This window comes from Ptychodera flava, assembly GCF_041260155.1.
Source record: "Ptychodera flava strain L36383 chromosome 23 unlocalized genomic scaffold, AS_Pfla_20210202 Scaffold_23__1_contigs__length_28996876_pilon, whole genome shotgun sequence".
Lineage (NCBI taxonomy): Eukaryota > Metazoa > Hemichordata > Enteropneusta > Ptychoderidae > Ptychodera > Ptychodera flava.
Window position 1 is genome coordinate 3981818 of NW_027248277.1, and position 72089 is coordinate 4053906.

The window sequence follows — 72089 nt, forward strand, 5'->3', positions numbered from 1 at the left end:
GTCATTTTTGGTCAAAAAATGTATTTCTCAAAAACTGCTCATTTGATATCTTCGATGTTTGGTATACAGGTTTGTAGGGTTTATCTTAATATGATATATTGAAATCAGGATGAAATCTGCAATTTTGTATTTTTGGGGCAATTTTTGCTATTTTGGTCAAAAAATTTGTTTCGCAAAATCTTTTTTAATAGCTTTGATATTAAGTAGAAATTTTCCTATGTATGATCTTAATTTAATATGTTCAATTATATCTTCTTCAATTACATATTTTTGCAGCTATATTTGCTATTTTGGTCTGGCTGACCTGAAGTGTGCTGTCAAAGATTTCCTCCTTCATCAACACATGTCGCAAAAAGTTATTTCTACATAACATAACATAAGGTGCTCTAGCTGCCAGGTTGCTTGTTTTAATTTTTTTTAATTTGTTTTTTGTGTTTATATGAACAAAATTATTATTAAAATATTTGTGAAAAGATTTTCTGATTTTTGGTGATTTTATACCTCCAGGAACAAAGAATTATGTGGTGATTTTGTGAGCATTTCATATGGTAAACTGTATTTGGTGTTAAAATGTGATGAAGGGCACAGTGGATAGATGGAATGTGATCAGGGTTATAATAGCTCTTACACTTCCTGTCATTTTATCTCTTTAAATAAACATTGTTGATATAAAAGGGTGGACCATTCGATATCCTGATGGGGGATCTGGAAGATTTTCAGAAAAAAAAGATTTCAAGCAACTGTCAGTGAAAAAACGAATCTGCCAGAAAAGGCTTGACTAAAAGAAAAAGGTGGAACAGTTAAGTGGAAAAAATACTGTACTGTGGATCAGGTTGAAAATAATGTTACCTCATTTTAATCTTCCAGACCCCCCCCATATCAATTGGTCCACCCTTAATGTCTTTGTGCACACAATTAACAGTGCTACGCATCTCAGGATTTGAAAGGAATAGTCAAGTTTGCCACATTTAAAATTCTAAAGTTGATTTCGATGTCATCATCCTTGTGACATATTGGTTTTATAGGTCATTCCAAAAGTGGATGCACAGTTGCACTGGAAGAAAACAATGTTTACTTTTCCCTGTAAGGTTTTGAGTTAATGGTTGCATGTTGAAATCTCTCTGTGTATCTGGTGTCATGGTGTATGAGCAAACTGTAACATTGGTTGCATGTTGTTAAGCATTTCAGTCAAGGTTATCTGTTGTTCATGAAAATCAAGAAAAGGTAGCTATTTGCCTGTATTTGCCAACACATCAAACTGATATTCTTGGAGTCCCTGTGTAATTGCAAAAGATTGAGAATTGCTGCACATTTTACCTGTGTATTTGTGGTAGATACATGTACATGCTCAACTGTAAAATAGTATTTGTTCAAACAAAGTCAGGATACTAAACTGCAACTGGGCGACAAACGTGAAAACTTGGTGAATAAATATTGGTCAGATTATCTTGGCAAGGCAGCTAACATACCATACTGTACAAAAAGTGTTGCATGGAAGTTGCTATGGGCGAATCTAAAAGAAGTTATGGTGTACAGGTCTTGTATACAACCAGTCTTTCATTTTCAAGATGCAGGACAATGTAAGTACCGTATTTCATGATAAGTAAGTGTCATCTGTATAGTCAGTAAACTTTGCTGCTTAATCCACCAAGGTCAGGTTACTAGTTACAAACTCGTAGAGCTGTGGATGAAATATGACAATTTGTGTGAAAAAATGTTCAAACTTTGATTTGAAAGGATTTTGTTTTTTTCCATTGTCATATTGTATATTTATGGAAATTGCTTGTCTGTGTAAGTCAAGTAATGGCTTCTACACAAATCCCTGGTTTGATGCTTTTAAAGTCGATTAGAATAGCTCTAAGGTGGTGGTAAAGGCTAGAGCGTCAGTTATAATCTTCAATAAAAGTATTAAAACATAAAAGTAGTCAACATTCTCTGTGGAATAAAAAAACTAGACATTTGGGGTCATAGGCATTGCAAGTTATAGCCTGTTAAACTTCTGAAAAACTGACCAAATAAGAGGAAGTTGGGGAGTCCTTAGTGTATTAACTATGGGTAGAGGTCCCCTAGCTTTTAATAAAATGTTTGAAAAGGGAAAGTCATTATTTGCTGTTTTTCAGGAAAGTTTGACAAGGCGGTGCTGGCATTCAGAGTGAGTGACTGCTATTGTAAATGCGTTTTTACATTCTTTGAGTTTCAAAGAGGTGTCAAAAGTTAGATTAACCAAAAAGACTGCTCTGTGACTTCAAAAGAGGGGTGTAAATATGGCTTGTTTTTAACATTTTTGACAGAATAACAGTTTTCCTACATAAATTTATACCAATTTAATCCAACCTTTGAAATGAGATATGGACATGGAATTTTTACAGCCTATTAACAAGGTTACAGATAAGATTTCTACGGCATAATTTTCCTGTATTTAAAGTACTTTTTGAAAAAGCACATTTTGAAATTTGAAAGAATTTTTAATAATTTTTTGATATGTAAACCCATGTAAAAGCATAAAAACAAATTGTATTTACAATCCTGCCGTACAAATCTTACTATTATAGTGTCAACATATTTATAACTAATTTGGTAATATTAATACTATCCAATTATAATTAAATTCAAATATGTAAAAAATATGGAAAATTAAATTTTAATATTGATTGGTGTCATATTTCAAATCATGGCTACAATACTAATTTTATATTCTTTGGAAAAAATATTAACTAAGGGAGTTATCCTGAAAATTTGAACTAAATATCTTGATTCTAACACTTGAAACTTGACATTAACTCTTAGAAAAGTATTTGTGCAAAAATAGCCTTTACCGCTACAGATGTACATATCTGATGCTTCAGGTTTTTTGCTATATGCTTGTGTTTGGAAATTTCCTCATTTGTCTATGTCACTGCAATGCTTGTTTAACTAGGTGGCAGTTAGGGAAATACCATTATCATTTAGGTGTGGCAGCTTCATTAACAGTGGAAGGTGAGAAATGCCCGTTGTTACCTTAGTCTTCGATTGTGCAACTACAGACTGTAGAGAGACCAAATATTGTCTACATATGATTAATTTTATGCATTCCAAATTTTAAAAGGGACACGTTTAGTTTGGTATGGCTGATTTTATCACTAGTTATGATGCACAAGGTTGCATGGTATCGTGTAAGTGAGTGTGATCAACAGTTGCAAATTGTTCAAATGCACTTGACTATAAATATCACAAGCTAAGGTAAATAGAAGTGTGTTGAATATCATGTGTATACACTCATTCTGGCTTGTCACATGTAACCAAATGTGAGCAAAGTGTCATTGACGCTATTTTTGTTCATTTGTTGACCAACAGATTCAAAACCATGGAATTAATACCAAGCAGTCATGGAACATGTGACATCATCGATATGCAGATTGGCACAACTTGTGTTTTGAAAAGATTGAGCCACTCCATTGCTCAAAATCCAAAGAAATTAACACAGTGATACTTGACATACTCCTTCACAGTCCCATGCATGGATTTGGTCAGCTGTGAAACAAACACTATGTTTTGAAATGGCAAAAATCTATTTTGTAATTCTTTACAATTTTAATCCTATTCCTGCCATATCTCAAAAATAATTGATAATTTTCTAAAACTAAGCTAAAATAATGTACCTAAATACACGATTATGTCAATTAATAAGTAACCACAAGTGCTATGTCCTTTATATTTAGTAGGATGGGAGACCTTATGACAACACATGCTTTACCTCATTAATTATGCACATATCTAATTCTGGGCAAGCCAATAGAGCTGGAGGTCTGAATTTTGGCATACAGGGATTAATTAGCAATACATTTTTTTTAAATGTCACGTTACCTGGATGACCTTTGGCCTTGATTATACATATATATGCATAACTCAGTAACCACAAGTTCTATACGCTTCAATTTTGATAGGATATTATACCTTAAGATGTCACATCTTGTACCTCATTTATTATGCACATATGTATTTCTTGGCTGGCCAATACAGCTAGAGGTCTGATTTTTTTCCCGATTTAGAACCATAACTTAGACGTGCCTCTTGTTTCAAATTGGGAGCAATGACATAGACCTATGTGCCCATAGATCTGAACATATACACTCCAGTGATACTTCTTAATGACCACATTTCCTTGCCCCATCAAGACTAATACTCCTATTACAAGTGGGGACTATGTCATTGCAATGACTTGTTTATCTTGGTGGTGTCAACAATTTTGCCAAATTTCATTTCAACAGACGTAAAATTAGCTGACATGAAAGCTTTTAAACATTTGCACAACCGCAGAAGGCGAGAGGGCCTAGAACACTGTAAATGGTAACGATTTTCACATGCAAAAGTGTGCATTTGGAGCACTACCAGCGTAAGCGAATGCGCGCACGTTGAATCCTTCGGTATTACATTAAAGATAATGTTGTAGTAATAAACACAAAGTATCTGAGAATGTAAATGTCATGTAGCATTGCATTCAATAATTAAAAAACAAACAAATAATTACAGAATGCATTCCACTTTTTAGATACAGGCATCAATGCCAATTACATCACAAACTTGGGTCATACCACAAGCCTTACCTGTTTCTAGTGTGTGCCTATTACTTTACCCTAGCTATCCCTATATAGTATTTCAAAGAAAACAGTCTATATCTGTTAATTGCCCTCCTTAATCCCCTTCATTAATTTGTTCTGCCGATCACTGACGCGAGGGCTTATCGCCCTGACCAAATAACTCGTTAGCAGCTCATAAGGTAGTAGACGGAAAGGGCTGAAACTCTCAGGGTTCGATTTCAAAAAATCTTCATTTTCGAAGGGTTAGGTGACGTAAATTTTCGAAAAAAGTCGGCATCAGCTTTTTACTTAAGCAAGCAAGAACACTGACTAGTTATTTTCAGGATTCCAATGCCGAAGACGGAGTACAACGATCGACTGGTTCTACCAGTCGATGGCATGAGGATGGGAGTATATAACGCCGGAAGACGGAAGTTGCGACCTTATATGCTGGCTCATATCTTGTTTACGGGAGTTAGCAAATGGACAAATTGTAAACAAAATTTGCATACTTCCACAACAGCTTCGCTTAGTGTCAAGGTCGATTGATATACTATCAGTTAGTCTCCCAACTGTGTTTTAGTGCATTAAAATACTCCGGCATCAAAGTTGGGATGTTAAGTTCGTTCAAATTTCCCAGGCTTTTATTCGGTAGACGCAATTAAAACACTAATAAGCCACAAACACTAAAAACATCGTGTGAAGTAATTGCAGTGTTTGCCCCGTGTGTGCAAAGTCGGGTTGATAAAATCATGATTAAATCTAGTAAACATTTCTAAAAAACACGCATGTTTCTCGGATCGAAATGAATTCGTCTCTTTATGATTTGACCAAAGACAGACATAGTGGACGACCAGTTCCACTGCCAATGGTTTGACAGTGATGTCGGGCCTACTCGTGTCTGATCCGCAAAACAGAAAGGTCGCGTTGAGTTTTCTAGCAGCAGGCTCAAGTTGGCAACAAGTAAATTGCTTTGTAGAATTATCGTGAAGGAAAGCCAACGGGCGTGAGAATGAACACGAATAGAAAACCAATACTATCACTAGGAAATTCTCATGTCAATGAAAGCAACTCGGATCTACAAGTTACGCATTTGACATGCCTTCTTTTCGTTGTCGATGTTATGAAACACACAACTTTTTCTTTGATCTTTGCAAGTCCCCCACCTTTCTAAAATGTCAACTGTCTGATGTGACCCAAGTAAAATTATTGTAGCTGGAGAAATATTTTGGTGAAAATACATTGATTTGTTTGAGATTTTGCTGTGACTTCATCGTGAATAAATGATTGGCAGCGTTCTTTGTGGCGATGGAATAACCACAATTTCGTGGTTAGTTGACACATTCAAAAACTTTCCTATTTTTAAAGTATGTCCGACAGGTGCACGTGATACACCACGAGAGAGAGAGAGGGGGAGAGAGAGGGGGGGAGATTGTATCCAAGAAGCAAACTATGCTTGTCTTTGTAGTGACTCTCTAGGTTTGTTATTTTTTGCCTGTTGTTTTTTCTTTTCTTTGCAATTTCGCTGGTTTAATTGCTTGTGTTACAGATTCGGTGACATTATTAGATCTTTGTGTTGCTCATTATGTTCCCTCCTTCGGATAAATGTAACGGAGATCTTTTTCGAATCAAGTATTACCACAGGCGACCCAATAAGTACTACTGAGTTTTTCAGTGTTTTCTCTATCATTTTCTCTTCTTTCATCATGCTCTGAATGATCGGAATAAATAAAATAAATGGTTTATAACATAACCTAGCCTCTGTAACTCTTTATTTATTTTACACTCCATTACAAGGACGTATATCTCTCATACACACATGCTGTAATTAATTAGTCAACACAACTAATTATGCTAATCCGTGGACTTATCAGGGATTATACGGGTTGGTCAACATCGCGAAAGATAGGAATGGTTACTAAAACGGGAAGGTAAGAAGCTCTCCTGAAATGTGTCCAGAAATTACCAAATTGCGGCCAGTCATGACCATTTATCCAAAATCTACTGCAGCCAATGTATTTCGATGGCCGAGGGAGCCAGCTACTCTTATTTCAAACGTTTAAATGGTCGCGAACAGTGCAAACCCTGCCAGTGCCTTGCCTGCAGTTCATGGCATGAGGACGTCCGTAAAGCAGGAAGTCGGAAGTTGAAACCTTTGACCTTTACGTTGTTTATATGTGGGCAAACTTGTAAACATATTTCCCAGGGACAAGCCTGATTTTGACTAGGGTCAAAGTTCGTGTGGTTAAGCGTGGTTCTCTCAATCGGGTGGTGTTGCTAAGGTTTTGTCTACCCACCGTCCGTGGGTGGGGGGACGGTGGTCTGCCTAATGTCTGCTGTGCGTTCTCGATAATTTTGCTGTATTTTTCTCCACAAACATTGGAAATTCGTTTAAGTTTTAAGAAACATTTCGTTCATGTAAGGAAATCATATAGCAAGTACTTCTTGCGCTGGTGCAAACTCTACGAAATATTATGCTATCAACGATGTTTTCCATGATAGTTTACAAGGTTTCTTGTCTAAATTCGCGAAAATCATCAAGAATATCTAAAAAATACTACACGTAATTATGACTACATTTTGTATGTGTAGAGGTGTTGTTTGCCGTTCCGAACGTATGTTCTACACGTACGCGACGTATGGTTATCACTGATCAGCTGACGATGGAACGTAATTACGTGTAACTAAACTTCTCCATAACGATATGTTACCGGCAGACATGGAGATAATAGCGAGTGAATAGAAATGACTGTGACTGGTTTAAAAAATTCACAGTGCTGGTAAAAATTCTCACAGGCTTCTTAACGTAGTGGCCGACATCATCGGTGATGTCAGTTTGTGTTTTCGATGTTGCGAGGTCACCATGTCGGGAACGAACTCTGAGCGCAGTAAAAGTATCAAACTATCTGTCAATCATTACGTTAGTATTCACCTCCGGTCACGTGACTAAGAGTTATTAGGCTTTAGAACTTTCTAGTGTTCATGGCGTGCAGACGTGCGTTGTCTTGCAGCGCCTCGTTGTACTTGCACTGAAACCAGTCAATAAAGCTCACGTTCAAGTTCAACCAGGTTTACGTCTTCCCTCTCTATCCATCTCACGAACCTAATCACCCACATAAACTTTGGTGCCGAGACCAGGATAGAATTTGATTAGAAAAGGATAGACATGGCGACTGGACGGGAAGAAGCACCCAAGTTACAGAACGAGGGCAAAACTGCAGCCGCATCAGGAGACCCAGGGCCCACCTCACGAGCATCGTCACAAACGTTCAGGGACGCTCACAGAAGACAAACTGTGAAACTATACTTGGGATGGCAGACTCTGCGATTCGTGACGTCGAATCTAGCATCTCTGAGGAAACGAAAAAGGACAAACTGTTGGATTTACAAGGAATTATCAACAGTCTACACATGAAGGTTGACTACTTGCAACGATTGGATGAAAACATACTTACATCGCGCAAGACAAGACGAACTCACAAACCTCATCATAGAGGCAGACGACTACCTGCACGATACTCGCGTACAAATTTTGAAAAGGGAAAATACTCTGAAACGGTTATCTACTTCTGAGTCTTCGTCCGCTACCCTAGTGACCCAGCGAGGAAAAACAACTCAGCTACCAAAGCTACAACTACCTACTTTCGAAGGTGACGTACTAAAATGGATAACATTTCACGATTCGTTCAAGTCAGCAGTCGGCAACGATCCAAACTTGACTGGAGTACAAAAGTTCCAGTATCTCAAAGCACAGCTACGCGAAGAAGCGTTGAAGTCGATCGAAGGACTCTCAATGACAGACGCAAACTACGAAACGCACTTGATATTCTGATTAAATGGTATGGGCAAAATCATAAGATTATCTACGCACACATGTCAGCTCTTTGGGACTTACAGGCACCGAGTAGAGAAATTTCCAGTATGCGAAATTTCTACGATACATTGGAGACGCACGTGCGCGGTCTCAAGGCTCTTGGTAAGAGCGAAGATTCATACGGGGACTTGCTTGTTCCGATCATCATGCGGAAACTACCGGCGAAACACGTACACAAATTTCGCGCGACCACGAGGATGAGTGGAATTTGTCGGACTTACGAAACGCTATACTCAAGGAAGTCGAAGCATTGGAAGACGGCTCACAGTCTGATTTATTCATGGGTTCGGAAACCTACAAATCTCGTGACATTGCATCGACTGCAGCTTTTCATGCTCAAGGGAAAAAACCCCGCGAAAAACCGAAATGTGCGCTCTGCAATGGAAGTCATTATCCCAACAACTGTGACGTCATAACAGACATTGATAAGCGCAAGCAAATTGTTACACAGAAGAGATTGTGCTTTAATTGCCTCGGCAACCATGTAGTCAAAGTTTGCAAATCCAAGTCGCGCTGTAGAAAGTGTGGTAAGAAGCATCATACGTCGATATGCCACACACCCGTTGAAACGAAATCGACTGATCGTGTACAATTTGCAGGAACTGGCACTGACTATCAGTTTGGTTCAGTGATGTTGAAAACAGCTGTCACTGACGTACGGCATCCATCAAAACCACACGAAGAGACTAAAGCGACAATTTTGTTTGATGAAGGGGCAACACGCTCATTTGTCACCCAAGATCTTGCGGACAAAATCGGCGCAGTTACAACTTCTAAAGAGACAATAAATTTAGCTGTATTCGGCGACAAATCACCTCGGTCGAGAACTTTCAAAGTTACTGAAATAAGCGTCATCGCGGAAAACGGGGAAACCATTCCAATGAAAGCTTTGGTCGTACCAAAGATGGCTGCACCGCTACAGAATCAGCTGTCAAGGAAACTCGGCGAGTTAACTCATTTACGCGGACTGAAACTCGCTCACCCGCTTTCTGACTGCCCATCATTCATCGTAGACATACTCATCGGGGCAGATTTCTACTGGGATTTTGTTGGCGACAAGATAATACGAGGTCCACCCACAGCGGTATCATCAAAGTTAGGCTATCTGCTCTCAGGTCCAGTACCCGGACGCGTGCATGGTCGCAGATCAGATTCTACATTTCTACTTTTGGATTCATCGGATGAACAACAATCGTTGCAACGTTTCTGGACATTAGAAACACTCGGTATTACGGACGATCCACAAAGCGTCAAAAATGAACTGACATTCGAAACTTATCGGGACAGTTGTATCACCAGAGAAGGTGATCGATACTCTGCGAAGTTGCCATGGAAACAGGACCATGCTCCTCTCCCAACCAATTACGAGATTGCCGCCAAACGCACTCGTAATATGATTCGCCGCTTAGAACCGGACATTCGGGACACTTACAATCGGATCATCAACGAACAAGAGAAGCGAGGCTTCATAGAACGGGTACCGATCGACGACGTCACTGTCGGACATTACATTCCGCATCACGCTGTAAAGAAGGATTCCCTGACAACACCCATACGCGTAGTCTACGATTGTAGTTGTCAGGCTGACCGCCAATCACCGAGCTTGAATCAGTGTATGGAGGCGGGACCACATATGCTAAATGATCTCGTCAGCATCTTGCTTCGTTTTCGATTGAACAGAACGGCCATAAGTAGCGACATAGAAAAGGCATTTCTGCACGTGGGACTTGATGCCGCTGACAGACAGTATACAAAGTTTTTATGGCTGTCTGATCCCGCAGACCCAGAAAGCGATCTCATTACGTATCAGTTCAAGTCAGTCTTATTTGGTGCTACCTGTTCACCGTTCATTCTGAATGCTGTCATCAGAACTCATTTGGACACATTCGATTCGGACACTGCAAACGCCATCAAGGAAGATATTTACGTCGATAATGTTTTGAGCAGTATCAACGGTGATGCGACTAGTTATCTCATCGAAGTGAACGATATAATGGAACAAGGCGGTTTCAACTTACGTGCGATATCAACGAACGATGCGACACTACGGACAATCGCTCAACGCAAAGGAACGTTCCATCCAGAAATGACCACAAACCTTGTCGGCATGAAATGGAATACGGTTACTGACGAAATTGGCTATAAGGACAAGGATACAAAGCTTACAGATCAGAGTGACTGTGATACTTCAGAGCTACACACAAAACGCGAGGTCGTCAAACGCGTCGCTTCATTGTACGACCCACTAGGATACGTATCACCTGTCCACATCAGAGCGAAGATGCTTATCCAAGAAATCTGGAAATCAAATCTAGACTGGGATGAGTCTCTCCCTCAAGAAATCGTTACTAATTGGCGAGAAATTAGAAACGACCTTGATCGTGTGACTGACACTGTATTGGCGAGACGATATTTTCCAGATTGCAGTTCGGACAATAACGACTACGAACTCCACTGTTTCGCAGATGCCAGTATGAAAGGATATGGTTGCGCTACATATCTGGTCCATGATTCGAAATCATCACTCGTAATGGCGAAAAACAGGGTTGCTCCAATCAAAGAAATTACTCTGCCCAAACTGGAATTGATGGCAGCTGTAATCGGAGCAAGACTGACCAAGTTTGTACACACTGCACTGGCTAGCAGAATCAACATAACTAAATCTGTTCTATGGCTAGACAGTCAAATCGTGCTACACTGGCTTAGAAGTGACAAAACACTACCACGCTTCATCAGAAACCGAGTGAACGAAATTCGCACAGCAATACCGAATGCTACTTTCAAATACTGCCCGACGCGGGACAACCCAGCCGACGTCCTCACCCGGGGTATTAACTCAAAGCAACTAAAGGAATCACAGCTATGGTGGAACGGACCGTACTGGTTGAAAACCGGTGACTGGCCAGTATCAAGGCTAATCACAGACGCGAACGAACAGGAAACCGCTATGGTAGTAAAGGCAAACCCTACTACAAACCACGCGAACGCAGACAAAACGCACACGGGAATTACCAAGATTATTGATGTTAATTGTTACAGTTCTCTAACTCGACTGCGTAGGATAACAGCATTAGTTCTACGTTTTGTCGGAAATCTGCGGAATCCTAACAATCGGGTAACCGGTGAAATAACCGCTAGAGAGATCAAAGCCGCAGAGAAACTTGGATCATCGGCGTCCAATCAGAGTGCTACGCAGATGAACTCAGACTGCTCAAATCAAACGAGAGAAAACACGGACAACTCGTCAAACAGTTGAAACTCTTTCTAGACGAAGATCACATTGTCCGCTGTGGAGGTCGTCTTCACAACTCGCCGCTGACGGAAACAGCAAAATTTCCAGCATTGATACCGAAGTACCATCACTTCACGCGCCTCATCGTGTTGTATCATCATCGTGTTCCAAGCACATCGGCTTACAAGGAACAGTCACAACACTACGCCAATACTATTGGATACCAAGTATTCGCATTGTTGTGAAATCAGTCACACGTCATTGTGTCACTTGCAAATTCGTAATCGGACAATCATATCAGGCACCTATAAGGCCACCACTACCCAAGATGAGAGTTACCGATCACCCAGCATTTACCGTAACAGGTGTCGATTTTACAGGGGAACTCTACGTTAAATCGGAAATCAGCAAGGAAACCAAACGCTATGTTTGTTTATTCACCTGCGCTACGACACGTGGTGTACACTTAGAATTAGTGGAAAACATGAGTACTGGTGCATTTCTACGAGCATTTCGTCGCTTCGCTGCCCGACGCTCATTACCACATCGCATGTTGAGTGACAACGCATCAACATATCATGCAGCAGCGAAGGAAATTCACGAAATCATGAACTCTCCATCTGTAAGGGGATTTCTCGCGAACCACCTCGTCCAATGGGACTTCATACCGAAGCGAGCCCCCTGGTTCGGGGGGTTCTGGGAACGGTTGATTGGCATTACAAAATTATGCCTGAAGAAAGTACTGCGACGAGCTTTCATATACGAAGATGAGCTGAGAACACTACTCACAGAGATCGAAGCAGTAATTAACGATCGGCCACTGACTACTGTACGGCGACTGCAACGAACCCCTACCTCTAACTCCGTCGCAACTCATCGTCGGTCGAACAATTACCACTTTACCGTACGACGACATCAACGTCGACGAACTACGCGATCCAAACTACATGTCGCAAACCGTCTTGGAGAAGAGATCTCATCGTCTTTCAGACTTTTAGAGCAATTTCACGCTCGTTGGAGCAACGAATACTTGACTGCACTGAAGGAAAGAGACTTTAATTGCGTGAGGGGCTCCACTACGAATGAAATTAAAGTCGGAGACGTCGTACTCATACACGACAGTCAGAAGAAACGTGCGCAATGGAAACTAGCCATTGTACAGAAACTGAACGCTGGCAACGACGGGTTAGTTCGCTCAGCTGAAATTAAAACGGCAAATGGACCTAGCAACCGACCTATCACCAAATTACATCCCCTTGAAATAAACACTGGCGATGTCAACGGAACCAGCCCATCAACAGATGATTGCGCTACAACTAATCACATCCGACGCTCATCCTGAGACGAATCAAGGAGTGGAATAGAGTAATTGCCACGGATGAACAATGACAATTAACGTCGTATTGAGTTTCATGTGTTAACTTTATTAGAACTTTGACGGACAGTTCTCGTGCAAAGAAATAGTTATGCTTGCAACTTTTCATGTTTCAATAGTTCATTGAATTTCATATTTGTTGAGTTAAGTAAACTGATATTTCGCGGGCCGGAGTAAATGTCGGGAACGAACTCTGAGCACAGTAAAAGTATCAAACTATCTGTCAATCATTACGTTAGTATTCACCTCCGGTCACGTGACTAAGAGTTATTAGGCTTTAGAACTTTCTAGTGTTCATGGCGTGCAGACGTGCGTTGTCTTGCAGCGCCTCGTTGTACTTGCACTGAAACCAGTCAATAAAGCTCACGTTCAAGTTCAACCAGGTTTACGTCTTCCCTCTCTATCCATCTCACGAACCTAATCACCCACACACCGCTCAGGTGACTTTAGAGACGGGCAACACTGAGCCTCGTCAATCGCTTACAAGTACGCCAGAAAAGGAATGGTCTGCGAGTAGCCATGTCGGAAAAGCTGGAAAAACGGCGATAGCTTGGTGATTTTCGAGCGGATTTCTGGTAGTGGTAGGCTCCTAATAACCATGTTGTCGATGAGTGTTGGCAATTTGGGTGGAAAATATGGACCCAAGCTAGCCTAACAGTATAAACGAAGTTTTATAGCCCGTGCGCCGCTTCTTTCGGGAATTTTGTGCACTAACACTGCATAAGGCACGATTGAAAATCGATGAATTCCTTAGACTAGTAGCGACCATGGAGCTAGAAACTAGCTCTATGTAGCGACCAACTCTCTTTTACTATGCAAAAAAAGTAACCGGCGACATTAACTCTTTGACGCCGTACAGTCATTCTAGTCATGAGCTTGGTTGCTACCGTACACCAGAAAATAACCGACTTTGACGTCAAAGGCCTGTTGCTGGTACGTACTTTGAGACAGAAAATAACGATATGTTACCGGTAGACATGGAGTTAATAGCGAGTGCAGAGAAATGAAGGTGACTGGTTTAAAAAATTCACAGTGCTGGCCAAAATTCTCCAGTGTGTGCTCCTGCTAATGTGTCACCATTGTGCCTTGAATCACGACGCGGTTTGTAAATTATACTTGGTATATACACTCCCAGAAAACGACGACGTGAAACATACATCTATATAATTTTGTTGAAAAACTCATGAAACGGCAACTCCGGCGATCTTTTTCTGCTTGGTCGGTCGATACTTTCTGGGTGGCATTTGTTACATGGAGCAGGACCATGTCTGCTTAGTTATGTTAGAATTTGGCGCTTGGCAACGAAAATGCGCGTTTCCAGTGTTCCTTTCGATCTAACTTCCCGTTTATTTTTGAATAATGAGCAGTGTTTGTTTGCGCATATCATGAATATATAAGCGTCCACTAGGTTTACGGACGTCCTCGGGACATGTTTCCCAAGATCTTCATACCTTCTCCTTTTTCATTAACATCACTATCATTCCGATGTTGACCAACCTCTGATAAGTCCACGGATTAGCATAATTAGTTGTGTTGACTAATCAATTACAGCATGTGTGTATGAGAGATATACGTCCTTGTAATGGGGTGTAAAATGAATAAAGAGTCAAGAGGCTATAGGCATGGAGGTCTCTTCCTACCTCCATGCTATAGGTTAGGCTATATAGTCATTTATTTTATTTACTACGATCAGTCAGAGCATGAAGAAAAGGAGAGGGGCTGACAGTGACAGAGAAAACTGAGAAAAACTCAATAATAAGCTTATCAATATGTATGGCCGCCTATGGTATTACGCAAAGAATTGTTTGGTTTATAAAAGTGATGACCTTTGAATAAAAAAAACGAGAATATTTGATCCATTTTGACTTTCCCCATTGATCCGGCTCAAAAGTCAAGTAGTAAACCCAAAGATGACTCGTGGAATGATGGATGTTGATGTTTACTTCAGGAAGCGTTTTTGAAATGTTACGAAATTCTATCGGGGAAATTTGTAGTTTATACTGAATGCTATATTTTTACGACCATGGTTTATTGTACAAAGGCAAAGGAAGCCATTACAAAACAGGATAGCAACCTTAATTTCGTTTTAATTCAATTAAATTTCCGTTACCGTTTGCGCGACATCTCCATCATAAGATCATCATTGGTCTGTACGTGGTCTGTACACGGTCCTGCCGGCGAGACCGTTGTTTGTATACACCATGCTACCTCCATGGTATACACGGAGGTAGAAAGAAAGAGGGACCTCTATGGTCTGTACAATGACCGACGTAGAGAAAGGAGGTATAGCTACACTTGCCTAAGTCTCACGCATCTGTGGCATTTAGATATCAAACAGAGTAGTAGAATTACAGGAATTGACTTCAGCAGACTGTCGCGTTAGTTGTGAGGTGGTCGAGAGATAGGAGCAACACTTACTTACTTACATTAGATCGTGGCGTGGCGATAGGAAACGACCAGGGCCAGTCAACAGTTACGAGTGTAGTGATACATAGCGGCCGCCGCGTAGTATGCATAGAATAAATAATTCTATGCATACTACGCAGCGGCCGCTATGTATCACCACACTCGTAACTGTGGGCCAGTCCATAATCTTGGAGGTAACGTATCACACCTGTACGCTTCATAATCAGTTGATTTTCTCTCACAATGATAAGGAAAGTACTTCATTTGGCCTCAATTTTATTAGACATCAGGGGACAAAATATGTCTTCCTGACTCCAATATGTCCGTAGCTATTACTTTACACGAAAATTCAAAGCGGACACCGTCGCTGCTGAACTACATGTACTTTACTCCCATCCTCTTACCACGGACCCTGAGAGTTTCAGCCCTTTCCGTCTACTACTTATGAGCCGCTAACAAGTTATTTGGTCAGGGCGATAAGCCCTCGCGTCAGTGATCGGCAGAACAAATTAATGAAGGGGATTAGGGAGGGCAATTAACAGATGTAGACTGTTTTCTTTGAAATACTATACAGGGATAGCAAGCGTAAAGTAATAGGCACACACTAGACACAGGTAAGGCTTGTATAATGAAAAAATAGTTTAAAATAGTTTAATACAAGACATTTATTGATCATATTCATAACTTCTACACTAATAATTCTTGCCAGGCCCTGTGGTCATACTTTAAATCCAAAGTTTTCTTTCATACTTCACGTTGTAAGATCTAGATGTAATCTGAGAAATAAGCCCATTTATTCTTGTCCTAAGAAAAGAGATAATGTTATTTTTGTTCTTCAGGCCTGTAAAGTCAATTTCTTTATTTTAAAACAAATTTTTTGAGATGATATTTTTTTCATGATAAATGCAAAACTGGCAATTATCAATTACAACTGACAAAATCTTCAATAGTCTAAGAGGGTCACAAAATTTTTGACTTTTGACATTTATCTTTAAATCATGTATCATGTATCAATAAATTACTGAAATAGACATTCTACAAAACAAATTCTGGTTCAATTTGCAGGTAAAACAAAAGTTAAAGAGAAAAGGAAGATATGTCAAATGACAGAATCTGTAATGGTACATACAAAGGTTTAAACACCACAGAAACTGAAGAAGTGCTATCAGTGAACAACAACAACACGAACATAACAGAGATCATAGGCGTACAACCTCGGATATCAGTCAAACAAGATATAGCATCTAAAGAAACCACAGCAGTGCAACTTGGGTTGTCAGTCAAAGATCATGTGGGGACCATGGACACCACAGCACAAGATGTAAGGACTATGGGAACTGCAGCAGTCCAACCTATGGCGTCACTCACAAAAGATGTGGGGATCATAGAAACCACAGCAGTACACCCTAGGATGTCAGTCAAAGGCTTAGAGACTAAAGAAACCACAACAGTGCAACCTGGAATGTCAGTCAAAGGCCTAGAGACTATAGAAAACCACAGCAGTGCAACCTGGTATATCAATCAAAGGCTTAGAGACTATAGAAACCACAGCAGTGCAACCTGGGATGTCAGTCAAAGGCCTGGAGACTGTAGAAACCACAACAGTGCAACCTGGGATGTCAGTCAAAGGCCTAGAGACAATAGAAACCTCAGCAGTACACCCTAGGATGTCAGTCAAAGGCTAGAGACTAAAGAAACCACAACAGTGCAACCTGGAATGTCAGTCAAAGGCCTAGAGACTATAGAAACCACAGCAGTGCAACCTGGGATAACAATCAAAGGCTTAGAGACTATAGAAACCACAGCAGTGCAACCTGGGATGTCAGTCAAAGGCCTGGAGACTGTAGAAACCACAACAGTGCAGCCTGGGATGTCAGTCAAAGCCTAGAGACTATAGAAACCTCAGCAGTGCAACCTGAGATGTCAGTCAAAGGCCTAGAGACTATAGAAACCACAGCAGTGCAACCTGCAATGTCAGTCAAAGGCCTGGAGACTGTAGAAACCACAGCAGTCATGCAACCTGGGATGTCAGTCAAAGGCCTGGAGACCATAGAAACCACAGCAGTGCAACCTGGGATGTCAGTCAAAAAGACGTAGAGACTATAGAAACCAAGGCAGTGCAACCTGAGATATCAGTCAAAGACCTAGAGACTATAGAAACCACAGCAATGCAACCTAGGATGTTCAATCAAAGGCCTAGATACGATAGAACTACAGCAGTGCAACCTAGGATGTCAGTCAAAGGCTCAGAGCCTATAGAAACCACAGTAGTGCAACCTGGGATGTCAGTCAAAGATCTAGAGACAATAGAAACCACAGCAGTGCAACCTGGGATGTCAGTCAAAGGCCTAGAGACTATAGAAATCATAGCTGAGCAACCTGGGATGTCAGTCACAAAGATGTTGGGACTATGAAAACCACAGCCGTGCAACCTGGGATGTCAGAGAAAGGTGCCCTGGAGACTGCAGCAGCCACAGCAGTGCAACCCGGGATGTTACTTGAGGAAGGCCTAGAGACTTCAGAAACCAAACAATTGCTAAATGAAATGATGCAAGAAGGACAAACACATAACTCTGACAATATCACAATATTCCAGGTGACAAAGGATGAAAACAATGGCAGAAACGTTCACAGATTGGGAATGGCTGTTGGAAAGTCTGGAAAAAAGAGGGTGAAGCATTGAAACCTGAGAGAGGGCAATATGACAGTACTCATCCAGGAACACCATCATCATCACAATCAATAGAGAACATATTGACCAATAGTATGTTTTTTTTCTTATGATTTTGCCAGTTTTATTTAACCATTTGACTGCTGTAATTTTTCCCACCAAAATTTTAATCTAATATTTTACCAATTTTGTGAACTTTTCTATAAGTCTTTTAATAGTTTTGGACCAAATGGATATCACATTTTACTGGCTACAGTTTTTAGCTCCACTGTCAGCGACACAGAGCTTATCAAATAGGCTGATTTTCCGTGGTGGTCCATTGTCGTAAACCACGCAACTCTTTACGGCAACAGCTTAGTACTACCAATTAAGAGGTGTGGTTGATTACACAGAGTTTCAGAGATCTATCGCTGGTTTTCAGTGCTGGCTGAATGAAGCCAATCAGAAAGTGCGTCCATAAAACCGTATAATTATTAGTGTATAATTAGCTTTACACAACGACGTGGCTGCTCTTGGTGCTCACCATTGCACCACACTCACTGTCGACGAAGAGCATGTAAGGTGTAAATGTATAATATATATGGGCTCAACCACTATATCCACACCAACAAGACATCATTGATATATTTTACAAGAAAAAGGCTGATTTCTTTGCAGGAGAACCATGCAGCGGTAGCAAGTCTGTATGCTTCCAGGCAGGCCATCCAATGGTGTTTCAAGAGTAGCGTAAACCCGTTGGTTAAAACTATCAATCTTAAATTTCCTTTACTACAAGTTATGTGTAAACATTTATGTATCGATCACTTCATTTAGGTTCACTCTGACAGCTTTCTTATCATGCTGTAGGTATGATCATGGAGCTAGAAACGTATGAATGCTAAAAATTGACCCAGGGACACTTTCTCTAGAGCTAGTGCATCTGCTCCACCATACGCTAGGCTAGGCTGATTGTCTCTACAGCCAAAATGACAGTCCTTGGCAAATTGCACAGTTTTTCAAGTCCGGTTCTGTTTCATTAATTCATCATAAAAGTTACGCTGACAATAGAGTCAAACCAAGAGGTTTAGTTAGCTGCATGGGTTTGCAGTTCATGAATCATCCGAGTGTGTACACGTACAGGCATACGAGAACGATGTTGAAGTGCATAGTATTCAGACGGTGTCGCCGCTCCTCTCGATCACGACAAAAAAGTGTCAAAATGTTGAAAGCAGTCGGATTTAATGCTACAATTATCAGAAGAGATGAAATGGAATCAGAGGATCTCAGAGCTGGAGAAGTTCAATCGTCTACACACAAAGCACCTCGTCTGTGGTGTAGGACCCGACATGACTTTGCAAAACAGATTCGTGATTGGCTAACCCTGTTCTCATGAATAATTAATTAACCCCCATTCATACTTCCACGGTTTCCCAGTGTAATCTGCTAGAAAGAGCTTGATTTTTGCGTAGATCAGCGGAGCAGAAATTATGCTCTGGCTCACAAGAGTGGTCACCATCTGTCGTCGTCCGTCCGTCATCCGTCAACAATTGCCTTAAGTCCGATTGCTTTGAAATTTGACAATCAAATCACTCAGGGTGACCGCAACTAAATTTATTCAAATTGTGGTTAAATTTACATATTTGTACTTTGGGGGCATTTTTTGCTGTTTTGGTAAAAAAAATTCTTCTCTGAAACTGCACGTCTGATTGCTTTGAAATTTGATATGCAGTTTAATATGGGAGACTTAAGTCAGATTTGTTCAGATCATGGTGAAGTTAGAATATTTGTATTTTAAAGGCACTTATTGACATTTTTGGGCAAAAAATCTTTAAAAATCTTTTTCAAAACAACAGGTCAGATAGCTTTGATATTTGAGACATAGGTTCCCTAGGGATGATCTATTTCAGATTTGTTCAAATCGTGCAGAATCTTTACAAATTTGTATTTAAGGCAATTTTTGTCATTTTTGGTCAAAAATTTGTTTCATCAAAACTGCTTGTCTGACTGCTTTGATATTTGGTATCGAAGTTTATAGGTATGAGCAAAACATGATATATTCAAATTATAATGAAATTTACAATATCTAGCTCCGCTGTCAGCAACGCTGAGCTTATCAATTAGTTTGATTTTTCGTCATCGTCCGTCGTCCGTCATCGTCCGTCAACAATTGCCTTCTCTTCTGAAACAGCAAGTCCAATTGCTTTGAAATTTTATATGCAGTTCACTTGGGGTGACCTCACTTAAGTTTGCAAATCGTTGTGAAATTTGCATATTTGTATTTTTGGGGCATTTGTTGGTGTTTTGGTAAAAAAATCTACTCCACTGAAACCGCTCGTCCGATTGCTTTGAAATTTGATGTGCAGTTTACTAAGGGTGACTTCAGTCAGATTTGTTCAAATTGTGATAAAATTTGCATATTTGTATTTTTAAGGCAATTTTTGTCATTTTTAGTTAAAAAAAAATAATTTTAAAAATCTTCTTCTTCAAACTAATAGTCAGATAGCTTTGATATTTGGTACATATGTCCCTGGGATGATCTATTTCAGATTTGTTCAAATTGTGCAGAAATATGCAAATTTGCATTTTTAAGGCAGTTTTTGCCATTTTTGGTCAAAAAATGTATTTCTCCAAAGGTACTCATCTTGTAGTTTTGAAATTTAGTATACAGGTTTGTATTGATGAACTAAGTAATATATATTGAATTTCTGATGAAATCTGTAATTTTGTATTTTGGTCAGAAAAATATATATTTCCAAAACCACTCATCTGATAGCTTTGCAATTTGGTATACAGGTTCCTACAGATGATTTAAATGATATATATTGAAATTATGATGAAATGTGTATTTCCAAAACTACTTATCTGATATCTTTGAAATTTGGTATACAGGTTCCTACAGATGATTGAATGATATTTATTAAAATTATGATGAAATCTGCAATTTTGAATTTTAGGGCAATTTTTTCCATTTTAGGTCAAAAAATGTGTATTTCCAAAACTACTCATCTGATAGCTTTGCAATTTGGTATACAGGTTCCTAGAGATAAACAAATGATGTTAATTGAAATGATGATGAACATTGCAATTTTGTAATTTTGGGGCGATTTTTGCAATTTTTGGTCAAAAAATGTGTTTCTCAAAAAGTACTGGTCTGATAGCTTTATAATTTGGTATACAGGTTTCTACAGATGAGCTTAGTATTTATATATTGATTTTCTGATGAAATCTGTAATTTTGTATTTATGGGGCAATTTTTGCCATTTTGGTAAAAAAAATGTTAATTTCCAAAACTGCTCGTCTGATATCTTTGCAATTTGGTATACAGGTACCTACAGATGATTTAAATGATATATATTGAAATTATGATGAAATCTGCAATTTTGTATTTTTGGGGCAATTTTTTTTCCATTTTTGGTCAAAAAATTTGTATTACCAAAACTAATCATCTGATAGCTTTGCAATTTGGTATACAGGTTCCTACAGATTAACTTAATGATATTTATTGAAATGATGATGAAAATTGCAATTTTGTAATTTTGGGGCGATTTTTGCAATTTTGGTCAAAAATGTGTTTCTCAAAAAGTACTGGTCTGATAGCTTTGAAATTTGGTATACAGGTTTCTACAGATGAGCTAAGTAATTTATGTTGAATTTCTGATGAAATCTGTAATTTTGTATTTTTGGGGCAATTTTTGCCATTTTAGGTCAAAAAAATGTGTATTTCCAAAACTACTCATCTGATATATTTGCAATTTGGTAGACAGGTTCCTACAGATGATTTCAATGATATATATTGAAATTATGATGAAATCTGCAATTTTGTATTTTTGGGGCAATTTTTTCCATTTTTGGTCAAAAAATGTGTTTCTCAAAAAGTACTGGTCTAACAGCTTTGAAGTTTGGTATACAGGTTTCTATAGATGAACTAAATTTGATCTTTTGAAATTATGATGAAATCTGCGATTTTTTTTTTTTTGGCAATTGTTACCATTTTTGGTCAGAAAATTTTATTCTCAAAAAACTATTCATCAGATAGCTTTGGTTGACATGTTCTTAGGGATGATTCGATGTGATATATTCAAAGTATGATGAAATCTTCAATTGTGTATTTTTGCCAGTTTTGGTCAAAAATGTATTTCTCAAAAATTACGGGTTTGATAGCTTTAAAATTAGGTATAATGGTCCTACAGATGAACTAATAATAAATATTGAAATTATGATGAAATCTGCAATTTTGTATTTTGGGGCAATTTTTGCCATTTTTGGTCAAAAAATGTGTTTTCCAAAACTACTCTCTGATAGCTTGAAGTTGGTATACAGGTTTCTACAGATTAACTTAATATGATATATTGAAATTATGATGAAATCTGCAATTTTGTATTTTTTGGACTATTTGTGCCATTTTGGTCAAAAAATTATTTCAACAAAACCGCCTGTCTGACAGCTTTGATATTTGGAATCCAGGTTTAAAGGTATGAGCAAAATGTGATATATTCAAATGATGATAAATTTACAATTTCTAATTTTGGGGCAATTTTTGCCATTTTGATCAAAAATGTGTTTCTCAAAAATCACTCGTCTGATAGCTTTGAAATTTGGTATACAGGCTCCTACAGTTGGACTAAATATGATTGATTGAAATTATGATGAAATCTGTAATTTTATTTTATTTGCAGCAACTTTTGCCATTTTTGGTCAGAATATTGGATTTCGCAAAAACACTTCTTGTCAGATAGCTTTGGTTGACATGTTCTTAGAGATGATCTTAATGTGATATGTTTAAATTATGATGACATCTTCAATTGTGTATTTTTGCAGCTATTTGGGCCATTTTTTCTGGCCAATGAGATGAGCTATCAACGATTTCCACCTTCTTTATTTACATGTGTCAAAAATAGTTGTTCTTTGCATAACACAGCAAGCTATATCGGCCGCTAGGTTGCTTGTTTATCAAAATTATGGCAAAAGTCAGAAAAAATAGACTGTGGTATATTTTATACAGGTGACAAAATAGACTTTGATGCTCTAAGGGTTTCTGATCAGCAAAGGCTACTTAAGATTGTAAATGTACAGTACTTATTGCCAATCTACGGAAATTTGTCTCAAAGGTAGTCTGTTTTATAAAACCTGAAATAGAAATGGTCCATGACACATCAAAATCTACGTAACACTAATTTCTTTATATTTCTTGTAGATTCCACTGATTTTGCAGTCAAAGTTGAATTAAATAAAGAACTCTTCCAACAAAAACTTAGAGACCTTGATGAACATGAACCACCAAGTAGTGTCAGGAAGGAAAAAGAGAAAGTCAACACTGCATGGGAGGAGTGCAATGGAGAATTTGAGAAAAATGCAAATAAGATGAAGAAGAATGAAGAAAGCCAGCAGATAGTACACTACAATTGTACGGAACATTTAGGTAATGTCAAAGTAAACGGTACCGAGAAGAGTTCATTAGCAATCCACCTTGACCTACCCACTGTGTATAACCTGTACAGATTAGAACACACATGTCTATCTGGTAGTTTTCCTGACTCATTTGAACCACTATTGATAACTGATAAGATGAGAGAGGAGGCTGACAAAGTTGGATTACAACTCAAGTTGAAAGCAACATATGACCAAGCCAGATTTGATGAACTGGAACTGTTCTTCATAAATAGTAAGTTTACATTGTCTAATGAGGTTCCTTATATGAGTATTGTAACTACTGGACTTGATCATACACCTGATGTTTCTGAATGTTTTATCAAATCTTTGAGGATTTGTCTAACATTTATCTCACCTTGCAAACGATAACTGAAGTACTTCCTACATTCACTTCAAATTCAGATTTGGGTTGAAATTATTTAAGTGAAACACAATCAACCACCTTTAAACTGCAGATTGTCTGAACAACTTGTAAATTGTTTTCTTTCAGGAGATGGTGGTGGACTTGAACCAGTCAAAGTCTACGATGATGTCATTGAAGGAAAGGCTGAAGAGATACACATTGATGTAGGTTTCTTAACATTCATACACCTACCAAAAAAGTGAACACCCAATTCAATAAAGATACCATCACTGCAGCTTCAGAGAATTTGCAATATCACACATCAGCCTTTAATTGTCAAAGACAGGCATAATAATGATATCATTAAACCAATGAAATAATTGACAAACACATAAACCCTTTTGCACTTTGACATTAACAATTTCAGGATGAAGACACTGATCAGAAATCTGGCACTGTAGCCACAGAAAGAGTTACGGTAGTTCTAAGATTGAACAAGGACAGAGTAAGTAACTGAAAATTAAGTTGTTTTTATTTCTTTTGCAGCCTCAGCACCTGATATTCAGATGCAAATCACATAAAATTTACATTATTATCAGTATGAATAATTGTTTACTGAGGAGTGTATGTATCACCACATATTCCACAATGCAATAGTGATCCTTTCCCACCTCTCACCCTGGACATCCACAGTACTGTTTAAGATAAAGTAGAATAGGCCTCAGGGACAGACATTATATTAATTATTTCTGATCTACCACTTGTTGTGGGCTCATTTTAACTTCTTGGAGAAGAATTTTCACAATCTTTTATTTTCTCCATAGAGTTATCACAGGGTGGTGGCTATTTAAATTTTAAATATAGGTATATGTTGGTTAATTTGTTTGTCTAGTTCCAAACTTTGCTCAGTGACCCCCTGGTTTTAATTCTTGATTTGGTAAGAGCATGGTTTAAAGTTTAATTGAGGAAAGTTTTAGCAAACCTTTAAGTTTTTCACTTTCAAGGCATGTACAATGAATGCATTCAATGATATTGATCACAGAAAAAACTAAATTTAGTGAATATATTTGTCACTTAATAACATAATTACACTGAATTTCATATTAATTACATATAATTAGCATCTATCCAATCATATACTGAAATGTTTAACATTGGCATGAATCTGTACATTTTTGTTGCTCTCAGCCCTGCAAGATAACCAGCCTGAATCCGCGATCGAAAGGGCGACTCTAGAAACTCAACTGAAGGAGGCAAAGGAAGAGAATGCTACTTTGCAAGAGAGATGTAAGGAACTTACAAAGAAGTTAGACAGTACTCAACAGGCATTGGTGAGGCAACGCATTGGTAACAGTGTCGAGAGAGAGAAATTAGGGTCTGAACTCAAAGAGAACCAGAAGCTGGTCAAGGAACTTCAGAATAAAGTGGATGTATTAGAATATAAATTGGTACTATCCTACCTGAAGAAAGCAGGAGACAAAGGTATGGTATCTTTGACTGTGTGTATTAGTCATTATTTGGATATCTTTGAATCCATTATTTGCTGAGTAACTGATTGACTCTATTGGTGTCAATGAGTGCCTTCTGCTTTGTTGGTGTTGGTCAACACTTGGTTAAATTTGCAATGGCAAAACTTTTGAAATGACAATCAGCCACCTATCATTGCAGGTATAAATTAAGTTTCCAATGACTTTACTTTCATTTTTCATCAAATAATCAAAGAATAGCCTATAGTAAATAGTTTTGGAAATCTGAAAATGTTGGCATTTGTTGAATATCATCTCAATCTTTAACAATTGTAAGGATGTATACTCAAATGATAACATTAAACATTTGCTGTAAAGCAATAATTATTTGCTCATGTGTAGACCCAACAGGTAAGTGATGTCCGATCGTCATTGAATGTTACCGAAGGCATAGTTAATCCCGGTTAAACAACGCAATTGATTTCTACCGTGGGTTCTAGCCAGGCCGTTTTTGTGCCAAGCGAGACCACACAGCCTGTTTCTGGGCAAGTTGCTTCCGGTGCTGGGGGTCCTGGACTTATGCATACTAACCAGATTGTCCAAGGACCAATCCCACAACAGAGCGAGATAGCACCAGCTGGAGCACAATTAGGTCATCCTAATTTCAACCAGGCTGCAGTAGGTGGGGTCCCTGGTTATATGTACGCTACTCAAGTGAACCAAGGACTCTTACCACAACAGGGTGGGGCAGGCCAATCATACTCTGTCCCAACCTAGGGATCAGATGGGCCATCCTAACATCAACCAATATTCTACACAGTACCAAGGTTCAATGTTTGCCCCTAATGGTCAAAATCAAGGCCCTTACCAAGGGAATTTCTAACAAACCGGCACTTTTTTAGCCATATGGAAATTATCCTCCCTTTTTCCAACCTGGCACATATTACCAGCCTCCAGGTTGGAATTACTTTAACCCAGTTGTCCCTGGACAACAGCTACCGTATCATCACCCAGTCGGGATGAATGTTACGCAGCCCGGGTTTCAACAACCGGTCCCTAACGTGGGTACAGGGCTTCCTGTTGAACACACTTGCCCAACGGGGCCTACACCAGTGCAGAACCGCTCACCTTCAAGGACTGCCTCTCGCTCGACGCATAAGTCGGTTTCCGCTGGCAGGGAACGTCCTGGTGTTAAACGCGTACATACGTCTCCTGCGAATGTGAGTTGTCCTGGTGTCCCTTGTGACGGGACCACCGGGTCGATGCGTACCAGGCGGCCTAGCACAGTGGGGCACCCTCCAGCGGTTAGAACTGGCTCTCAGGCGGTGCCCACTGTTGCAACAAAGAGCAAGTCTCAATCTCATGACGCTCATAGGCGTCACTCAACCCAAGCGTCAGCGATGAGGATAGTGAGGATGGCTTACCGCCCACGTCGCACTCTCGCGATATTGGCATCGACCTTGACAGTGTGTCCGTCAGCGCTCCCTCTGAGGATGGCAAATTGGACGGTCACGAGTCTGACGCAGCCGCACCCCAATCAGTTGCCAGCGATGCTAGGTCAACTCGAGGGAAGGGGACGCAGAGGAATCACAGTCTTATGTCGGGAATACCGTTGAAAAGACATCAGACAGTTATTTCCGTCGTTGTTATGGATATATCTATAAGACATTTGGGGAGGAGTGTCCTCCACCTCCCCCGCCACCTCGGCCTGAATCTCACGTGTTATCGTATGTCAACCCAACAGAGAAACAGACAGAACCTCGTACTTTGCCTAACTCTCTCGCGCTTAAAACCGCAATAACGAAAGTTCAGAACGAGATTGCAGGGAACAATGCTAACACCCTGCCATTACCTATTGGTAAATTACCGGCAGCGTCCAACCTCATGCGCAATAAAAGATATAAGACGCATGACTCATTATTCACAGCCGGCCTCCCTAAATTGGATGCAGACCCGTAAGGTGGATAATCAAGCTGGCTCGTTTAAATCTGTCACGATTGACCGTGCTTTGTTACAAATAGTAGGTCAGTCTGTCAACGCGACAGTAAGGACACTCTCTCGCTTGGACTGGCTCGTTGCTCAATTGGTACGTATTGCCGAGTCCACTGATCGCCCAGACCAATTTTCGGATTTGACTCAAGCCGTGGGAAACACCCTCGTGCATGGACTCGAGTTTTCCGTCATGTTATGCTACATGCTACATGCTACATGCTATGCTACAGTTATTGGAGTGTGATGCGTTTCTAACTCGCTCTTCGGTCCAATTAACTGACGAGCTTAAAGCCAGGGCCCGTGTTGTGCTCTTGGATCCTAAGGCTCTATTCGCTGGCAAGCTCGCTGAATTCGCCAAAGAGGCCACAAAAGCTGTTCAGAGTAATGCTTGGCTATTTGGTCGGGACGGACGGAAGTTGGATGGCACTGGGGCTACACACCCGAAAAAGTCCTCCAAGAAGTCTAAGCCCAAGTTTTAGGCACAGTCTAAGTCATTTCGTACTCTTGACAAAGACAATAGAAATAAGACTAAGAAGCAATTTTCAACGTCAACTTTGTCGAATGCGAGCCCCAAAGGTCAGCGCTCCTGACGCCCTAATAACGCTACCGCCCATTCTGTTGCGAGACATTTTGGTGGGAGGGCGTCTTCGTCACTTTGCCACCGAGTGACAGAAAGTGACAAACGATCATTGGGTATTGTCAGTGGTCCAGATGGGTACAAACCATTTTTTTTGACCGACCCCCTTCTGGCGTGGGACCCACCGTGTTTCGCCCGTCAGACAAGCCCATACTCGGCGACTATGGCCAAAGCAGTGCAAGGGCTGATGTCAAAAAACGCGAATTGTAAACCCCTCTGTAGACGGCCCGGGGTTTTACAACCATTTCTTCCTCGTCCCCAAAAAGACGGGGGGAAGCAATTCTCAACCTAAGATCACTAAACCGGTTTCTGCAAGTAGAATCGTTCTCCATGGAAACCAGTCAGTCCATTCTAGCCATGGTGCAGCCCAGCGATTGGATGGTCTCCATAGACCTCACGGACGTGCACTTTCATATCGCCATTCACAAGGACTTTTCGAAAGTACCTGCGGTTCTCAATAAACGGGATTATTTACGAGTACATAGTTCTCCATTTGGCCCAGCATCAGCACCTCGCGTGTTTAACAGAGTAGTGCTGGAGCTAATAGGGTTCATCCACCGCCAATCCATCAGAACACATCCGTATCTCGACGATTGATGTCAAAAAAGAGACGTACTCAAATCACATCTCACCCTGGTCTGGTCAATTCTCCTCCACCTCGGGTCATCCCGAGTGTAGAGAAGTCAACTCTCACCCCTTCACGCGACATGGCGTTCATTTGGATGAGGCTCATTACTCACTCAGGGATTGTTTGCCCAACACAGGAACGAGTGGACAGACTGTTAGCTGTTATCAACTCTATCCTGCCCCGTACATCTATCCCAGTCAAGCTCCTGCTGGAAGCTATCGGCATGATGGTCTCTATGCTGGCAATCATTCCCTGGGTGCGCTTCGCCTCCGACTGATTCAGCTGTATTTGTTGGCACTTTGGTGCCCCACTCGACAGCCAATTACATAAGTTATTCGTGTGAGACCAGCTCTCCGTGCCCACCTAGGGTGGTGGTTGGACACGGAGAACTTGCTGAAGGGTGTCCCCCTGCAGGTACCACCGCCCACTCAGTTTTTGTTCACGGACACCTCCACCACTGGTTTGGGAGCGCACCTGGACGAACTGACAGCATCGGGCAGTTGGTTGGACAACCAACAGGAGCGCCACATCAATTGGCTAGAACTCCAAGCGGTGTTCCTGCCGCTCAAGCGCTTTCAGCAGTCAGTAACCAACCAGCATGTCCTGGTCAATACAGACAATGCTACAATGGTTGCCTAAATAAACAAGATGGGAGGGACCAGATCCCCAACACTGTGTTACCTGGCATGGGACTCATTCATGTGGTGCAAGGAACACAACATTGCCGACCCCCTGTGTGGAGATCGACATTATTTCTGAGGCCTTGCTTCAATGTAAAGCCAGATGACAAAGTATGGTACTGTAATTCACCCCTGGGCGAAAATAAATTAGGCTCCATGATGAAAGATATCTCCAAAGCGGCAAATTTGTCGACAACCTACACAAATCACTGTGTCAGGGCAACTGCGTGCACTTTGCTAGATTCTGCTGGTTGAGACGAGGCACATCATGTACTTCACGGCCCATAAAAACGAAGCCAGTGTCAGATCATATACAAACAAACTCACCTCTGATCAGAGCCATGGAATGTCTGGTATCCTATCTAAAAGCCTGGGTTACCAAACTGAACACAACGGGGTGGTAAGTGTTGAAATATATCGTAATTCTGCTGTCACTACAGTGGGCAGTGACGTGCACCGCCTCAAGCTCAAAACACCATCGTGCCCGTGGCATCTCGACAAACTCCTGCAGACTCTAGCATCGCCGCCATTTCAAATACCCACAACCAGAGTGCTGCATCGTTATATTCACAGTTGCACTTTTAGTGGTCCCGTAAATGTCAGTATTATACACAAAAATTGAAGAAAAACACAATCTGTGCACTGCCGATCCATCTCTCGCGTTGAAGCTTATTCAAATATGGCGGCACCAAGTACGCAGGGTTACATAGATGATGTAATTTCATTCACATGATTCAGGTTGTATTCATATGTAAATATTTTATTGAATTGACCTTTCAGAGTGTTGTACACGCGTGTTGTATTGTTGACAGTTACGTTTGTTCTACCGTATCATTTCAAAATAAATATTCGTTTGACGATGTGATACGAAACTCACAGTTGTGCAAGTCTACGTATATTTCGAGTGTTGGATGTTTCTGGAGAAGGTTAAAATGCTTGTTCTGGGGCCCATTTCATTTAACCACTGTTTTGAAGCAAACAACGTTCTCCATAAATATTTGAATACGGCCCTCTTTTTATCTATATTAATGTCTACAAAAGTAATAACGTGAAGTTGATATAATATAATAGCAATAACCCCCGCTGAGGACGGGTATACCACTCGATATAGCACAATTCACTCCATATATGCACTTGTTTACGGCTCATGCATATATGTCGTGAATTGTGCTATATCTCGTGGTATACCCGTCCTCAGCGGGGGGTTATTGCTTAATTAATCCCTATATGCCAAAAATCAGACCTTTAGCTCTATTCGCTTGCCCAGAATTAGATATGTCCATAATTAATGAGGTAAAGCGTGTGTTGTCATAAGGTCTCCCATCCTACTAAATATAAAGGACATAGCACTTGTGGTTACTTATTTATTGACATAAACGTATATTTTAGGTAAAAGGTCATCGAGGTCACATGACATTTGGTCAAAAAATTTCTATCCTATAGTCATCCCTATATACCAAAAATCAGACATCCAGCTCTATTGGCCTGCTCAGAATTAGATATGTGCATAATTAGTGAGGTACAGTATGTAACATAATAAGGTCTTCCATCATACCAAATATGAAGGGTGTACCACTTGTGGTTACTGAGTTATGGACAAATATGTTATTGGAAATCAAAGGTCACCGAGGTCAAGTGACGTTTTGTCAAAAAAATTGTATTGCTAACTTATCCCTATATACCAAAAATCAGACCTCTCTCTATTGGCTTGTTCAAAATTAGATATGCACATAATTAATGAGTTACAATACTGTATAGCGTTTTTAATTTGCGGGGATAAAGTTTGGCGCATTTCCGTTTGGCAAACAATTGGCGACATTTTAATTTGGCTGTCGGCAAACTTGTAAGAAAAGTACTAGTTGCCCGTTTTACTGTATGCTGTAAACTCTTTTGTAGCAACAAAAAGTTTGATTGCCAGTTCAACAATGGAGCAATTTGCGGATCCACTTGCGCGCTACTTTTGCCTCTTTCACACCTTATACGTGTGAAAGAGGACGACATGCCGTCAAAGGAAAAACGTTTTGCAGCCAGAAGATGAAAGGACAGAAAGCATAAAAACGAGAATTTTCAAGCAAACAAAATCACTTGCTCTATGCTGCTGTTCGTGACACTAGTAATTGAGTCATTCCACAGTAAAGTGCAACCACTTTGTGGCAATAAGGTCAAAAATTAAATTCATTAATCTGAATCTAAAAATTGAGTGGGTGGACAGTACTACAGGGTGTCATTTAAAAATATTTTTTTAAGATAAATAATTTCTTTGTTTAAGAAGGAGGGCAAATTGTCGAGGCAACAGTAACGTGTGTAACATGGACAGACATGACATTGTGTTGTATTTGATCACATGTATGTCATTATGATCCCTGTGCCAAGTTTTAAAGAAACCCATTAGTCTACAAGAACTAGAAACACACTTCAGAAGATATTTAATCTGAAATATTATCAGAAGAGGAGGATATCTGATGCAATGTTATGGCAACTAGCAACGTATGTAACATGGACAGACACTGGATTGGCTTTATACACAAATTTTGTGTGTTCCAATCTGAATAAATGTACTTGATTGATTTATATATGTATATGTCATGACGAAGTTAAATACCTCAGAATTATGAAGTGAATTGTTATAAATTGGCTCTGTGGGTAATCATATAGTAGAGGAGGGAAGACCCCTGTATTGTCTATGGGATAACGTAATATGTAACATTGGACAGACATCATCAGTTCCGTCCAATTTGTTCATAAAGGATATGGGCATCTGAGGTGCATCAATAGTTGTAAAGAAAGCTTTCAGTAACTTTCTGATACAGATAGAATTGTCACACTAAAAACCAAATTAACCCCTTGACTACCTATGGCGCCGGATATATCCGGCGCCATATTGAATTACCATATACCTTGAGTGCCGAAATATCCGGCACAGTTAAATAGGCGTATTTGCTTCGTTTTTGTCGCTAAAATCCCGTAATTTCGGCGTCGGTACGCAGTGCGACTAAGATTGATGTATTCCGACCTGGCCTGAATGTGATTGCGCCCCCGTACGTCCGACTATGGCCAAAATCCGAAAGCAAATGTCGTGACCCATGACCTCGACCCTGAAAGGTCAGGCTGATCACAGAAGCCTTGCGCTGATTGTTTACAGTTTTCAGAAGTACGGACGATCGCGAAGATGTTTATGGTTTTTTTTTTAATAAAATGAAATGTTTATTTATTGAAAACAAATGATTTATATGTAAAGTGTTCTATTAACAGCAATATTCGTGAATGAAATAGAGGAAATACAATTTTTTACTATAAGCCAGTGAAATTTTATAGCAGCCATATTATCAATATGAATGGTCACATGACTGGTCATGTGTTTGGTCATGTGATATGTTGTTCTCTAAAATGTATTTTTAAATATTGTGATTTATTTTTTGATAAATCATAATCATTTTAGAAGCATGTTTCTGCAAGGAAGACATAAAGCAGGTGTTTACAAATATAAAATGTGTTGATTTTCAAATACAGAATCATGTCAGATGCTGATGTTTGTGGTTCATTTACTCTGCCTTTTGTGAGAAAAATCTTAAATAGGTACATCTATAAATAAAGTAAAGGGTAGTTATTATTACATATATGTAAAGACAATGCCATGAAAATTGCAACTGTATTCAAATTTGCGTCATTTTATGGATTCAAAACACGTCCTGATGCTTCAAATATTCATATTCTTTGCCAACTCTGGTCACATGTGTCATGTGATCAGTCACGTGACCTGGAAATACAAAACTTATGTATGAAAAAGTGGGAAATTTCATGCTGATTCAGAAAATATATGGTTTATTGGTACTTACTTAATTTTTACTCTAAGCAGTGTTCATGCAATGACCACACCCAAGATTTTATCAATATTTACATAAGGGGCCTGGTATATAGGAATACATTGGCCTTGGTAGTCAAGGGGTTAACATTATTCTATCCAGTATTTAATTAAACTACAATTATTCTCTCTAGTATTTAATTAAACTACAATTACTTCCACGCGTGTAACACGGTAACGCATGTAACAAGGAGGACAGACATCCTGCCATTCAGGTGCTCTCAGTAATGGTGGCCATTGGATTAATTGGATTATATTCAGTTGCTCCATAAAACATGAAATTGGGGCACCCTCAAATGACAACATTTCAGCAATGTATATCAAAAGAATTTTTTTTTAAATCTTGATTTTGGAAATGAGGTAATGCGTGTAACATGTGGACAGACGCCTCCAAAAATATTTTTAATTGCAAGAGAACCAAAGCTTCAATAAAGACAGAATAAAGAATGATACATAGTGGATGATTTCATTGTTAGTCAAATGTATGAGTGGTCTGTTGCAGCTTACAGCCTTCACTATATTTATTGTTCTCATATTATCAATTCGCATAGAGTTGCACAGACATAGTTACACGCGTTGCCAATATTTTTTTGCATAATATTTGGCCCTTGCCTAGTGTGTTTTATTTTCCAAGAATAAATTTAGATCGTAACCAGACAAGGGCACCATAAAAATAAACTTCGCACATACAGAGAGTTGAAAAAAGATTTTTCTCTCGAAAGCTACCTTCATGTTATAAAAAGCCAGATCACAGATCAGCCCTGTGCAAGTTACGCATTAGTGCACACATACTACACATAGAAACAGGTAGATATAGAAACCTTGATGTCATAGACAGAGCATGCCCAATTTGCCAAAACCAACAAGTAGAAGATGAGATACATTTCTTTTTCATTGCAAAGGATACACAGACATTAGACATGATTTTTTCAGTAAACTAAACATTTGTTAAAACGCATTCAGAGGCACACAAGACCTTGTAAGCATCTTTTCAAGGACAGATAAAGCATCACTATGTGAATTGGAAAATACATACATACATGTTTTAAACTCAGACAAGACAAAATGAAAAAGACAAAGTAAACTATTTATGAACCTTTAATATGTTGACCTCATGTATAGATATTTATATTTATATATATATATATATATATATATATATATACTCTTTCATTGTTGTTTTTGCAAAACCTTTATTGTACTTTATGATCAAGATCCCAACTGGGATACGATTTCAATAAAGGCTTACTTTACTTTACTTTACTTTACTTTACTTTACATTACTACTTTGCATTTGAAATTAATTCAAATAGTATCAATATTGTAAATATTCCTTCCTAATGTAACAGGGGTACAAAATGTCACAAAATGGTGAGCAAATAGAGGCCATATTTACAAAGATAAAAATCTACAATTTTGTTGAGCTGGACATACAACTTTAATATTATTTTTTATATATGCTCATATGTAGTACTTACTAAAAATAATATCATTCTGTGTGAATGTTGTTATCATTGAAAAAGCTAGCGCTCCAAAATTGGGAATGTCAAATGTTGCGCTTTACTGTGGAAAGACTCATTTCCTAACGTCCTAACAGTCAATAGCACGATCAAATCTGAAGCAGTGGTTACAGAAGGGTTCGCTCCCAAAGCCAACTCAGCCAGGTCTACCAGATCCGAATGACGCCACAAACATCGAGAAGTGTAACATGACACCCGAGGCGATCGCTGCAGCGAACGCAGAAGTCGCTACTGCCAGTAAGAAGCAAAAGTGGGGCAAATACCAGCACTATTCAGATGAAACCAGGGCAAAGATTGCGAAGTACGAGATCCACAATGGTGTCATGAACACTTTTTGAAAATTCAGTAAAGAACTTGACAACCCAATCAACAGTTCGTGTTCTCTCTTAATTTAGAGATGTATTATTCGCAATCGCAGTATTGTTTGACCGTTGACCCTTTATTGCGCTTGCGTAGTAAGAGCCGGAAGTTGATCGTACCTGAATATCAGAGGTCAGAGCTAGCTACATACAATCCCGCGAAGTTTTCTGGCGGACTGTGTACATATACTCCCTTTCTGCTGATGCCGTTACAGAAAGCTTGCCGAATAGGTCCACAGTCATAATGGATCAGCCATCAACGGTAAATATACCTTTTTACAGTGATCCCGTGATAAATGAATGGAACCAACGTTTTATTTTAACTTTCCTGGGCTAGGAGCATCGAGCACAGTGCCAGTCAGTCCATTGTTCCTGTCTCTCATGTTTGCAAGCGCATTCATCAGTGCACGGCACTTGTATTTCTTTGGGTGTAAAACTCTGTCATATTTTTGTAACACGGACTGTGTGCCCCTCCCTGTCGAATATGTATGGCTTATGAATATGCTGATCGTCCACGGAGGTCCTTCAATGTTCCGCCATCGCCATGGTAAACGTTGATGATCCCATGGACGTACCGCATTCGTACGTCCATGATGTTCCTAACTTGCCGTCTTTGTCGTAAGCTAAGCTTTCGCATTGACCATCGAGGGCCAATGTCTTCCGTAACTGACGTCAATTTAGGTTTCTAAAACTGTATATCATTTCCCTTCCCGTCAGTCTTTTGCTACACCACGGTCCCTCCACATTACACCAACGGCTCCAAAGAAAACTTGTCACAAAGAGGTTGGTAGCAACAAGACCTACGGAAGGAAGCCTATTGAAGAGCAATATTTGTCAGACGACACTAGGAGGATAAAATTTGCTCACAAGCAAAGGCAAGGGCTGCAACAAAAAGTAAGTTTAGTCAACACCGCATGTGGCCTCCATATTGCATGCTACTTTATTGTGTGGTACATGAAGACAGTGTTTTATTTAAAGGTCCCATTGTGATATATTATTATTATGATAATTTATGTAGAAAAAAACAATGTGCTGACCAAGTAATACGCACACGCTCCAGTGTGATTAAATGAATTTAGATTGATTGCTTTCCGTTCACAGAAACAAAATTTTCTTAAAATATTTGAATTAAAAACATAGCCATGGTTTTTTCATAGCCTTTTGAAATATGTGTACTCTGAGGCTGTGTCATGTCACCTAACAGGTGAACCATATTGTATTTGGTAATAATTCGTACTCTTCCAACTTTCAGGTACGGAAATATCACATATGTACACGACAGGATATCCTGTTGTATGTTAAAGGTAACAAAACATCCTTTGTGTATGGAATGACCCTTACGAAAATTAAAGCCTTGCGGCGAACAGTTCTGGTAAAGTCTTCATAATTGCCCGGTAAGTTTACCACAACATGTTGTGGTAAGCTTACGCATAGCTTGAGATTTTCGCATGTTGATGGATTTTGCGGCGCACATATTGTGGTATGCTTACCACGACACTCAAGCATGTCCTGGTATGTTTGCCACAAAAGTTTAGGCTTTGCAGAATTTTTTTGCGGTATACTTGCCACAAACAGGATTTACGGTATACATACCGCTATTGAAGCTGACCCTATGGGTAGCCCCACCCCCAGTAGCATACCCCTACCCTTCACACTTTGCCACGACCACTCACACTGTAGCTACTCATTCTTGTGCTAATGTATTAAAGTTTTCAGAATGTAGCCACAGGTACAAACACTCACACACATTCACAAACAAAAGAAATCTTACCAGGTTTTTCATTGAATTCCTACCTTACATTTATTGCAGATGGAAATGCTAACAAATGACTCAAAACAAAGAAATCACAAGTTCATCAACAGTTCTTTCACAGGATATCTCCCTTAATCAATGGCATCTTCATAACAAAGTGTTGGCATATCCAACGATATAGTGGGAACAGTTACTTTTGATCCAGTTGATTGTTCAGTGTCTTGGTTTACTTTCCGTAGACTACAGAAAGGGCTAAAACAAAAAAAAAGAAAAACAAGAAAAGAAACATTAATGCAATCACATATACTAGCACAGTACAGTAGACAAAATGCCAAGAGAACAATCTGCCAGTCAGTATGTAATTGCAACTGCCTTGACATACCTTTCACAATGAGTCTTGCACATATCATGAAATGGAATCCAGGTCACTAAATTGTAAAGATATTTCAAACGGTACTTACACTTATATATTTGCCTTGGCAAGCTTGGTTACTCTTTTGGGACCAATGTGGGTTTATGAGATTGGTGATGTAAAGTTGTCATCAGCATTGCTTTTTCTCAGCATCCGTTGCCACAAAGACATGTCGTCACTTCCAGCTACAAATAAGAAAATGCAATGGAATAAAAGGAATGTAAAGGAAAAAGTCCCAGCGATTATGTTTGGTGATTTTGACTACATGTGACATGAAAACTAGTTTACTACTATATCTGTGAATCTAAATTACTTTTAGATGGGGGGGGGACAACGCTACCAGTGATCCACAGCTACAGAAAGATAACTGAAAATATTGTATGCATGTTTTGTGTTGTAAGATTTCATGTGGAACTTCAATGAAATATTGTAAATCAATCATTGATTTGGATTTCGCCTTACAATATGCTAGCAAAATATTTCGGGTAACGTTGAACAAATGTCAAACTACATTAATGAAGATTTCAAAAGAAACTTAAGTGTCAAAGACAGAGACGTCCAGCATCGTCCAGCATGATCTTATAAATAGACGTATACCAAATTTCATGACATGAAACACGTGTACAAACGATACTAGGTCAGAGTTTAAGAACTTAATTCTTACCTAACCATTCCTAAATGTATTGTTTTTTCATTGTTTTATATCGTACATCGAGGAAAATTTGTATACATATAAGCAAAAGTTTCACCCTGGGTACAGTCCCCGAGGGACTGTGCCTTCGCCAAAGTGTCGAAGTATGTATTCCCCAGACATAGACACTATCAATACATCGGTATGAACAGATAAAGGCCACTCCTTTCACACTGTTCTGTTCACTCAACGTTCAACCTCGGGAGTTATTCAGACAATTGGACAGTGTTACTCGAGAATTGCACAGAACAAAAACAGATAAAATTCGTCGTTACGTTGCAGAGAAGGATACTCGAAAATTTACTTACCGAAATTCAAACGATAGCCTTGATCCTCAGCTCGGCCAGCTCAGGGTGTTATCATGGTTATAAGAATGGTGACCATTGTTCACAAGCCGATCTCCACACGCCGATCGTGACGACGATGACATGAAAATTAACGCGTCTTGAACATTGCCTATAGGTTGTACATTCATAGCTAGGGTATACGAAGCTGTCAAGGTGATGTCCAACGGCAAATTTCAGTGAAATTATGTCAAAAGTCGAGTGAAAAAACAGCGACAATGCATTCAGCAATTCAAAAGGGTCGTAACTGCCTCTTCTGATATCAGATTTGCCGCTGAGATTTGACCTGTGACACGCCAATCTGACCAATCACAACGAAGTCTTCACATGATCTATGATGTCATCAGGCGTGATACTATGACTTCCGATACGAAGTCCTTGCAATCGCGATCGCTGTACACGTGCGTAACATAGCATGAATCGTAGTGGAAGTTTTGTTAGAAGTAATTCATTCAAAAGTAATTCACTGAAAACCTACAGCTTTCGACGGACTATATCCAAGCAAAAGTGTATTGACAGTACCAGTGGCTATGACCCAACACTAAGCCCCACACTATGTAGGCCCTATTACATAGCAGTTAGCACAGCAGTGCCAGTGGCGCCTCGGCTAACCGTGCAAACCCTTCATAGGCACTATACCAGCACTATTTTATAGTGTGCCTTCCCTGAGATACGGAATTCAATTTCGATAAAACTGTGTTCTATACGACAGGCGTGAGATACAAAAAATCCAACATACCAGTTCAACAATTTCTTAGATTTTAGTTCGGGCGCGTTTCTCTGGAGACACGTACGTACGTGTCCACGGCAGGTTGAGTGAGATGTCAATCATTTGTACAGTGGATGGCAATACGACTAATAATTCCCTTGTCTTTCTAAGTCGGCGATATAGTAACTTATACCATACCTACCTCCATGCTTATACTGATCATATGATGGCTTCGGAAAATAATTGTCGAAAGACACAAATAGAATGAGTGTTTTCTCCGACCGCGGTGACTGACATGCTCTGTCCGCTTATTATTAGGCCTACCAAACTGTGGCAAAGTTCCTTTCCTTCAAGGATTACGGCCGATTTTCGAGAGATTTTCGTTGCTGCCATGAAATTGATGAATTTAACGTTGAATTATCGTGCAGATCATGGGCTCAAAACGTTTCCCGATGGACAGGGAAACATGGTTTCATTGGATATTTGTGGCTGCCTACAGTGTAGGCCTATGCATGAAACAACATTGTCACACAGAATACCCGTCTTTATTAGATCAACTTCGTCACTTTTCTCGCCTCGATCACACCATAGGGCCTATAGCTGCTAAATCGCTCAAATTAAGCTATTTTGGCAATCCAGCGATCCCGCACCTTTACATATGTGCTATTGTTGATGTAATCTGGATTTGTAAAATCTTGTCACTGTGTATAGAAGTATCATTTGGAGAGTCAGGTACTTTTGTATGTGAATTTCCTAATTTCTTGGAAACTGATGTATTCACGTTTTAACATCCCCATTTGAAAAATCAATAAATATACTATTCTGTTATTAAATTTAGAGTGCAAACATGTATATTCTTTATTCATGCATATGATATACGGTACATCTACAGAAGCCAGCTGGGCACACACGTTCACTTGGCTGCCCTGTAACCGTGCAGCCTTGAATTCTTACACATGATTCTGCAAGTCTGTGCTGTGTGACCATTGTATTTACGTAAAGCCTTCAATGGCAAACATACCACAAAGCAATCTGCAACTTTGTTTACTTCAGTCTTGTGGTAGACATACCAAGAGAAAGATTGCTAATCACCACAAGTGCACCACTAGTGGTGACTATCGGCGCAGGATGGATAGAGAGTTGTGGCACACAAAAGTATGCGTGGTATGTTTACCCAGAGCTTGCAGCATATTTACCACAAAAAATCTGTTTCGTACGGGCAAGAAGGCCATTGATGACTACAAAAATGGGAATATTTTGAAATCTGCAGGCACAATCAAGAGCATTGATGACAACTCCACTATTGTACAACCTTTAGAACCAACTCCTAACAAGGATACTACCGACGAGGCACCCCATGCGGACATGTTTAAGCAAAGGTTTTGTCAAAAGACTTTGAAGGCAAATCTGATAAAGAGTAACTGGCCTGAAAATGACATGTTGGTTATCATGTTTATGGACATACAGACTTCGTTTCATGTGCATCACAAGGTCAACGTGATAGGCTGATTTTCATGTTTTGTTTTTTTGTTTTATTGCAAATTGTTCCTAAAAATCTAGTTTGTAGGAAGTTTTTTTACAGACAACATTATAAGAGAGAGAAATATTTTTATTAAAATATATTTACTTCGAGAGTATTTATTTGAAGTTTCGAGAAAATGTTTCTAAAAATCTAGTTTGTAGGAAGTTTTTTGGTTCTTTTTTTGTTGTTTAAGCATTATGATATTTTGTGCACTGTGCAATAAAAGCATTTGTTCTCAGGTTCATATCAAAGACACAGCATGTCAGTATAGCAGTAGCATATCACTGATAGCTACTCGTCAGGACTGTCCATGCAGCTCCAGAAAGTACTACAAAACAAAATGGCATCAACATCATAAGACAGAGAAATATTTATTTAAATTTATATTTACAGCGAGAGTATTTATTTGAAAAGTTTCTAACTATATTGTGATACATGTGTTGTGTTGTGAAATACAATAAAGATATTTCAACATAGTAACTAGTTTGGTTTTTTTATTCAGATCGTCAGTCATGAAAAGCAATACATAAGTACTGGAATAACACCACTGACTAAATTCAAGGTATCTCATCTCTTGTAGAAATATCCAAACTGCAGACCTTCAAGGCACATCACCAAATTGACATGTGTGACCCTACATCGTGGCATTTTGTTATCAGTGTATCACTTCAGCAATTCTGCTGTAGGCCATTAGACTTATTGTATTGATTTATTCCTAAAAAATCGTTACTTTTGGGACAGACTATTTAGGGCTTTACGGAGAGAGGTATTGGTAGCCAGTGAGTGGAGTTGCCTTAGAATAGTATTGATGTGGTCTGATTTCTTACAATGGCCATACTGCATGAAGGCAAATATGTCAGGGTATCAAAAATGTTTTCTACATCAGAGGAAAAAGCTTAAAGTATCTCATCGCCTGCCTCTTTCTACATAGGTGAAGGCCCCAGTAGATGCAGCTGTATAATTGGTTGAGATCAAAATAATTTTTGTTTTCCTTGGATACTTGAAAACTGGCCATATACATGTAAAAGAAAATAGAAATAACAAAATGTACAACATCAAGACTGATGTATTCTAGTTCATGAAATCACATTCGATTCTTGGAAGATTGCAATATGCAGATGCATCGTGTCAAGCAGTGGCCATTTAACCAGTGCATCACCTGTTAATTATTTACCAGGTTCAAACGTAAACACACAATCCAAATCGTAATAATGCTTTTATACATGCTTTTATACACATCCTTCGATCAAGTACAAAGACATGTTCTAATTTAAATGAATAAACTCCTTCAAATAATGCAAAAAGTCTCTTCTTTGGCTTTATCACACATTAACACAGAACATACATGTAGGCATGTGCCTTTTTCACATAAGATTTGTGTCTATGTATCGCAACACAGCACGGGTGAAAGGCCAAAGGGAAACAATGGCTGCATTAATTTTTAGCCATTGTCCACAAACCTTTTGGAGTGTGCAAAACCCCATAATGTTATTACCATTGCTTGATATGGAAAATAGCCAAAAAGCCAAATAACCTAGGCATTACTAACTGCTGCTTCTAGTTTAGCAACTTGTTCAGCTGCCTCTACAACTAAATAGTCTTCAATTTCTCTGTAAAACTCTATTATTTGTTCCTTTCTACATTTTCTCACCTTTTTCATTGTGTCAATAAAACCACCTTTGGAATCATCATCCATAACTTTCATAATCGATTCATCAATCATTTTAATGAGTTGACCTTTAGTTTTGTTTTCTATTGATTCACCCTTTTTCCTATCTTCAGGTGTAACATACACCTGTTCAAGTTCATGTCGAATGTCTGCTTTCTTCATTTTACCAAGGATTATTTTATCCAGGACAGTTTCCATGTTTTTTTCACATGTTTGTGTCATGCATTTCAGTTTTTGATCTAGCTGCTTTCCATTAACACTCATATGGGCTCTTGTTGCATCACCTGGTGTTGCAAGATACCTGGAAAATAAAGCATGTTCTTAAGTATTAGAACTGCAAAATTTCATGCAAAATTGAATGCTTTTTGTGTGACAAACCACTGGTCAATACTTGCTATGGAAATACATGTACTAGACACAAAAAAGTCTACATTTAAATCTTCATGCCTACACTCACCAATCACACTCAGGTTGTTTTGACTAATACACTGCAGCTGATACACATACAAGTGAAATAAACGTGTAAAAAATCTAAAAAATACAGCCATCTTATTTCTTTGCCTGTGCATGACATTGTCCTTGCAGCAGTGTGTTTGACATATGATAGCCATATTACAATTACACTTGCATACAATTAGAGAGTCACCCTATAACAGAAGTTTTTTTGTTGGTCCTATCAGCTATGAAAAATCAGGACCTTTCCAGGAACATATAATGAAATATGCATAATATTATATTTAACTTGTATAACATATAACATACAAAGGAAGTCATAAAGAAACATTTTAATAAAATTGATTCACTCAACTCCTGTTTACGTAGTTGTATCCGCCATTCAGTCACCTCTTCATCCTTCCGCAAGCGTGATGGGTTGGTTATTGACTCATAATTTGGTATATCCAGCATGTTTTCCATCTTCTTTCTCAACTGGTGGGATGAAAAATAAGCTTCTTGTCAGAATGTGTGAATAATATCCCTGGTACCGTCAATCACACAGAACATTTGTCTGCATACTAGACTTTATCATGCCAGTATTTCAAAAATAAGTTAAAAGTCCAATACTGGGTAGCTCTTTTTTAAGCTATTTTTTCCACAGTTTTTGTTCTGTGTATTGATCTGCAATTTCTGGTTTGAATTCGCAAAGCATAATGAAATATCCAGTGTGTAGCTCATCTACACACCCTATATGTCTACAGTCAGCAGTGTTAATAGCAGTCATTAAAAACATACAGGTTGTATTGACAAGCAAGATACTTGGTGTTTGAGCACATAACAGGGACTTGGAAAAGATATTGATAAAGACAGCCAAAATTTACAACACATATTTCTTGTAAACTCTGTACACACACCTCAGTTAGCATATTCAAATTCCGGAATGTTCGCAACCATTCATCTGCATACATTGCACCTGCTGACCACCATTTTGAGGCTTTGTTAACTTCTTCCAGCCTGACGTTCAGATTTTCTCCACTGTACTGATCACCCGATGTGGATATACTTGCTGTAGCATCCATGAATGACCGCAATTCTTCAGGCATCATAGCTTGATCAGTCCTATGAAATTAAATTCAATGGAGTATTCCCATTAGTAGCAAACAACAAGAATAGTGCTGGAGAAAAATGTGTGTCCAGTGGCTTTTAGCTTTTGACTCATTTGTTATTCAGTAAATATCCATTGGTCAGGGATGTTCTTAAAATGGATCATTTCTCTATTTTATAAAACAGCTTTCCACAACCAGACCTGCACAATGTCAATGTGCTGTGGATGTTAATTATTATTAATGCGTTTGTCATTTGTGTGTGTGTGAGGCCTTAATTCATTTCATGTGTGCCAAAACAAAACTAGGGACATAGTTTTACTTGTTCTGTTACCACTTTTGCAGTTAGGTTTCATGTCGAGGGGATTAACGCAACAGTGAATAAATTACACTGCTCCATACATCAGCGTTACCGGTTGTATAGTACCCAAGTCTAGCTATATATTTTGCTATGTGATATTTGGATGATTCACAGTTCATGTACAAAATGCAGAGCAGTGGGTATACATATTACAAGTTCACTGACTCTTACCTGTCATACAAGTCTAGAAGCTGGTATTTGGAATCTTTGGACTTGCTCCAAAATGGAGAAAATACCAGAGCAGCTGCTTTGATAATGTCTGAACGATTGAGTCTAACTCCAATTCGATAAGCAAGGATAGCACCACCATATCTGAATGTTTGTTCAAACATGTATGTGTAATTTGGGTCCTTTGCTTTGGTTGCAAAATCTATGAAATCATTCACAGACAGTTCTTCTTTGGATGCCATTTTTACACGAACATATGGTATCAGTAATTCCCGCATGTTACCAGCAATGGCAACATTTAATAGCTGCCATGCTATGTGATGGTCTGATCCATTTTTTGCATACAACTGGGCCTTTTCTGATTGAAATCCCATTGCGTAGGCAAGGTCTGATAAGAACACTTCCCAATTCAGAGAAAAATAGTTTCTCAACATGTTCATTTCAATGTGCAGTTTTCCAGGGGAGAGTACAACCCAACCAAATTCTAGCAGTGGTTTTGGTAGTGGACACCATGGATGCTCTCTTTGAACATGTATCTCATACTCCCGGCGGTGGCAGTCCCCGGGTTGGTGGGTACCCATGCTTGTTACCCAAGTTTGAAAAGTACCCCCTTTCCCAGAATATTTCTGAGAAAAACACCCTCTATTTGTGGCAAATCTGGGAGAAATTAGCTGTAAAAAACATACCCTTATTTTCGAAATCTAGGAGGTTAGTATGTTGACTTCCAGGGTTGACCCTGGAGGTTGACTTTGTATACATGTACATACATCACAAATGTTTGTCCTCACCTGATTTTAGGTGATTTTAGATTTTAGATGGACCCTAAGTGATGGGCATGTATACGTCATATGTACATACAAACGTACGGTACTGTTTTTCATTTTCTTTGTGAGTGAGACTAGACCAGATTTAGTGTCCTAGGGAGACTATGAAAGGACTACCCCTAATCTCGGAGGTTACTCTGAAAAAGTACCCCTTTTTCTCGATTTCACGGACCTAGAATCTCCGAGATGACTGAAGAAAAACACCCCCTTTTCAGTGAATTTGGTAACGCGCATGGGTACCCACCAACCCGGGGACTGCCACCACCGGGCTCATACTCCTTTTCACTGTCTAAGGTCTCTGAGCATAATACACAGTGGTATGTATCAGTAATGATGCTACGAGCAATCATATATGGCAGTCCATCCATGGTAACCTTCATCCACTTCCGTCTTTCAGTGAAATTTGGATCTGTTGAATCATGTGCTATGTTCCCAGCTTCACCAATGGTCTTCAAAACTTGTCTTACTGTCTTTTGAGAATTTGGGTTCACAAATATTGGTTCTGCACATGACACTTTTACCGGACCTTCTATATGCCCTGATTGGAGATGACTGTATATACCACCAGTTTCATTAGCTCTTTCAGTAACGTCAGCTTCAGCACCAGTTTCAGAAACCATTACCACAAATGATTTCATTTTACCATGATCTTCCCTTGTTGGACGAATAAGCATTGTACCCAAGTTCTGCTTACCTGAAAAATGACAAATGTCTCTCCAGTAACTGATTTCATTTTTCAGCTTAATGTGTTTGAAAAATACACCTTTTCTGTGTTGATGAGTCTGTTTTCAGCTGTCTCTGTGTGAGATAGATTTAAATCTAAAATGTTTACATCTGAGGCATACAGATTTTCCATATTTTCATTGCCATACAGCAGACAGTAGTGGATATAATACAAAACAAAAAAGACAAAGGCACAGACAGAAAAATTAACTAAATCATTACATACCACTCAGTTTTTCTGTGATATCTTTGAAATTTTCCCCGCATTGAGTGTTTGGGCATTTCCTAGCTGTTTTCTTCATCTCAGTGCTACATGCAGGGCATATCTTCACATCTTTCCTGTGTCTCATCTCTTCTATCCTTTTATCAATGTCATCCACTATGACTCCACTTTCTTCATTACACTGTTGTCTCACCACCTCTTCTAATGCAATTTGTGTCTGTTTCTTCATCTGATGACAAGAGGACGGAATGTATGTGCAATTGATTTGGTGTTAATGATAGTAATCTTGCTAATAATCATTGTTGACAGTAAAAGTTTAAATTGTATGCATTTATACCATCCTGATAAACATTTGTTACATGTGGGCAAAAAGTTGTTCAACACGCTGAATTCATTTGGTATGCTACATAACCTTTAAATAACATAGCTTGAGGACAATAGAGTACTGCCTATTCAGGAACAATTAATAATACTAGTAATAATACTACTTTTGAGACAAAATGAAATGTTTCAATCCTTTATATAATCAACCAGCTGACCCAGTACCATGGGAGAATTTCCTTCCCATTATTTACAGTCCTTATGTTTACCTTACCTCTTTCCTTACTACAGCAAATGCAGCTCTTAATCTTTCCTTGGCAAGTAGGGTTTTCATCAGATCTTCTTTGATCTCCTTGTTAATCAGGGCATTACTATGTTGCATCCAATTACTGCAAAATTTAAAAATTACAATGAAGTACAGAAAAAATGTTCTCCACAAAAGTTAAGTCTTACTTTACAAAATATGTATATAGTTGTTGTCAGGGGTAGGCATAAATAAGTGTGGGGAATGGAAACCACACTGTTGACTCCTGAAAACCAGCAATGGATTGGAATATAATTGACAACTAGATCCTTCTCCCAACCCTGAAAAACAACAGTTGATAACTAAAATAGTGTCGTATGGCCATACAAAGGCGTTTTCAAAATGCTAACACCAAAAAACTAATGTGGGATCAAATTGTCAATGTACAGGATTTTTCCTTCCACCATTGCTCTCAATGGTCCACGGCATGCTTTCCATTCCCCATGTGCCTACCCCTGATTGTCCCTGTCAGTATCACATATTTTTCAGTGTACTAATGTCCAGGCAATATCACCATTACAAAGTGCCAAAACCTACCTTGGTGCTAAATCCTGTTGTAGCTGCAGGCCTCTCAATCCAAATACTACATAGCAAACGCTGGTCAAGATGGAAACTCTGGGTTTTCCCCCTGCCTTCACTTCATATTGTTTTTGAACAATTTGGTCATTGTCAAAAGCGATTGCAAGGTCTCCAGCGCAGGGTAGTTTTATTGGCTGACTTGCCATTGAAGCAAGCCATCTTCGGAATGTTGTCCAGCTTCCACTTGGGCAGACCTTGCTTAAGACTGACACTAACATTGCACTTCCTGTAATTCCATATAGCAGTAGGGTAGAGTTGACTTTTCAGATCCTCAGATTCAGATCCTCAGACCCTCAGATATCGATCTCAGACTTCAGATCCTATAACTTCAGATGCAGATTCGAATTTACAAGCCTTTTATACCCGTATTAACAGTATGATTGCAATATCTAAAATAATATTTTGAATATGACATGTACGAGGCAGTTATGAAAACAAAAAAGTCTACATAAACGTTTTCGCTCAACAAGTTTCAACGAAGACGGGTCTGCTTCTTCCGACCCCTGAATTCTGATTTAGCCCGGGGTCACTGCCTCCAACATGGATTAATTATATTCCCTCGCCATAAATATTACGAACGATGGTAAAATACGGACTGTCGATAGCCAGCATTTACATGATCGTCGCGGTCTTGATCGTTCGATCGCGCACGGTGTGTTTCTCTGTGAGGGAACGTTCACGTGATGACATAACAAGTGGAACCATTGCACACCCTGTCTTCGACAGATGACGTTCTGATTCTGAGATCGAAGTTTTTAAGTTCAAGATTCAAGATAGAAATAAAATAATTTCTAAAGCCTTTTCAAATCTAAATTATATTTTATTTATCAGTATATTACATCAAACTTTGAAAATTGTGAAATTTTAATTATGAATCTGCGTCTGAAGTTACAGGATCTGAGGTCTGAGATCTGAGGATCTGAATCTGAGGATCTGAGGATCTGAATCTGAGGATCTGAAAAGTCAACTCTACCATAGCAGTAGTGATAACATAAAAGAGAATGGCGCTATTGATGCTTTCACCACAAGCCCATACAGATGTTCTATAGCCATTACCTTAGCTGATGTGATTTTTTTTGACTGACTAAGACCATCAATTGCACTTTGAATTATGGGATTCCTTTTTCTGTAGTAAGTATCTGCATCAAATGCTGCACAATTAGACAAGTCCTTATATGTCTGATCGAAAGTCAAAAAGTCTTGGGCAATCGCCGAGGCCTCTGACTTGAACACATCAAAGACAATTTTTTGTTTAATGTCAATGTCAAGACCACTTGTGTCACAGGTTTGTACATCAAGTACTGCAGTCATCGTTGTTTGTGTCTCTGCATCTTTCACGCTCACGTTACACTTCCTACACTGACAGAGATCACTGTCACTGTCAGCCAGTCTCTCAGATTTACAGTAAGAGTGATCAGGTGTTGGATGAAAGCAGAGATTACAGCTGCTACTATGGGAAAAGAAGATGGAAATAACATGATCTGTCCTACTCTGCTTAGACCGGTACTTGCTCGTTTCTTTTCGTGGTATGTTATGGTTCTCGTACATTTACCACACACGAGATATGGATGGACTTCTTCTTTGTCAGTATCAATATTTGTACACCAAATGTCATTGACCTCCTGTTTATATTCTATAACATCTTTGGCTCTGCTAAATCTTTGATCTGAACACTGCACACTCTACACATTCCTGACAGGACTCTAATGTGGTATGAAATTTCGTCATCTAATTCTGTAAATTTTAAAAAAGGAGCAACAAAAATTTGAATGAGAATTTTAGATCACTTTATTCATAAAATAAACAAAACACTTGAAATAAAGTACCAACAGTGCTTCAAACTTTGTGTAACTGTATACGGTCAAAACAGTAGTGAATGTCTTTTTAAATACATATCTTGAAAATAGATTAAAAAGTATGTAAGTTTTATAATCATCTAAGCAGTCACAAACTTCACTTAGTTTTCATGCAGACTGAAGATGAAATATTTCATCTCTCAAACAATACATCAGTGACAAGAGTAAATGAAAAAGTCAAATCTTTTAAGTTGTTATAAACATTTAACATGGTAAAAATACAGAAAAATAAATATTTAAATACATAAAATATCTCTCTTTTTTCAAACAAGTGTCCAACAAACAAGTGTCCAACATATTTTACAATAGCTGGCCAGTACCTCCAATGGATAACAGACTTTCTTCAATAACTTTTCTGGTTTCCTCTTCCACCCCTGGCTTTACGTACACATGGTAAACACAGTCAAGCACAGCTCCTCTCCTGGACGGTCTCTTCCTGTCACAGACTTTTTGAATTTCTGGTGATGATGTGGATTTGAACTGAGGCCTACTTCACCGGTGTACTCACTTTTTGGGAAAGCAAAAAACAAGAACTAATTATAAATACTTGACCCTAACCTCAAAATATTTTTCTCTCAAGTACTCATTGGCACTCAACAATATCTGATACATTCAACATTGATTATAAAATCGGATAAAATCATAAATATTCATAATGGTTTTTCATGACGTAATTGGTTACAGATGTTGCGCTACCTAACCTAATGATCAAGGAATGAATACTGTTTTTGTTATAGACACATCACAAATTTGATGTATTTTCTTAATTGCATGCATGTGTCATTTTCCAAGCCTGTCAGCAATAAGGAGGAACAACATCCATTGCACTATTAAAATCTTGGCTGACAGAGAAAGGGATGCCACTGATACAAAGTATTTGTGTGCAAAAAAATGCCAGGAAGTTGCACAGTTACACGCCTATAATTTTATAATGTCATCAACATCAAAATAGAAATGCTTATTAAATATATTACCTTTTAATGTCGGTGATTTTTCCTTGTTCTTTCAACTGTCTGAAAGCTTTGCATAAATTGGCGGGGACACGGCCAACTTGTTTTCCACTGTTTGAGTGCACAGTCTGTTCTGGTCCACGCTGGTCACCTTTCCTGGTTATCTCATGGTGGAGATGTTCTGGTATTTTTTCAAGCTTGGGGAACCACACTCCCATTGCATAAGGATCATAACGATTCCCCTCTTCATCTTTGACCTCCAGCCACACTGACACATGGGGTCGTATGCGGAATGCATGATACCTGCACAATATTACATATATTAATACATTACTGCATTGTAACACATTTATTTTTTTATAAAAATTAATATCTAACAAAAAGAAGATGGGAGCTAGGTGACATGTGACTCGCAAGTAAATAAACAGTGGCTGTATTCAGAATACAGTGAATCGAAAGTTGCATGTACTTTGTAAAGGAAGAGAGAAAATTATCGCTCTAGTCATTCACAAACAACACTGTGCATGGTTGAATCACTGGCACTGTCTCTCGAATCCACAGAGTGTACAAAAATTAATCATATCACCCTTGACTTAGCCTTGATGGCTATAATATAATACGACTTTAAATTAGCATCATCTTTATTTGCCCGCATCACTTAACATCGAAACCCATCTAAAATGCAATACGTACCCTCTGACAGTTGATACAATTCGTAATGGTATACTGCCACTTGACGCAGCTGAAGGCTGTGATGAACCTGTGGAAAATTAAATGCAGTATTTTTTCACTATAAGAATTCCTTCGCGGGCTGTTCTGAAAGTCGCCATGCGTAGATCGTTAGTCTTGGTACATATAGTACGAAGCTAACGCATCGGAATTTCCCAAAACCAGAAGTAGGCCTTCATCATGGATCGAAATGTAAAAGTGTCCCCCAATGTCCGCCATGGCGCTACAGCGATAAAATCTCGTCTATGTGTCCACAAACTGTTCATCGACAATGTTGACCAATTTGGATGCAAAAATCGGCCAAACGACGCTGTACGATGGATGGATTTGAATATAGCTGAACTAAATCATGATGTTCTGAAGGAACATCATGGCGGAAACCGTGAGAGGACCGCGGAAAGTAATGCATAAAATTTCCCACAATTTTGAACTTACCACCATCGTTGGAAGCCAAGACGTTGACTGAACGTCCTTGGTTCTTTTGCTGCCGATTTTGACCCGAAGATGACAATCCATAGCCTTCTACGAGAGCCGAAGGCACCCGATGTGGGATGCGTAGCCTGAGAGAAATCCATGCTTCCGCGTTCACTGGGTCGCTTATGCAATATGAATGTGCGCATGCGCAGTGCTCCAAAATACATATCTAAATTAAGAGAGAACACGAACTGATCAACGAAAGTACCGTCCGCAACATGAAGAAAGCCTATCAGAAAGCCTTGAGAACCGATAAAGAAAACGTAAGCATTGACAAGTGACCATCTACCAAAGGGCAGCCGGTGATGTTAGGCAGCGAACTTGAAACGAAAGTACAGTCGTTCACCAGACAACTGCGACTGTGAAGGGCAGTGTGGTAAATTCAGCGATCTGCATCTCCATTGACCATGGTGTCATCTTACACAGCAACTGAAGCCTCCTTGCTGAGTATGGTGGTCATGTCACGCTGACGTCAGACTGGGCGAAATCTTTACTTCGCCGTATGGGGTATGTTAAGAGAAAGGGCACTATAAAGCAGCGAAGCAGCACGTTGACGATTTTCCAGCCATGAAAGAGACATTTCTACAGCGAATAAAAGATGTAAAAGAAGAACACAACATTCCACCGCAGCTTGTCATCAACTGGGATCAGACTGGTGTGGCCATCATTCCCACGGGGCAGTGGACTATATTGATTAAGAAGGTTCACGCCAAGTTGCAATCACTGGGTTAGATGACAAGCGCCAAATCACGGCCGTCTTTTCATCATCAGCTGCTGGCGAATTTCTTCCACCACCACTACTTTACCAGGGCAAGACTGATAGATGCTATCCGACCTACCAGTTTCCAGAGCAGTGGGACATTTTTCACACTGAATAGCACTGGTCAAATCACGATTCGATGGTGCGATACGTGGAGAAAATAGTCATCCCGTATTTCAATGCAACAAGAGAGAGACTCAGCCTACCACCAACCCAGAAAGCCCTCGCGATCTTCGATGTGTACAAGGCTCACTGCGCTGAAGACTTCCTTAAGAAACTGGGCGACAACAACATTTCTGCCGTATTAGTGCCAGCGTGCTGAACAGATGGCCTTCAACCCATAGACCTTATTATTATTATTATCATTATTATTATTATTATTATTAGACGTTATTTAAGCGAGATAAACTGTTGAGCCAAAGGCTATTCTCACACAGTGTCGAGATGCAAGAAGTATACAATATGTACGTTAAAGAATATAAAAAACAGATCAGAGAAAAACAAAACATTAAGACAGCAAGAAACAGACGACAAATATAAAAACGCCAAAAATGGCTTAAGAAATACATTTTGCCAAAACATGAGACTTACATTTCATTTTAAAAGAGTGAAGAGTAGAGCAAAATTTGACATCTGCTGGTAACTATTCCATATTTTGACACCGCTATACGTAAAACTCCTCTTAAAAATTTGAGTTCTGTGTCTTGGAATATATAATTCATTTCTGTCTACAGATCTTGTACTACGACTGTGGACGTTCTGGACACTTCTAAAAACATTCAAATATTTAGGAGCCAAATTATTTTGGACTTTGTACATCAAGACTGATTCATTAAAAACAATCCTTTCTCTAAATGGTACCCAGTTTAAAACGTCGAATAAATTACGACTAGGAGTGCTAAACTCTGAGTCCAAAGTACTCTGGCTACAGCTTTCTGTAGTCTTTCAACACGAAGTAAAAGTTTGTTGGAACAATGACCCCATATGTTAGAACAATAGTCAAAATGGGGTAATATAAAACAATTGTAAAATATCATCTTAGCTCTCTGAGTTAAAAAGGGACGAATACGTTTCAGATGCAGCAATTTAAAGGCTACCTTACTACAAACTGAATTTACTTGCTTTTCCCAATTTAGGGTGTCGTCAATGGTTACACCCAACAATTTTTCATGGGTTACACAATCGAGCTGATCATTGCCACACATAACATTGATGTGATTTTTCGTTCTTGCTTTTTTCTGCGTTGTACCAATGACAATAACCTTAGTTTTCTGTGAATTAACACACATGCTATTTTTATCGCACCAGCGTGTGATCAGATTCATAATTCTGCTCAGCTTGGTTTCAATTTCGTTGATTTTGGGACTGATCACCTGAGCTGCTGTGTCATCAGCATACATATACATATCAGAATTTTCAGAAGCCAGAGGGAGGTCATTTATAAAAAGTAGGAACAACAGGGGCCCTAAAATATATCCCTGCGGTACACCTGTACTGACAGAAAGAGAATCACTCGGGGTTCCATTAAAGGACACCAACTGAGTTCTGTTTGCGAGGCATGAAGTGAAAAAGCCCATTGTCTGCTCTGAACAACCATCAAGTCTGAGTTTCTAACAAGCTCTTCAAAGATCTGATGCGGCAGGAGTTTCAGCAGTGGTACAGCAATCGTGTTTGTAGTGCTCTGACAGGCGGCAATGAAGACCCTACCACGACGATCAGCCTTCGACTCACTGAACTGAAGCTGCTTCATGCTTAAAGGCATGTTAATGCTGAACAGCGAGTTGCAGAACGAAGAGAGACTCTTGTTGACGGTTTTTGAGAAACAGGTATTTTGGACTGTTTTTATTAAATACCCTGTACTGTACTGTACTAGCAGTAATAAATGAACGGTACAAACAATCGGTAAATTTGTAATTTGAAGCTATGTATTTTTAGTGTGTGCGGCAACTTGATCATTTTCAGTGAAACAGTGATACTTTCTTTTTTCTGTAAAGCTTGAATTTTAAATGTACCACTTCGAGATATTTTGACTTTTGCGATTTGATATTCAATGTTTCTTCATTTTCTCAGTAAAGGCCAGTTCCTGATCCTGTCACGATGTGTCGGCTGTCAATACTTGATGTCTGTAGGCCTATTTTTGTCACAATTTATTACATGTACTAGTAAAACAGCTGAAATGCAAATTTAATGTTTGAAATAAAACACAAGAATGAAGTTGTCAACGAACTTTATTGACGTTTTCATTTCTGTTGTTGTGTCTGATATGCTCTGCATCCTGGTGTGGCTGGACATAGTGCGTGAGTGTTGACCTTTGTTTGACCGTGAGACCCTCATTTGCATAAATGGGACATTTATTGACGGTGTTTTAAATTCATGCATTTTCTGTTTTTGCGTAATGCGCCAAAATTAAACCCCGCCAAAAATTTTCCCCTCTACAGTATGTGGCGTCATAAGGTGTCCCATCATACCATATATGAAGGGTGTACAACTTGTGGTTACTGAGTTATGGACAAATATGTATATTTGAGGTCAAAGGTCACCAAGGTCACGTGACATTTTGTCAAAAAATTGTACTTGCTAAGTTATCCCTATGTACCAAAAATCAGACCTCTAGCTCTATTGGCTTGCTCAAAATTAGATATGCACATAATTAGTGAGGTACAATATGTGGCGTCATAAGGTGTCCCATCATACCATACATGAAGGCTGTAGCACTTTGGTTACTGAGTTATGGACAAGTATGTATACTTGAGGTCAAAGGTCACCAAGGTCACGTGACATTTTGTCAAAAAATTGTATTGCTAAGTTATCCCTATGTACCAAAAATCAGACCTCTAGCTCTATTGGCTCGCTCATGCAAAATTAGATATGTTCATAATTAATGCGGTACACGGTCACCTGACATTTTGTCAAAATATCTGAGATATCTGCGTGAACGGAGGGACATGACCCAGTCTATAAGCCCCCTCGACTTCATCGTTGGGGACTAAAAACTGAATATGAATATGATGAGAAACTAAATTTTTATTTTACTTGGCCTTATATATGGAACTCTATGGAGAGCTGACTTGTACATGGCAGTCAATGGAGGTGTAAAATAAAAAGCTCTCTAATACGGCCAAATTTGATCGCATTGTGAAACAAATCGAAGTGCATCTGTATGGGGTAGGGTACTATCCTTGTGCAAAGTTTGAACACTCTTTTTAGGGAGTGGAGATTAAGCCGAGTGCTTCTGTCTGTGGCCTCTCAGCTAGGCGACTGATGCCATATGTTGTGGGTTCGAATCCAATTGATAACTAGCCGTATTTGAAAGAAATTGACCAGGGCATGTCTGAGATATCTGCGGGAACGGACGCATGTACGGACGCACGCACGCACGGGCACGGACATGACCAAACCTAAGACGAAAGTGATGTAACAGGTGATGATCTGTACGCAGGTCATTGTGTACACTCGTTCCGCGCTCAGCCGTTCAACGGTTCACGGAGCTATGCCGCACTGCGACTGTGTACTGGAGGTAGTAAGTTCTTATTCAACGTTAAAAAATGACTTTGACTCTCATTTTTTGTATGCCTGAGCCCAAATTTTATTTGGTTCATGGCGCCCCTCACTTCAAGCCCTCACATTCACTCGCACTTTGATTATGCTGGCCCTCACTTTGGCGCCACACTCGTCGATTTCCAGCAACCCTTACATACCTCAAATAGTGACATTATATCCTTTTGAAAAAGAATGCCTGTACAGCAATCCTGCTTTATTTGGTTATTTATATATCCCTTTGAACCTTCAACTCCTTGTAACTTATGTTATATTTAGATTTACAGGATACAAGAGGGTAAAAGTGACATAAAATCAATTTTGTCACATCAGGCAATTTGTTCTCTGATTTATAAGAATAAGTAACTCCTAAAATATTTTGTCATTAAGTCATCAGTGTAACAAACACTTAGGCAAAAAAAGGCCGACTCTATTGACACCCGGGTGTCAATAGCCATATACAGCTTCTCCTGGCTATTGACACCCGGGTGTCAATAGCCAACCGGCCCTCTATTTGGCTATTGACACCCCTCCCGTTTTTTTTGCCAGTCGGCCTCCAAATTCAACCAAACTTAGCTTAGTTATTCTAAACAACAAATGTTCTCAATAGAAATCCAAACAAAAATTCTTCAAAAAAGCTTCTTTCGTCGTCATTTTGCGGTCCCATAGTGCTACTGCAGACGGCCTATACCAATGGGTGTCAATAGCCAATCGGCACTCTATTTGGCTATTGACACCCCTCCCGTTTTTTCGCCAGTCGACCTCCAAATTCAACCAAACTTAGCTTAGTTATTCTAAACAACATATATTCTCAATAGAAATCCAAAAAAATTTCTTCGAAAAAGCTTCTTTCGTCGTCATTTTGCGGTCCCATAGTGCTACTGCAGGCGGCCTATACCAATGGGTGTCAATAGCCAACCGGCCCTCTATTTGGCTATTGACACCCCTCCCGTTTTTTCGCCAGTCGGCCTCCAAATTCAACCAAACTTAGCTTAGTTATTCTAAACAACATATATTCTCAATAGAAATCCAAAAACATTCCTTCAAAAAAGCTTCTTTCGTCGTCATTTTGCGGTCCCATAGTGCTACTGCAGGCGGCCTATACCAATGGGTGTCAATAGCCAACCGGCCCTCTATTTGGCTATTGACACCCCTCCCGTTTTTTCGCCAGTCGGCCTCCAAATTCAACCAAACTTAGCTTAGTTATTCTAAACAACATATATTCTCAATAGAAATCCAAAAAAATTTCTTCGAAAAAGCTTCTTTCATCGTCATTTTGCGGTCCCATAGTGCTACTGCAGGCGGCCTATACCAATGGGTGTCAATAGCCAACCGGCACTCTATTTGGCTATTGACACCCCTCCTGTTTTCCCAGTCGGCCTCCAAATTCAACCAAACTTAGCTTAGTTATTCTAAACAACATATATTCTCAATAGAAATCCAAAAAATTTCTTTGTAAAAGCTTCTTTCGTCGTCAACCTTTTTCTGCTCATGAGGAAATGAAAGAAAACCAAAATATAATACGACGATAGTGCATAACACAGTGCTGTGTAAAACAGAACTGTAAACAAAATAACTGACACTATTATTTTATTCAGAACTGTACACATATGTCACTGTTCTATATATAAAGCTGACAAAACTGTCAGGGCATTGCTGCATTAAAAGTCAACACGCACAACTGTTGCTGTACAAAAATACTAAAGCAACACTGCTGTGCATTTATCTCTGCATGCATTCCTATGTCGTTTTCATGTTCTTTGCGCATTCTTGTTAGTTGAACAGAGAAAAAAAAATGAGGAGCAAAAAACCTGCATCACCACACAATTTTTGCAATATGTCTAGGATGAGAAACAATCTTATATTTGTAACAATTTATGCTAAGGCCAAACAAAAAAAATATGTGCTGTTCCGATTACCCGACCTACCCCAAATTTAACCCCCCGACCCTAGACTTTTTAGAGCCTCGTAAACCCGGAAGTAAAAATAATGATCTGAAAAAAACGTGAAACGCATGAAATCACGCGAGAACTATGACAAATCGCGCGATTCACGCGAGAACTAATACGTCATTCTTATAGAAGTGATGCCAGATGCTCATGAAAACTTGCGACATGACACTGACAGTTGTTGCACACTGAACGGTTTCCAGCTTTCAAACTGCTGTATCTCAAAAGTGTTAGGTCTAATTCAATAAAATTTTCGATACATAAAATTCCAATTCAACTGCTCGTTCTACCATGGGATTTTTTTTGAAAATAAGAAAAAAAATATCGTGTCATTTTAAAGCTCAAAATCAAGCACTATTTTTCACCAGCACATTTCTCAGGACACTACTTCCTATGTTAGAATGGAATGGCTCGTTACAGTATGTTGTTCAGTGCCTAAACGGCGTTTTGTAGGTAGGTTTTCGCTAAAATGCAGGGAAAATTTTCAGTAATCGGAGTTAGTATACCAAACAGCAACAGTTATATTAAATTTGTGGAAAGTTTGAAGCATTTTCATGGCCGTTTTTTGATGTAATCTTTCATTTACATTCTTGTTGTCATTTTCGAACAGCGCCATGCACAGCGCGGCCTAGCTCTGATATCGCAGCGGTACTTGTGGCGTGTATCAAACGCGCTCGGGTCATTGGGACTGTGGCTATGACCCAAATGACCCGAGCGAGTTCGATATACGCCACAAGTACCGCGGCGATATCACAGCTAAGCGCGGCCATATTAAGCAGGCCAAGTGAAAACCCTGAAGTGTTTTGTGATAGTGAATCGAGCAAAATTTGGTCAATTTTACTTTTTATAGTCATTCTATCATTAAAATATAAACCTGTACACCAAAAACTGTGTGTTAAGGTACGTTCTGAGTAGTTACAAAATCTGTGTGTTCAGAATTTACTGTAAATTTTGACGTACGTACTTACTTCGTTGAACAGCCCTTAACTGCCAATGCTACAATCGGCAAAGTGAAAAACCCAGGCCTAGTTGGGTCTAGTCGGGCCTAGCCGGACCCTCTAGGTTGGCGATCTAAAATTTAGCTCGAATTCAAACACGCGGAAAGTTCCCGCAGAGACTGAGTTTCGCAAAGCTACATTGTGCCTCAGCTGGCCCTGTCGCGACGCCAAGGATCGCTCCCAAAATCAAGCATTTTGCGTACCCTCGATTGATGATTACTTTTTTGCCACCGAACACAGAATATAGTTTGTGCAGGTTTGATTTTGCTTTTTGCTATTATTTGTTTTATTGAAATTTGTGCCGATGAAATAGCCACTTGTAATTTGCATCGATCGCAGCCTGCCATATGTAATGATCTTATTTTATTTGTTTTTGGGACGAGTTAATTAATTTGGAAGGCCTTGGTTTCCACTGGCCATGGGTAAGTGGGGAGACAGAACTCTTAATGTAATCTTGGATCTGTCATGATTCCCTCCGCCGATACTTTGTGTCCCAAGTAAATAACACTCAGCTTGAACAAACGACTCTTCTTTGCATTTAACTTTAGACCTGCCTTCCTCAGTCTTCAAATACACACCTAGCTGCTCTAAGGACTCGTCCACTGCCCTACCAAACACAACGATATCATCTAAATACTACAACAGTATATTCCACTATAAACCTGACATGACTCTCTGAATTAGATGCTAAAATGTAACAGAGGCATTTGTCAAACCAAAGGGCATTACATTCCACTGAAAAAGACCCTCTGCTGCAACAAATGCACATTTTTGTTTTGCGTCTTTGAAGTACTCTATTTGCCAATAACCACTGGCTAAATCTAACGTTCTAAACCACCTATCTCCTCCAAGCATATTTAATGAATCATCTATCCTTGGTATTGGATAAGCGTCCTTGACCGTACAGGTGTTCAAACGCCTATAGTCAACACAGAATCTTGTGGACCCGTCCCGTTTTTTCACAAGTACCACCGGTGCACTCCAGGGGGAATTAGATCGCTCAATTAAACCCTTATTTAACATCTCATCAATTTGCTTTCTGGATTCATCCTGTTGTTGGAATGGGAATCGCCTTGGTGGAATGCGTATAGGTTTGGCACCCCCTGTATCAATGCGATGTTTCACATTATCAGCCCTACCAAGATCACCATCTCCCTCCGAGATTACATCCTAGTACTTGACTAAGAATCAACTACCTTACGACTATCAGACTTGTCGAGATGTTCACTCGCATCTTTCCAGAGATCCAATAAATGTGTCGGCAAAGATTGCCTTTCCTTCATCTTATCAGACACTTCACATTCATTTGAATAAATACCCTCTGAATTCTCTTCACCCACTGTACTTACAATATCATCGATTTCCAGCGACCGGATCACCCCAATAGTGCTACCTGCCTTTACTTCTACTGGTTTACTTGTGGCATTTAAAACCCCTATAGGCATATTCCGTTTGGCTGAGGTTACCATCAACCTAGCAACCAATATACCCTTACCTGCTATCACATTTTTCTTTGTGGGTTCGACAATACACCAATCGTCTTCTTTTGCTGCTTTCTTTGTCCTGGCCATGACTATATGCTCACTACCCCCTGGTATTATAACCGGTCGTTTCACTTGTGTGACGGCGCAAAATGACGGTACTCGTTTTTCAACACACTGAACAATCTCTCCATCAATGCTAACTTCCTTTCTTTCCCAAAAATGTTACAATTTGCACCTTCAATGAAATCCATGCCTAAAATTCCTGCACTTCTTATGTCAGCTACTTAAACTGGGATAACTATTCGCTTGCTGCCTACCGTGACAACAAAGTGTGTTTCACCTTCAATTTGTATGGGGCTACCATTGGCCTGCGCTACGTTTGAAGTACTTGACTTCAAAACAGGGCGGTCTTTCTCTGGGATTTTTAAGTAATGATCGACAGAAACAATACTACAATGTGCCTCTGTATCTAAGCAAAAACACCCCTTAATTCCATAGGTTTTTATGTCTATATGCAATGACTTTGGTGTTGCAGAAACCACAATCGTTCCGCTCGCCTCAGTCAGAATGGGTATAGTCTCACTTATGCCTGTGTTTGTAGGCCTTCCTGATTTGCCAGCCCACTTGCGGCCCCTGAAGTAAGCTGATCCATGTCCTTGGTTTCCTTGCTGATGGACAGTTCTTTGTCATATGGCCTAGCCCATCACACTTGTAACAAGAGAAACGATGCTCTCCTGTCACTCTTTCTGTACATTCTTTCTACTGGTACAGCATGTCCTCACATGACCTTTCCCGCCACAATTAAAACACACTGTACTCTCACTAACTGTTTGACTTGCCTTGATGTTGGGTTTCAAATTGCCTTTTAACTCATTGAGATGTTTGCTGAGGACACTTTCAAAAAAACAATGATCTCTGTCAGATTGTTTCGACTATCAGTGTCAGCATCCTCTTTATCACAATTTCTCACAAATTTCTTGGCGTGCTCATCTTTCTTGCCAACCTCGTATTTTAGCACATTATTCTCCTCCTCGACAGCCACTGCTATAGCATCTTCCATAGTTTTTGGCTGAACCCTATGCAGCGCATCTCTGATTGCCCTATTTTCGATTGCATTGTCGAATTTCTCCTGCGCAATCCTATCGATGACGTCAGCAGAGAAATCAGCATATGCTAGCCTACATAGTCTGCGTATGGCGTATCCAAAATCTGTAAGGGATTCATTCGGCTTACGCCTGCGTGTTTGTAACTCAGACTTATGAGTAGCTGCAAGCTTGCTAGTTCCAAACCTCTTTTCAAGAAGTTCATACATACGTTTAAAGCTAGCTGGGCCCACTCTACGTTCATCAATCACAGTTTTTTTCACCCTATCTTTCAGGTGAATGAGCAGCTGCATGGCCATCACCTGATCTGACCATCCATTTATGGTGGCCATTTCTACAAAATAAATTTAGAATCCTCCCATGGGGTGCTACCATCATACCTATCAAGCACTAACTGTAGCTGGGTGGAAACCGTATTGCCACTGTTTGCCCGTGTTTTCTGTTCGGGGACACTTTGGTTAGTGCCTATGGCAGTTTCATCAACTTTGACTGTGTCAGTAGTGGCCTGTGATGCGTTAGTATGAACAGTTACATTCTCTGGTCGACTGTTATCTGTAGGTGCCTGTATTGTGGGTGAGTGATAAGTAATTATTGTTATGTGATTAGATCTAACATGATGATCGCAACTTCGTATAGCATGTATTACGGCAAGAGCTTCTAATTCTGTGACAGTGTAATTTCGTTCGTGACAATTCAAACTTCGTCCCCCATACATAATCAGTCGTTCTTTATCATCCTGCATTTGTGCCAAAACAAAGCCTAAAGCGTAAGTAGAACTGTCAGTGTAAATAATAAAATCCTTGGACAAGTCCGGAAAACCCAAAATAGGGCCTCGCATAATAATTGTTTAATTCTATTACAGGCTTCTTCTCATCTATCTGTCCAAAGAAATCGACATTTCTTCCCTAGCAATTTCTGTAATGGCCTCGCTATTTTCGAGAAATCCTTAACAAATTTGCAATAATAGTTAGCCCAATCATAAGAATGATTTCAACTGGGTTGCTGTTACTGGTCTGGGGTATTCTTTTACAGCAGCAACTTTAGTTTCATCAGTAGCAATTCCATCTTAGAAATTATGTGTCCCAGGAATTTCACAATTCTACGAACAAATTGACATTTACTGGGCTTCAGTTTTAGTCCCGCCTGTTTCAACCGTTCATGAATAATATTCAGGTGAGCTAAGTGATCTTCGAAAGTATTACTATAAATAATGATATCATCAGTATAACAAGATATTACGTAAAACAAATTGCATAGTTTGCTGAAAGCAACTTGGTGAATTCCTCAAATCCTGTGCCAGCCGCCGATATTGACACAACCCCTGATGTGTAACAAATGCAGTCTTAGGTGGACTTTCTTCATCTAACTCTAATTGGAAGAATCCTGATTGTAAGTCCAGTGTTGAAAAATACTGCGGTTTATTCCTACCAAGCATTTCTAGGGACTCATCGGTTCTTGGCAATGGAAATGAATCAGGCTCTGTTATATTATTCAAAAATCTAAAGTCTGTACAAAATCTCAAAGTTTGATCTGGCTTTTTACAAGAACTGCAGGACTAGCGAAGGGTGACACCGAAGGTTCGATTACACCTTGTCTCTGTAAATCATCAACCTGTCTCTTTATTTCCTCCCTCTTCTCGGGGTTACCCTATACGGTGCTCTACGAAATGGAATCGCCCCATCGTTTAACTTAATTTGGTGTTTAATTAAATCACAATGGCCTAATTAAACTGAAGAATCCACAAAGGCATCAATATGTTGTAACAATACCTGCTGTAATTGACTCTTTTCTTTGTTATTCAAATCAAGCTCATTAATCTTTAGTTGCTCAATCAAATAGTTTTCTTGTTCAACTTTAGGACTGTAATTTGGAATTTGAGTACCCGACAATTCAGATAAATTTAAAATATGACAATCATTCGATAGAGGAGAAAATGCACCTACGGTTGTATTTCGCCTAATTTTAACTTCAGAATCTAAAGTATTAGCTATTCTCATCGGTATTATTTTACGGTTAGAATGTACTAAACCCCTTGCTACTAAGATACCAGGCGTTACCCGTGATTTCCTTTGATTAGTACAGCCAACAATACCCTCTGGATAATTATACGGCACTCTAACTGGAGCGATAAATTCACATTTTGGTGGCACTGTTATATCCTTAGCTACTCTTAAAGTTACCTCACCTCGCAATTGTATCCTCCGATAACTGAAATCAATTACTACTTGATATCGTTTCAAGAAATCCATACCCAATATCAATTTCGTTGTAAACCATTAACAATATAAATACGCAACTTGATATATTTATCAGCAATAAACGCTGGTACCTTCAATACCCAATTACGTCTAATTTTTCATTCCCCGCTGTTAAAATTTTAGACAACTCCGATTTCTGAAATTTAACTTTATGTAATTCAGGAATCAAATTAAATAATTCCTCTGACCAAACGGTCAAATGAGCCCCTGTGTCAATCAACCCCTGCACTTTTCGTTCATGGATAGACACTGAAATAATATTATTATCAATTAATTCGTCATTCGAAGAATCCAAAATTTTTACAGTGTCTTGTTTTCCGTAATTATTCCCATATTGTTGAGCCTTAAATAATATTTTGTCACCATTCTTTTTGCCCTTGCCGTAATGTGGCTCTCTTAAAAAATTACGACTCGGCCTTAGGCGTTTAAATTAGGCCTTTGATTGACACGTGAATTCCAAAAATTTCGTGCTATATGACCTATACGGCCGCATGAATAAGAGTTCGTTCATCAACTCTTTGAGTTCGTATTGTTCGACAATTAGCTGCGCTATGGCCAATTCTAAAACATCGTGTGCACTGTACCTTTGCATCCTGAACTGTTCTTCCTCCGTAGAATGATGGGGGCCTTCGAATAGCGTCTTTGCCTTGTTTTCCTGTTTCTTTTAGAGTTCTCAGTTCCTTGTTCATGGCGACCATCTGCTCCGTCAAAGTCGCTATATTGTCCCTCAAAGCTCGATTACTTGCCTCCATAGCCTCGTTGTTATCAGGTGTAATTCTGAAAACCACTTCTGCCGTCTTTGCATGGTGGTAAGCAGAAGTATAATCCTGTGGGGACCTACTTACAACAAAGGATTTAATCGGCGGCAGGAGCCCATTGATAAAAAACGAAAGCAGTTCTTTTTCATTTCGGCTAGCCTTCTCTCTGAGTTCTTTAAACAAAATTGCGTACTGCTCCACGGTCTGGCCCACTTGTTGCCGATGGTTGTGTAACATTTGATCGTGGGCCACAAAGGTCCTGTCTTCCCAAACCACTCAATGAACATTTTCTCAAATACCTTCAGGTCTTGGCGAGTGTCCCCTTCTTTTGGTTGGTTTTGAAATCATCTTTCTGCCTCCCCCGCCAGATATAAGCTAACGCCTCTTACCTGACGTTCTTGGTTCCATTTCTTGAAGTCGGCGAAGTCTTTGTATCGCCGCCACCACCGATGAGCGTTTTCATTCTTGCGGCCAGAAAAATTTCCCAGCCGATACCATTGGTGCCAGTTTCGTCCTTGACCTCCTCGTTGAGTTGTCTCAATTTTTCTAAAACGGTCAAAGTGGACTCCAACTGGAGGTCCACTTTCCTTTGCCACTCTTGGTCTGCGTTTTGCTGAGATGATCCTGCCAGGTAATAGTCGGGAACCTCTTCTAATTGCAGTTCTGGCATGTCGTCCTCGACGACAGGCACTTCAGGATGGTCGTACACTTGTTCTTCAGCCATTGGATTATATCTCTATCCACTTCTCGTTGTCATGCAAGTTTCTACGGTGCTTGTGTAGTGCCTGGTCGTTCTCCACTACGTGTTGCCGGCTATTTAACGGTTGAAGACTTCAGCTGGGAAATTAACTCGCTGAGAGGTAACACAAGATGCTACTACACAGAGACGTCGTAAGTTGAAGTGGACGATGTTTATTGCAAACGCTGTCAGCTTGACCGACCAGAAAGTCATCATGCTCTTACATCTCAAAACTTCTCATTAAATAGACAATTTTTCAGGGCGTAACCTGAACATGTAAAATACATTACAGGAAGTAACTGTACATTGGCTAAAAAGTATTAAAGACACTTGATTGGGTAAAAGATAAAAATCCAAGTACTTGATTGGAGGAAGTTTCTAAAATATTCAGAATTATTCTGCTGAGTTGGCATCCCAACTAACGCTTTTTTAGCGACGAAGTTACGTAACTGAGGAAGCTTATAGAGTTGGGAGAGGCAAAATTGACGTCATTTCCGTCAACAACTTCCGTAAAACTATTTTGTCACACCACTGATCACAACTTCCGTAAAACTATTTTGTCACACCACGTGATCACAATTTCCGTAAAACTATTTTGTCACACCATGTGATCAGTGTTATCTAATGACTATAGCATACCATTCACGCTGCACACATACTACCAGTGAAAACACCAGATCGTGTTGAATTGACATTATAATTGAACTTAGAGCATACGTGTGAGTGTATTGGCTTACATGAAAAATGCGATAGACATTGATGTATTTACATTAGAACGTCCATGCTCGATCAAATTGTTTTTGTTCTGTCAGTGTAAATTACGAGATTTGTGGATGTTGACGGACATCTTGCGTGCGTTTGGTCTGACAAAGTGACATGCATGTCGTTTCGATCTCCTTTTTACCGTGCAGGGGAGAATGAATTACGTTCCTCATCGGTTTCAAATGTGTCAACAAGTTTTGAATGGATTTACGATTTCGTTTGTAAATTACGAGCGAAAATTTCAGCTTCCCATTTCATCGGCGCGACCGTGCAAGAAACCTCAGTCTCCTACTACCTCCATGATCACATGTTGTACCACACGAACATGAAAGGCCGGCCTCTGAAACACTCAGTGTGTAAGCGTGTGGAAATTTGCGTAGTGTTTTTTCTCATTTAATTTGGCAAATTATCAGCAAAAACCTCAATAATTCAAGGTAACCCTTTCTTCTCAATCGCTTCCTGGAGTTTCAAAGTCATACCAACGAAAATGAGTGAAAAATTACGATGCAAAAATCATGAATCGCCGAGAGCAATAAGCGTAAGAGTATAGTATATAGAAATAGTCCCCTAAGGCATGGAAAGTGTCGAAGTAGCAAACTCTCAGTTGAAACGTCACGAAAAGGCTGGAAAATTCAACATGTCCACGGCCGGCCATACACTGTAAATAACAGACATCCACTGATCGAAGTTTAACTTACATAAACTCTAAGTGTCTAACGCAGGCAATGTTCTTCAATCATTACAGTTGTTCTCCTAAACCTCTTCTGTGTTCCCTTCATCGTCGACTGAGAGAAGTAATCGACGATTTCTCCCAAAAACCGTGGCTTAATGGAGTGAATGATTATCCAGACTCACATATTCCAACACTGGAATTCAAAATGGCAACCTTGGCAAAATTGGCCAATCAGAAGTCTTGTTTTACAACATGTGATGTTGTAAGGTCAAAGTTCGAATACATGATGATCTGTTTGACCTGTGACCTCCTGGCTGCTGCCGCTGCCTTTTCAAACATTAGTTTTGCGAGAATGGGAGAGTATATTACTTTTATGCCAACTTTTATACACTATAAATCAGTCAGTGTACCTCTATGGCCTTCCGACATGTATGATTATGCAAGTAATGATCGTGAGTAGTCAGATTTTAAGCCAATTACCTTTCTAAATGTGTTTGCATGTATCAACGTACAGTACAGGACAGTAACACTTTCTGATCGACACATGACTGAGGCAATGGCCTTATTTAGTGCTCGGTGCTACACGGCAACACAGAAAAACCTTGAACAGGGCCCATGGGCTACATTGCAGCTATTCAGTGGTATGACTTGTAAACCAAACAAAAAATTGTAGTTTCTTTTCCTGAAATTCAACACGGCTTTTTTGAAACTCATCATTTAAAAACATTAATGTCCAGAGAAATAACCTTCATGCATTGATGTTTTTCAGTACATTTATTTCATATTCCAAGGTAATGGTTTGATAAATTTGTGCATTCCACAAATTGTCCTGTCTAATTTTTTTTTCAAAACAGTATTTCTCAAATCATTAATCCTTTGACTTTTCTTTTTCTTAAGGATTATGTGGTAATTTACAGTACATACCACCTATAACTTACTTCGATTTTGTTTGTTTATTGAGTGATTATGATATTTGGTATCCTGTTGTCTTCATCGTTGGACACATGTGTTAAATTCTGCCTGAAAATATTCTTTATGATTTGTTGAAGAGAATTTTGCAATATTACAATTTAACCAAAATAAAAATTTAAAACATGGTCATCAAGAAAATTGGTCATTCTAGGACGATGGTCAACCATTGTCATTGATAACGATGGTCAGAAATATAATCAGTCATCAAATAACATGGTTGACCATGGTTGCCGACAATCATGAACAGATCAGCGATGATAGACCGTGGTCAACTGTGATAGACCAAGGTATTTGACTGCTTACTGTGGTCTCATATCATAGCCAACCATGGTAGTTCATGGTCAAACATCAAAAACAATCAAATACCCTGTTGATCATGGTACATCACAGTTGACATTTCGCCGGGGTATCTTCAGAGGAAAAAAATTAGAAATATCGGAGTGTCATAGTAGCTAGTACTCCATTTTATCAGAATAGGTGGACTAATGGATAGACCTCTGGACAGAGTGTACTGATGATTGCAGCTGTAATTTAAGGTATAAAAGTGACTTCAGTTTTGTAGCTTTTTTTACACAATTCAGAGAGCTAATATTGTATGCATTAGTTTACATTTGTAAGAACACCACGGATACCATCATTTTGTCAGGGTGTAACTAACATACAAGAAAGAAGTCACTTTGACACCTTCCACTATAGCTGTAATGAACACACTGACTGCAGGAAAATAATTAGAGGTTATTACCCAATATCGCCTGTTCCTGTGTCGTATCAGCATGAGTGTCATTTGTGCTGAGTCAGACACGAGACGAAGTCGAGTGTCTGACACAGCACAAGTGACACGAATGCTGATCGACACATGGAACAGGCGATATTGGGTAATAACCGATTTATCATATACCCATGCCCATAATTTTAGGGAATTTTTACTAATAGAACGAAAAACCTTTAATTTTGAGGCTTTACTTTATTACGCCTTGCGAATAAATATCAGAATGTTTATGTGAACAGGCTTCATTCATAAAGTATACGACAAAGATGTCAACATCACGCGCGACATCGCTGCAAGTCGTCCATATCTCTATGAAACCCAAGAAGAAAGACACCGGGATACAAAAATCGTCATACAGAAGGAACATTTTACAACTGTAACCGATCACAAACTGCTCAGCTTTAAATCTATCCTGATTTCGATCGTCGTACGGCACGGAGCTCGCGCGGAGAGGGGACGCCTTTTTGTTAGTTTACCTTTAGAGTTGCCATGTCAACAGTCCTCGCGCGCGTGACATTGCTGTCACGCCACGCGCTCACTACCCGTTCGGTGGAGACCATGCACAGTGCCGGCGCCGTGCGAACGGCAGAATATTTAAATAATAAAAATTTTTATTTTTCTATACCGTAAATCCATAAAATGCTCTAAACGGTTCACAAATGTAAAAAAATAAACAAACCTTTGATACTAAAAAACATGCAGACACAGGAAAATGTATAAAATCTTAAAAAGACAAATAATTAAAAGCTTTGCGAAAAAGATGCGTTTTCAGACGTTTCTTAAAACAATCAACGGTATTGCACATTCTAATATCAGCCGGTAAATCGTTCAATAAACGCGGAGCGACATGGCTGAAGGCCTGTTTGTAAATGAAAGAAGACCTCGTGAATGGAACCTCAAGCAATCTGAAGAACGCAGACAGCGCGAAGTACTCCTCGTTGGTAAAAGACCAATCATATAGATAGGCCCAAGACCATGAGGTGCCTTAAAAACCAATAGTAAGACTTTGAACTCAATCCTACGCTCGATTGGGAGCCAGTAAAGTTATCTTAAAACTGGAGACATGTGATCATACTTGAAGCAGCCAGACAATAGGCGCTATTTTGAACTAGCTGTAATTTCCATCGTAAACATAAGGGAAGCCCAAGAAAACAATACATTGCAATAGTCCAACTTAGAAAAAATGAAAGGATCAATGCCCTTACAAAACTGAACTGCCTATTAGCCAGTCCACATTTCTGTGTGGAACAGTTTGAATGGTTATTTGAGGAAAAATAGGCAGTCCATAGCAGTCCAACCGCCACATGCCAGTATTGGAAATATGACATGTTAAAATTTGAACATTCATCACTAGCTATGCATGTGAAATCAGACTCAGCCATGTGAAGTAACCATTCATTACCAGTCCTACTGAATTCATGACAGAAGGGAAGATTGTCAATGGATTGAATGGTAGCTTACACATGTGGTAGTAAAAATTTAGACATGCATTAATAATCTGCAAGGACTGACTTGTTGTCAATTCTCAAGTCAATCTCATTCCCTATGGTCTATTTAATTTAAATAAATTAGGCGGCACCCATGTGTAGCGTTGTTTTACTTGGGTTAAGTTTTTCAGGTGAAATTACTCATGTTTGCACTATAGAAATACTAAATGGGTCACATGCACGGTTACCAGTTAAATTGTTCTCAGACTTTAATATTTAGTGGATACAGAAGCAGTGGTTTGCAGTTTTTAAAGTGACAGCTGGTATATAGCTGTAAGTTATTTATTTTGTTCATTTTGTGTTGTGTATTAACTTCTCTTACTTTATTATTCACAAATTTAAGTTGAATTAGCTCGTTCATATTATCAATACAACCAACATACACTTTGGGTGCATGTTATTATAAAAGTTCACTGTTATTGTTTTCAATTGAAGTTAAGTCCAGACTAAAATGTGATTACAAACAATATAACAATGCTGACTGTACATAATACAGGTTCTGAACACTGGACATTTGAACATGCTTTAGAAAATCGAATAACATAAGCAATACTGGCTTACATGATTTAAAAGAGAGAAAAAACTGTAGTCAATATAAGAACAAAATTTCTGCCAAAATTATGAAGTTACAGACTATCCCTTGAATATGGTTAGAATTGGTTTAATTCATCTCCATTAAAAAAAGGAGACCAGGGATTTTCAGTATAAACCAATGAATATGACAAGAGGGAAGTCACTGCAAACATCTACGAGCAGCCTCTAAATAAAATCAGCACAGATCATTTAAAGATCGTTTATTTTTATTTTCAAAATGTGAAATAATTAACACATGTTCACCGCTAAATATCCAATATGATCGGAACCTGCATTCTATTGAAAGGTACGCACATTTTCAGACGTAATATGGTTGGATCAGTCATTAAATATTTCTCATACGGTCCACGTTTTCGCGTACGTCCGTGAGCAACTGGCTATGCAGTCATGTATTTAGCCCTACGTACGATGCTGTGTGTTCCGCTACAGCTAATAGCCCCGCTCGGGCTATTAGCTGTAGCGGAACACACAGCATCGTACGCAGGGCTATCATGTATTGTACGTCATATCATGCCACAACGACGAACACACTTGCGATGGTTCTGCATCTGCCATTGTAAAACTTTCGCGACTACAACTTACATAAAACTTAATGGAGACGCAGTACGGGTACTGTTTTATTCCCCAACAGTACAAAAATCGAGCCGGATGGACTAACGGTTCTGACGATACACGGTACGATGTCGTGACTTGGAGGGACCATGGTTTCCAAAACGCAAAACGGAGTGCCGGGACGCAAGAGGGTACTGCCTGAAAGGTCCCGTAAATGAGTATGCTGGAATTTAACAAGGCAGATCAGTATTGCAACGGTGTTCACTTAGTGTGTCTGACTTCCGTATTTTAACTGATCTCTTCATATTAAGTCATTTTTTGTTTATTATAAATATCTAAAAGAACAGTTTACGCGTACACAAAATGTCAAAATTTTGCGACGATCACGACCCTTGACCTTTTGACTTATCGGATATCACATTGCATCTCTCAAATGAGACTGCGCAGAGTTTTTTGAAGTAACGGCTAACAGTTCAGAGCTTCAACTGAATCTTACGAATTATGGCTGATTTCTCGGTCATTTCTACCCCCAGCGACGATACATTTTTAGTCAAAACAGCAAGTGAGTTATGTCTAAGGGGTAATGTTTCAGTAGGCATGAAGGTAAAGTGTATTTCCCCCGCGACAGTGTTGGACCGTGGTTGGATGCAGTGACCAAGACAGCAAGAGCAAGTCGCCGGTTGACGATAATTTTCCATTCATCCGGTAAGTATTTGAAATGCATATTTATAAAATACTCTTATAAAGCTCAAGAGGTAGAAATTTTGATTCCGAATACCTTTTACCTCAAGGAGGTAACACCAACACGTAGCGCCACGAATCGAACACATTTCTATAGTATGTGTGACTTCAGACTATGGACAAAATGGTGGTGCATTGACTTCACTGTGCACTTGCTGGCGATCGTGAAGATGTGAGCCTCACCCATACTCGAAGTCAATCAGATAATGAGTTGTGCCTGTTTTTATTCACATTGCAAAATTGGCTCAATAAGCATTTTCAGATGAATTTCTCGCTCGCTTTCAATTTCCGGGGTATGCAAAAAATTAGGCGAAATGAAAATATTAAAAAAAAACTAGATCGTAGGATGAACATGGCTTTGTAAACTTATGATTGTTTGTCCACTATGGCACTAAGTCTTACTTGCAATTTTCTACTTCTTTTATACATGGTTACTGTTAAAATGTATTTTTAATATGATATTGCCAGGTATGAAGCCTTTTATTGAAAGACAAAAAATATTCAGAAATTTGATGCGTCTTCATTTTCAAAGGACAGCAGCTGTAATTTTTAATGAGTTCAATAACTTGTTTGCTACATGTATTACAGACAGTACGTAACGTACTTTCTTGTATTGATTCAAATTAGGATGTAATGATGTGACGAGTCTGTAATGAGTACATAAATTAATCAGACCAGTAGCTGTGGCAACTAGTCAAGTCAATACAACGTACACAAGCCCAATACATTTCTAGATATGTTACACTAGATATGTTTAAGTTACCCACATGTAATAAATTCTTCGATGTGTTTA

At 39.3% G+C, this 72089-nt stretch overlaps 5 protein-coding genes and 2 long non-coding RNA genes across 7 annotated transcripts in view; 3 read left to right on the forward strand and 4 right to left on the reverse strand.

Moving 5' to 3' along the window:
- The first annotated feature begins 8429 nt into the window (after window positions 1-8429).
- On the forward strand, window positions 8430-11686 carry LOC139124330 (uncharacterized). Its single transcript, XM_070690469.1, has 2 exons — window positions 8430-8532; window positions 9030-11686. The coding sequence occupies exons 1-2, from the start codon at window positions 8430-8432 to the stop codon at window positions 11684-11686; spliced, it is 2760 nt and encodes a 919-aa protein (XP_070546570.1).
- A 304-nt stretch (window positions 11687-11990) lies between these two features.
- LOC139124332 (uncharacterized) lies at window positions 11991-13004 on the forward strand. The gene has a single exon (XM_070690470.1). The coding sequence runs from the start codon at window positions 11991-11993 to the stop codon at window positions 13002-13004; it is 1014 nt and encodes a 337-aa protein (XP_070546571.1).
- A 23781-nt stretch (window positions 13005-36785) lies between these two features.
- On the reverse strand, window positions 36786-38457 carry LOC139123974 (uncharacterized). The gene is made up of 3 exons (XR_011549809.1): window positions 38175-38457; window positions 37225-37360; window positions 36786-37015 (listed from the first exon to the last, which is right to left on the reverse strand). It is a non-coding gene; the product is annotated as an uncharacterized lncRNA (long non-coding RNA).
- Window positions 38458-41825: 3368 nt separating this feature from the next.
- Window positions 41826-43033, reverse strand: LOC139124135 (uncharacterized). The gene is made up of 2 exons (XM_070690276.1): window positions 42919-43033; window positions 41826-42411 (listed from the first exon to the last, which is right to left on the reverse strand). Exons 1-2 carry the CDS (start codon window positions 43023-43025, stop codon window positions 41976-41978), a joined length of 543 nt encoding a protein of 180 aa, XP_070546377.1. The 5' UTR covers window positions 43026-43033; the 3' UTR covers window positions 41826-41975.
- A 1955-nt stretch (window positions 43034-44988) lies between these two features.
- Window positions 44989-47381, reverse strand: LOC139124333 (uncharacterized). Its single transcript, XM_070690471.1, has 5 exons — window positions 47110-47381; window positions 46543-46657; window positions 45951-46176; window positions 45246-45695; window positions 44989-44999 (listed from the first exon to the last, which is right to left on the reverse strand). Exons 1-5 carry the CDS (start codon window positions 47367-47369, stop codon window positions 44989-44991), a joined length of 1062 nt encoding a protein of 353 aa, XP_070546572.1. The 5' UTR covers window positions 47370-47381.
- Window positions 47382-49150: 1769 nt separating this feature from the next.
- LOC139124334 (uncharacterized) lies at window positions 49151-53682 on the reverse strand. Its single transcript, XM_070690472.1, has 5 exons — window positions 53536-53682; window positions 51122-51329; window positions 50651-50717; window positions 49982-50260; window positions 49151-49514 (listed from the first exon to the last, which is right to left on the reverse strand). The coding sequence occupies exons 1-5, from the start codon at window positions 53680-53682 to the stop codon at window positions 49388-49390; spliced, it is 828 nt and encodes a 275-aa protein (XP_070546573.1). The 3' UTR covers window positions 49151-49387.
- A 17329-nt stretch (window positions 53683-71011) lies between these two features.
- The window catches only part of LOC139123975 (uncharacterized), a 1405-nt gene continuing 327 nt past the window's right edge, over window positions 71012-72089 (forward strand). Inside the window, exon 1 of the long non-coding RNA XR_011549810.1 lies at window positions 71012-71260. This is a non-coding gene — a long non-coding RNA (uncharacterized lncRNA). The remainder of the gene's footprint in view (window positions 71261-72089) is intronic.

Bases quoted from the DNA above. Each gene is read 5' to 3' on its own strand.
- LOC139124334 (XM_070690472.1), bottom strand. From the start codon at position 53,682: ATGCCTTTAAGCATGAAGCAGCTTCAGTTCAGTGAGTCGAAGGCTGAT. The intron at 50,718-51,121 runs GTAAGTTCAAAA...AATTTTCCACAG, and splicing joins CTTGGCTTCCAACGATGGTG to GTTCATCACAGCCTTCAGCT. The intron at 50,261-50,650 runs GTACGTATTGCA...AATATTGTGCAG, and splicing joins ATTGTATCAACTGTCAGAGG to GTATCATGCATTCCGCATAC.
- LOC139124135 (XM_070690276.1), bottom strand. From the start codon at position 43,025: ATGGAAAACATGCTGGATATACCAAATTATGAGTCAATAACCAACCCA. The intron at 42,412-42,918 runs GTTGAGTGAATC...TTTATTTTCCAG, and splicing joins ATACAACTACGTAAACAGGA to GTATCTTGCAACACCAGGTG.
- LOC139124333 (XM_070690471.1), bottom strand. From the start codon at position 47,369: ATGTTAGTGTCAGTCTTAAGCAAGGTCTGCCCAAGTGGAAGCTGGACA. The intron at 46,658-47,109 runs GTAGGTTTTGGC...TAAATTTTGCAG, and splicing joins CAACAGGATTTAGCACCAAG to TAATTGGATGCAACATAGTA. The intron at 45,696-45,950 runs GTATGTAATGAT...GTCATTTTTCAG, and splicing joins TATCACAGAAAAACTGAGTG to GTAAGCAGAACTTGGGTACA.
- LOC139124332 (XM_070690470.1), top strand. From the start codon at position 11,991: ATGAGAGTTACCGATCACCCAGCATTTACCGTAACAGGTGTCGATTTT.
- LOC139124330 (XM_070690469.1), top strand. From the start codon at position 8,430: ATGTCAGCTCTTTGGGACTTACAGGCACCGAGTAGAGAAATTTCCAGT. The intron at 8,533-9,029 runs GTAAGAGCGAAG...TACAATTTGCAG, and splicing joins GCGCGGTCTCAAGGCTCTTG to GAACTGGCACTGACTATCAG.